Source organism: Camellia sinensis, chromosome 11, assembly GCF_055761805.1.
Source record: "Camellia sinensis isolate YWXY chromosome 11, ASM5576180v1, whole genome shotgun sequence".
Taxonomy (NCBI): domain Eukaryota; kingdom Viridiplantae; phylum Streptophyta; class Magnoliopsida; order Ericales; family Theaceae; genus Camellia; species Camellia sinensis.
In genome coordinates, this window is record NC_138971.1 from 102007797 (window position 1) to 102079885 (window position 72089).

Below are 72089 nucleotides of genomic sequence, written 5' to 3' on the forward strand. Positions count from 1 at the left end.
CACTTCCAAGTCCAAACCGCTTTCAAATTTTCGTGCCTTCTTGTAATCGGTGTCCACCATGTGTGGGGAAAAACGAGCTAATTTAGTAAACTTGGCCTTATATTTGAACACTGACATCCTGCCTTGTTTGATTTCTTGGAATTCTGACACTTTCTGATCTCTGAAGCATTGGGAAAAATACTTGTTGTAGAAAATCTCATTAAACTGAGCCCACGTCATGTTCCCATTATTAGTTCGGATTAGTAACCACCATCTCTAGGCTTTATCTTTTAACGTGTAGGTGGCCAAAAGAACTTTTTGGGTTTCGGAGCAAGGAAATACTTCAAATAATTTCTCCATTTCGAGCAACCAGGTTTCTGCTTTTAAGGGTTCAATGCCACCCAAGAAACTTGGCGGCTTCATCTTCATAAATTTCTGAGTCAGGTTGATTACATCATTGTTATTCGGCTCATTTTGTGCTAGTGGAGGCGGATGGGATATAGGTTGTTGCCTTTGTTGTTGTCTTAGTGCTTCTGTTAGAGCTGCAAGCATTTGTTCCATTCGGCTCATTCGAGCCTCAAATGACTCAGCTGTTCCATCACTTCTTGTATTTTCCATTTGCTATAGGTAAACAGAGCACCATAAACATAGGCAAATAGTCCTTGTTTTCAATATTCAGATCATTCATTTCAATTTCATGGGGTCATGGTCAAATTCAGTCTTCATATTTAAAGAACACACACACTCACACATGCAGATGAAATGTCCCTACTTCTTACTAGGACATTCTAAGCTCATATGGACTCGTGAGTACGGTAGAACACATGCTCTGATACCACTCTGTCATGACCCAAACCCGCCTCTATAGGTTTAGCGTCGTACCCGGCCATAATATTCAAATTACCCAAGGCCTCTTAGCCGAATAACATATATTTAGGGGCTGCAGAAGCAAATATACGAAATATACGTAGTCCATTGAGCTGTGTTGACATAAATGGGACAGAAATTTAAAACATTATACAAAAAACACATATATGATGTCATATCCACATCAGTCTTGCAACACCATACATGCATCATCAAAAGAGACTTAGCCCAATGTACGGGTAACAAAAATAAAACAAGGCATAACCATTCTTCACTTTAAACACAAAAACTCTTAGCATGGTCCACAAAACTTGACTTCTCTACATAGGAACCTCCTCGAGAGGCATGATGGGTGGCTGACTCCAAAACTTCCCAGGTAGTAGCTTAGGCCTGGTCACGCGCTTGCTCACCTACATACATAATATAAACAGTGAGCGAAGGCCTAGTGAATAATAACAGAGTAAAGGGGTTTGAATGAATGATGTCCCATAGAAAGTTCAGTAAATAGAAACAAATTCATAATCATATTCTTTTTCGATTCATAATAGAAATCAGAGTTCATACTTAAGTATACTTGGTACATCCAATAGTGCTGACAGATAAAATACTGAGTTTTATATGTCACACTTGTCAGTCCCATAAGGAACCTCTAGTACTGGGTATGGATAACTTGTTAGTTCCATAAGGAACCTCCAGTACTAGGTATGGATAACAAATTTGAGCCATAGCATTATTGTCATGAATACTTTTCAATATAGACAATCATTCATTGGATAAAACATAACATTTCATAAAGCAGATCTTCATCTTAAAGAAAATAAATAAAGTTGAACATAGCTTTACTAAGTTATTATTCACAGTTGGCTCCAAAGCAAACAGACAGAGTAGGCAAATCAGATATCTTGTGGCGCGTGACCTACACAGTTACAGAACGAACATGTACTAAATTACACACCCGGAATCATTAACTTAATTCTTTCTTATCTTGGTGTGTTTCTACTTCTTATCCTCATTATAATGTCTTAATCTTGGCCTAGGAATGCCTAGGATGCAATAAGGCTGCTAAAATGTACTTGCAGACATTTATCAAAACTTGCCGAAAATGTGGGTCCCGCTTGAGCGCAACTTCCTTTACTCGAGCGGACATGCAAAATGTGAGTGCTCGCTCGAGTGCCACTTCTGTTGCTCGAGCGGTTTGTAAACTCTATAAAAGTACAGGTTACTTGATTTTTTCACTCGACGCTCACTTGACACTCGCTCAAGCATAAGACTCTGGTCTTTGCTCGAGCGTAACTCTTGTCGTTTGAGCAATTTGCAAAACATATAAACTTCTGGGAGCATGCAATTTACGCTCGAGCCAACTTTTGGTTGCTCAAGCGGAAGTGTGAAAACAAGGGTCTTTGTCGGAAGGCCTTGTAGTCACCATCGAGGCCTTTGCTTTGCTTTGCTCTCCATCTCGTCACAAACTCTGAAAAACCCTCATTTGGCTCTTGGCGGGTGACTTCAAGATCATGAGTTGTGACCTCGATCTGTGTGTTGTAGGAGTATTGAGCAATGAAGGCCTTAACCATCTCTTCCCAATTCTGTTTCACAAAGTTCTCCAATTTCGCATACCAGATTGCGGCTATCCCAGACATGGTTCGGCCGAATAGTGACAGCTTCTGGGCTGTGGTCAAACCCATTGGCCTCAGGATATTGGAAAACAGGTACAGGTGCACCATTGTGTCTCCAGAGCCATCGAAGCGGTCGATATGTGGCATCTTGAACCGATCCAGCAATGTCACCGCTGAGTTGGTGTATCCATCCTCTATGTCCGGAATGGAATTAACACCTTGAGCTCTTTTGAACAGCTTTTCTAGCTTACTCACTTTCAGTGCTGTTGGATCCACCTCAAAGTGAAACGGTGTGTCCACTGGATTAGCCAGTGCTTTGGACAGCTGGGATAGAATTGGGGGTGGAACTGGCCCCGTTGGGACGTTCGTATTTTCCTAGATGTTTGCAGTCTCCTCGGGTGTCAAACCCTAGGTGGAGGTAGGGGCGGATGCGAAACAGATGCTTCGGCTTGTTGTGGTTGCTGCTGTTGCTGAAGTCTGGCAATCAACTTTGTCTGTTGAGCCACAACCTCTGCCAGATGCGCGACAAACTCTGCCTGGCGAGCAGCATCCCGTTGCATGGCTTGCATGGTTTCTTGGAGCTGACGCATCATGTCCTCCATATTAACTGAAAACTGCAGATCTGACTGAACAGGTGTGTACTCCCTCTTTGAGGTGGAAGTAGATATCTCAGCCTAATTGCGCACAGGTGAGGTGGATAATGACCGCTGATCTGGAGACTGTTGAACTGGTGATCTGTGCCTGACTGGCCTTTTTACCTTGCCTCTGGCGAAGGAACACTGATTGCCCTTGAACTGAATCTTTGACCTGACAAAGTGTATCAGCACAAGTCCAATGAACCTGGGAGATATCGGAGCCTTCTGAAGCTATGGTTCCAGGACTACCCCTAGCAAAAGAGAAAACAGACAGCACCTCAGCCTGATTTCACCAAAACAGATATGAGCATAGTTGAATGATTGTGCTCTTTACTGAATTCTGCCCAAAATTCTGCCAGTAAACTAATACCCTCAGGCTGATGCTCAGACTTTCAACCTGATACATACAACCCTGTACAGACATACTCCGACAACACATATCAAGCAAGTAAGAGCCAAAACACCCCTATGAAGGGGTAGGGTTTCCCTGTCCTATCTTGGTAGGCGCTAGGGTTTCACTATGCACACAGCGGTTTCAAACAACCTACAATCGGGTAAGCAACCTGTCCTAGTTTGGAATGGTCACTATGGATTCCGATATGCACTAGGTCGAATGGTCAAAAAGGGTGCCTCGGTAACAATCGAGGTTTGTGTTCCCATCGTAGCAGAGCCCGCAAACGGTCAACCTTATGGCACGTTTTTCCAAACAAGCCTCTGACAAACCATTCTGGAATAGTAGACGGAAAACGCGGTGTCCTAGGCGCACCAATGCAAATGCAATGCAAAGAAACACATAAGTGTAAACAAAAAAATATATCATGAGTTCGAGTCAAGTTCTCTAAATCCCCAGCAGAGTCACCAGAAACTGTAGACCGCCCGAACTTTGCTCCTCGCGCGAGGGCGCAAATTGTGGTTCTAGCTACTACAGTTCGGACTCCTGTCACGGTTCTGAATCTAATCTCACAAAGTGCGATGTAAGACTGATAAATCACCAAAGAGTCCAAATCCGGCAAATTGTTTTGGAAAATTGATTTTAATCAAAAAGCGCCAAACATGGACTGCTTTGCTAGATTTCAGAGTCGCCACCTAAATATTTAGTTTTGAGAAATTTAGGAAACCCTGACTTGTGCCTAAGGCCATGTGTCCATCATCACCAAAGTTGTCTCGGCTCGGGAACTTCGGTACGAGAGGGGAAGGCCCTGAAATGAGCACTCCCGCTCGCCTGATCAAAGATCGGCCTCTTCTAACATGATATGTTATTTTTGAAAACACATGTGTTCTTATTCCGGTTTATTAGCTAACCTTACTTATGTGATGCGCACAGCATACAAGTATAGACTCAATCACTCAAGTTGGAACAAAACATCTCATGCTTGTTTGTTTGAAAATGGTTTGAAGGTGCTACTCGCAAGTAGGCTAAGACGTGGATTTGCCACCCTCAAGTGGAATTAAGAAAACAACATGATTTTGCTACTTCAAGTGGGCTTAAAACTCGCATTTGATGAATTGTTCCAATTCGAGCAATCCAACCTTCATCCACAGACATTCATGCAGTTAAAACGCTTAAGCAAATAGCCTCATGACAAGCATGCTGTCATGGCATTCACTTACACACATGCAAGGATGCTAAAGTGTAAATGTTTACCTAGTACTCCGAGCCAAAACAAAAGCTATTTTAGAAATCAATGCATGACCCTAGCTATGTCAAGAATGCCTAATGCAACACATGCAAAATGCAACTAAGATAGGCTCTGCTATTCTAAGATGTCATGTGAATGCAACTTGATAACATGTATTCAAATTGGTATTGAAATACAATGCAGTTTGTATGATGCGCCGAGCCCGGTGCATGCAATACGAATGAATGGATGCGCGCATGTGAAGCATAAGTATGCTAATTGAAATATGCCTTAAAACTAACCATCGAAAGCGGTTAAGTAAAAAGGAGAAAGAAATGGGGGTTGGAAGACATGTATCACACACACGCACACTTATTACAACGTTGTGCCCTCTCGACGGAGGGTCCGAATAATAAGCTAAGCTATATCTAAGCTAAGCTAGCTAACTAATCTAATAAAGCTAATTATACTGGTTACTACACAACAAAATGAATGACTAGCTACAACTAGTTATTACAGCACCTTAACTAATCAACAAATTAATTAGTTACAAATTCAAGCTAGACAAATAAGCGTTAAACTACACTACTCAGCTCTGCTTTGGAAAGTTGAACAATGCATGCATTTGGTTCCTCGCTCGGAAATCCATCGTTATGCCCCAACTTGCCTCTGTTTGCATTTGATATCAGAATACTGCACAAAGCTGCAGATAGCTTCTACTCCAAAATGGGGAACCCCAGGAAGGCAGCCGACCAGTTGATGGTGGTAGACCACCTAAGTATGTTGTAGACCGGAAAAAGTGATCGGCCAGCTACTTTTCTGGTCTGCCGACCAGAAAATTTTGCACAACTCTATTTTGCTGCAATAGTGAACAAGAAGGGGCACAGTAGTGTATTTGCAAGGTATGTGTGCACAACCACCCTCCCTATCATTTCTTAAGCTCAAGGGGGTGTGGTTCTCAACTCTCGGGCCACCAACCGAGCATCGCAATGCACGATGGCCGAGAAGCCAAGTTTGCACAATTCAATGTCAATGAATGCACAAATAGCACATAAGGGTGTTAACCTCTATCATGCTTGATCAAGAAGGTCGGCGACCAAGAAATGAGGCACGTTTCATCACTTCAAGTATGAAACATCCCTCGTTTCTCGTGTTTGGATTAACACCCTATCCAAACACAATGCAACACACATAATGCAATGCAAACACAAGATTCTATCATAGGGACAATGCATGTATGGCATGTTTAAAAGCTAATGCACCAAAGCTAGTAAAACATGTTACACACGAGGCATGCAATAGATGTTCAATGGACTTAAACCGAATATGGACAGACCTATGAGGCTCCATAACAGTGGCCAAAATACTCTGAAATGATGGCATGAAATGCAAGATAATGCATGCTCATGCATTGGCCCATCAACTAAGCACAAAAGCACAACTCTCAAACATGATCAAGAAGTGACAAACATGGAAGTGTGACAACACTATATGCTTTGAAATCTGGTGTGAAATGATGCCAAACTATTCAAACAACACAAGTATAGCATGCAAGAGGGCCTAAGGCATAAGGCCACCAAGAGGGACTACACAAGAGGCATGCAATACATGACACAAACGGCTGAACCAGCCATGCACAGAGCTCAATTAGGTCAAAACAAAGACCAAAATATGTTGATATGGGAGTTCAAAAGCCTAGGCATGCATGCATTCAAGTTAGGCCACAAAACAGGCAATAATGCACAACCCTTAAAGGCACTCAAAGAGTGAAAGAAGTGAGAATATGACAATGCCATATGCTCTGAAATATCATGTTAAATGATGCCAAATCATGCACATGTCACAAATGAAGCATGCTAGAGGCATGAAAACACAAGGCTAGCAAGACCAATTGCACTACAACTATGCAATTCATGAACCATATGGCCAATACAATCCAAAACAGTCCTAGAGCATGTCAAATCAAGGTTAAAACATGCACAGAGTGTAGCCAAAACAAGCCAGCATGAAGGCATGAAGCATGGGGCATGCTAGGCCAACAAAGAGGATTACACTATATCTACCAACACCAAGCATGAGATGACTTTGCCAACAAAAATCAGAGTTGTATCATGGCAAAATAAGACAAAAAATACACCGATATGGTATCCCAAAAGCTTAGGCATGATGGCATACATATTGGCTCATGTTTAAGGCATAAAGCACAAGCTTCTAAAAACATTGAAAGAGTGACACATGTGAGGGCATGGCCACACTACACACACTGAAATCACATACCAAATGATGCCAAATCATACAAATGGCCCAAGCAATGCATACTAGTGACTTGGAAACTCAAAGTTAGTGAGCTAGAATGCACTGTGGCTATACAAAGCAAGGCATGAATGACCAAAACAACTTTAAACAGAGCTTAAGCATGGCAAAACATGAAGGAAAGCTTCCTGGAGTTGAGCCAAAAACATGCTAGAATGATGGTCAAAATCATGATGCATGTTAGGCTAGTTTAGTGGAATTGCACTACAAGTGTAAGGAGCATGTAAGAGGCTATCAAACCAACCTAAAACAGAGTTAAGGTGTGCTAAAACAACACCAAAAACATGCTGAGATAGAGCCAAACACATGCTAGAAAGGCATGCAACTTTGAAAAGCTTCAAGTAGGATTACACTACACATACGATAAGCATGCAAGGGGTGACCAAGACAACCAAAAACAGAGTCATGGCAGGTCTAAAAGGTCACAAAAAAGTGCTCAAACAAAGCCTCAAGAAGATAGAACTACATGCTCCTTTGATGAGCCAACAACACAAACATACAAGAGAAGAGGATGAGGGATGACCCCCATCCATTTGGGGCCTCAAAACCAAGTTTCCACCACTAAAATTCCTTTGGAATTCAGTGGTAGAAAGGCCAAATAAAGGCTAAAACAAAATCCTAAAGTGATGGCTCGAAAGCCTAGCAAATAGGGCATGCAAGGGAGTAGATCACCCCCTAACGCCAAGGAAGCCTCAAACAAACATCTTAAACACTTAAAATCAGAGCTTTTTGCAGTTTAAAGTTAGGCCTAAACCAGCATGTAAATAGGACCAAAGACTTAAACAAAAACAAAGCTTTAAGGGGTTAGAAACTCACCCTTGTAGAACAACTTCAAGAAAGCAACTCCAGCAACCTTTTTGGATCAAAAGCAGTCCAAAACACCAAAACCAGCTTCAAGGTGCCTCAGCAACAAGTGTGTGGTGTTTCACTAGGTGTTTGTGTGCAAAAGTGTGAAGAATAGGCACTTTCAAGCACAAATCTGAAGATGAGGAGCAATATAGAGATAAATGATACATGTATAGCTCCAATACAAAATTCTGAACCTAAGGTAAGAGAGAGGAGGCTCCATTTTATAGAAAACCATGCAACAAGCTTGTTGAACAAGCTTTAGGCCCCAAGCAATCCCTCCATACTCGTGTATGGAGGATGCCTTCTGTGTCCAACAGCTGGCACAACTGGCAAGAAAATATCTGCAGGAAACTATAGGAAAACTGTCGACCAATTGAAGTGGCCGACCAGCTACTTGCACTGGTCGGCCGACCAGCACAAGTGGTCTGCAAGGAGACCAAGTGGTTGGCAAGGGGGGGAAGGTCGTCTGCACCAAGAAAGCAAGGTGGTGGCATGGCTGCCGACCATTTTTGGTGGTCCAAAGACCACCAAGACCAGTTGGCTGACCAGAAAACTGGCTGGCAAGCAGGAAAAGTGGTTTTTAGGGAGAGAAACTGGTCTACAACCCCTATTCCAACCTCCAAGCAAGGAAAACAAGGTTCGTGCCAAAAACAAACCAAAAAGGATGAAAGACAAAAGTCTGCGGGTCAAGGCACGTAGTCGAAAGCCTCGAAAACTAGTCTACGAGCACAAAAAGTGGTCTACGAGGGAAAGGTGGTCTACGGCCACAAAAAGTGGTCTACAGACCTCTTTGTCCCTCTAGGTAGAGGAAACAAGACATGGTTCAAAAACCAAGCCAAGAGGAGAACGTTAAGCGGTCTCAAGACAAGGCGCGCGGTCGAAGGCCCCGGAAATCGAAAACTAGTCTACAAGAGGGAAAAGTGGTCTACGACCACAAAAAGTGGTCTACAGACCTCTCTCTCCCTCCAGGGAAGGTCAACAAGGCTTGGTCCACAAACCAAGCCAAAACACAAAGAGTTCAGAGGCCCGGAGGCAAGGCACTCAGCCGAATACTCCGGAACCTCGAAACGAGCACAAACATGCACATTCATCGAGCGCTCAAACGATGACGTCTGAGTCTTAAGGTTGGTCAAAAATGGAGTGTCTACACTCGAGCACAGAATCTGTCACTTAAGTAGAGAGGTCGAATTCTGGAATTTCCAGATTCACGTCTAAGCTTTCAAACTCAAATCAAATACTTCAAAACTCATCCTTTTGGGCCAAATACTTGAGGAATCCTATGTGAAGTTGGAAAACATTGGGAATTCTAAACCATTTCGCAAAATCAAGCCCAAAAGCTTACCAATTATGCAAAATCAACCTTGGAATTTCAAGAACATAACATGTATGAATTATCTTGGCTTCAAAGCTTACAAAACTTGTTCAAATGAGGTGTTTAATTCAAAAACATGTTGAATTCTCATAACAAGACCAAAATATGAACATGCATGTGGGGAAAACGTTGAAAGCAACTTCCAAAACTTCATGATATGCACATGCATGCATGAATCGATTCTCAATTCCATCTTTTAGCTCAATTCTCATGCTAATTCACCTATCTCACTTGATTCCTTGCCTTAACCAACTAAATTACAAAACTAGAAGCTAGAATTTCTTACATTAGAAGCTTAATTGTGTTCTAGATGTCCAAATATTTAAGTCTCTAAGGTCAACACCTTGAATTCTCTACAATTCTTCTTCATCTCTTTGGTTTCCAAGCTCTCCACTTGATCTCTCTCTCTCTCTCTCTCTCTCTCTCTCTCTCTCTCTCTCTCACGTTTTTGATGTTCAAAGATGAAAGACTGAGAGTATAAAGTGTAATCAAGAGCTCACTTGTGCCTTATATAGGCTTGAATTAATTAAGCTTATTTAAACTTGGTTAGGTTTAGTGAATTCCAGCTATTTTATTCTAATTGATTCGTTCTGATTCGAATTTCAATTGAACCTACCATAAAATTTTAAAAATTCCAAATAACACATAAATCAAGTCAATTTCGGAATCGGATGCCAATAAGGCCTTCAATTCGCAGAACATAATAGAAATTCAAGCAGATATTTCTACGATGGACATATAGAAACACAAATAATACAACACATATGCAATTAAGTCAGAATTCCATCTTAATTACTTTTTAGCATACTTAATCATGGTTTAACAACTAATCATAGGTCGGGGTTGTTACATTACACGTGAGAAAATATATGTAAATTCTCAATCACACACTTGCATATAAAATAAACAGCGGCCTTAATATATAAATCAAATTGAATTTGTAATCAAGTTCATATATGACACAGTGGGCTTCTCGGAAATAGATCCAATTCTACATGATTGATATATTTATTTATTAACATAAACAAAGATTTGTACAATGACTAATCTCGTAGGGATAAGCAATATATATTAACTGTACGTAAAAGGAAAAAGGGTCATGCTACAGGTTTTTCAATAACGACACAGTTCTGGGGAAAGCAAAACACAAGTTTAGGTTATTTTATTTTGTTTTTATATTACTGACAGAAGCAATAAACAGTGAACATTCTAGGAAAAATAAAATTAATTCAATTTATATATGAATTTATTTGTTCAATTTCATAAGAAATATAGAATTTGTTTTAAGATTGTTATTTAAATTGCGTAATTAAATAAAACAAACAGATTCATATTTAATAAATTAAATTACAAAACATGAAATCATGGGAAAGTACAACTAGATTGAACAGAAATACATAATAACATAGAACAAGAAACGAAAGCAAACTGAAACCTGTGTGATACCACAATCTCCTTAAAATAGATTCGTCGCCCAAAATAAATATGATAAACCCATCTCATAAGTGAAATTAAAGTTGAAACAAAGTACTTTCATTCATCAGAGTCAACAGACAAACAGTGACACATGCGATACACATTCATAAATAGCTCATCCTGAATCTGCAGCATGTGTTACAAAGAGTAAGAAGTACTGAAAGCTAAACAAATGTTCATATGCCCTAGTGGCTTACATCTTTCCAAGTCACTGCTTGTTTATAACAAAAATGAGTCTAGTTTAACATAGTTAAGTCCTTGGCTATACAGAGTAAATACAATTAAAAGGAAGCTCTTCCTCCAAGTCTCCCAAAACTACTGTCTTGGCAGAGGTATATCTCCAATACCTGAAAATTGTTTTTTTATTTTTTTTTTATTTTTTTTTATTTTAAATAAGGTGAGCCAAAGCTTAGTAGAAACAATCTAGCATAATATATGAATTTTAACAAAGATATAAGTATGATATGTATATACTAGGTCCATGATAAAATTATTCGTATTGTTACAAGATCATAATATGCCAAGTTTCATATCTCAAGCCATTTTATCTTTGTTTATTTCATGACAATTCATTTCATCTAAATCCTTGAGTCAAGTCCATCGTTATCCAAACAACCCAACTGAGGCTACAACCCAGTGGTTCTCTAACCAATACAATCATCACACAAACACTCTAATTTGCTATTTTACGAAAATTTCATCTGCGAAAATCGGCACCCATGTATATACAGGCAGTTTTCAGGACTTTCATTCTGAACACACAGGCCAACTTAATTTACTGAAGTCCATCCCCTTTCTCCTCCCAAATATGGAGTACATTCCTTTTCTCCTCCCAAACATCATACATATATAATGTATTAAATCACAGTCACATTGAATGACAACCGATAAGAGATTAGTTTCAATTCACCAAATCTTCATGTAATTTCTACAACAATCATACCTATCTTCCACCGATAGCCCAAAACAGAAATTTCCAAACATATATATAATCTCTAAAACAGATTGACTATCCAAATTTCCATAGATGAGAGATAACAAGTATCCAACTCCACCGTTTACATAAATATTTATCCAATTTCCAATTCCCCATATCAATTCCATTATTTATACAAAATAATTATTTGAAATATTTTGGGGCAAAACTCCATTTTTCTCTCAAATCCAACCCATGTGTCAAAATCAACAAATTTAACACAACACATCCTCATATCTACACCCACAACCATTTTCAATACCTTCACTTGAAAACCCCTCTTTTGATTTTAAACTAAAACCCTAGATTTGTCTAAAATCCTCCAAATCTCTACATTATTTACATAATCAACAAATAACTAAGTTAAAAATCATAGGAGAGTGTAGAAAGTCCCCATCTCAAAGTTAGAAGACGAGCAAAGCAAGGAGAGAACTTCAAAGACGCCGAAACTGACTTTTGTTCGAAACAAAATGAAGCTCTAGGGATGCTCTACCCTTTTCCCAAAGACACTAGGGTAGAGAAACCAACGAATCTAGATGAAAATGTAGAGAAAATGTGAGTTCTAGAAAGAGAGGCTCAAGATCTAGGGTTTTGAAATGTTTTAGAGAGAGAAAGAGATGAAAAAGTGATGTAAAATATGGCTGTTGTGAACTGATATACGCACAGTCCACTTGAGCATAAGAAGTGACACTCGAGCATAAGATACAACAAGTTGTTCTGCTCGAGCTCAAGAAGTGATGCTCGAGCGCAGAATACACACATCCAGTAGTTTTACAAAAAATAGACCAACGCTCGAGCGCAAGAAGGGTCGCTCGGGCTGAGCCCACTCAAGCGTAGAAAGAATCGCTCGAGTGTGGAATACACTCTTCCAGCAGTTTTGTAGACTTGCAAAAGTACTGAGAGTTCACAAAGCCAGCTCAAGCACAAGAAGTGCTACTCAAGCGGAGGAGCAAAATTCTGGGGAATAAGAGTTTAAAAACCAAGCAACCAACCTATTCCAAACATGCTCGATACAACCCAATAGCCAAACTCAAGTAAGAATAAGGAGGAAATGACATGAACAACATTCAGAAATCACAAAACCCGAGTCCAGAATATCAAATGTGCTGGGTTAAAACCAAAATCGGTATATATGACGGCATAGACTTGCTAACGGAGAAACACCTTTTGTTTAGCTCCAGCAAATAGACAATGGCAACACTCTCTTATACAGGTAGAATATGCTATAGGAGCAGACTAACTATAATCTGAGAGCAAAATAATTTTGTGTTGAAACCAAGGAAAATGGTCTTCTTTTATACACAATGTGAGAGAGAGGAGGAGCCTCCCAGCCATGAAGGTTGGCAACAAATGCAGCGCATTACTCTACAAAATTGATGGAGTAATGCATAAAATTGATGGCAAATAAGTGTGTGAGTTACATGCTCTATATACACATGTGTATATATCTACAGCCACCAACCAGGCCTAACCCAAAAAGATTAGGTTGATGGGCCACCAATCCAGCCTAACCCAAACCTAACCAATTCCCTCAAGCCCAAGACCAAGATCCATGGATCACGGATCACGGACCCGAACTGGTCCGGTCTAGTCCGGGTGGGCGGCCAGGCAACGCGTGTGTTACAATTTTTGCATAACCAACTTGGACCATAGTTTTGGCCCAAGCTCATTCTTGAAGTATCCATAAATCCCTTCCTTCGAAAAATCTGGATGCCCCAAAGGGCTCATGCCCTTATCAAAATCTTGAGGTTTAAATACTCATCAAAACTTTCCTCTACAATCAATGTGGGATTGGTAGTTATACACAATTTCCAAAACCTTATTTATAAGGCCAACTTTATGAAATAATTTCTCATTCAATTCTTAATGGTTTTTGGTCATTCATTTTGTGGTGTAAAGATTTTGTTACAATGAATCTAAACACATTTGATCCCACCTTAACCGGTGATTGGGACCTACTTTAATTTCACATTAAAGTCATTATAAAACCATTTTTTTCAAACATAAAATAAAGAAACTACTAATATATGCTTCTACGATAATGGTAGATTCAACAGAATGAAATTATGATGTCTATGCTAGAGTAATTAAAATTTCAAATCTTTTCAAAACTGACAAATTCATGAAATTGACACCCCAAATGATGGAATTTGCCTAAAATCCATTGGGGTCCATAGCTCATGTGTAAAATCATGTTTTCAATCAACCCACCAAATTTCACACAATTATGAGTCTTACCATCTTTTTGCCTTTGTCTTGCCTATTCCTTTGATCCAAGAATTGTATGACCATGGATGCTATATCAATTTGGATTTGGAGAAAACTGATTTTGATTTAAAGAATTTGAGTTCTAAGAATTAGGAAAATATTGATTGTTAGTAGAAGGTCACATTGAAGTAGAAAAAAGTCTAGTTTAGATATATGCATTTCCTCATCACCAAGAAGTGAAGCTAACTAACTCTTCAAACTATATCCGTGCTTGTATAGTAGTTTTGAGTGAGTTAAACTCTGATGGTAAGCCATTCAAAGCATGAAAAACTAAATCCTCTTCATATATTGTACAACTAGTGGCAACAAGTTTATGAGAATATTCTTTAAGAAAATCAATATAGGCATCAATTGTTGTAGTCTTACAAAGTTAAAATAACTTTCTCTTGAGATCAAGTGTGTGCGATAAATCGAGTCTCAAGATTTTACCAAACCAAATGAGTACTTGATAACCCTAAAACAAGTGGCAGAATAGATGAAAAAATTGTAGCAGTTACACAAGACAACAAGTGTCATCAACCAATATCTACAACACATATTCAGGATTTGGAACACGATTTTGAGATAAATCAATAATCTCAGATTCAGGACATGTAATTGAATCATCTAGATATCCAAAAAATACCACTTGGCTTAAGAGCATTTTGGATATGTGATCTCCAGAGAATATAGGTATTCTAATCGAGCTTAATCATGACAAAAGATTGGAAATTTGAAATAAGAAACATGAGATTTGCAAGTAGGGTTACCACAATAAAAGCCATTATTGTAGAACTTAAAGATGAAAATAAATTCAACTTTTACAAGATCAACTCTTCAATTCTTTGATGCAAAACCAAATTTAGAATCAAGCTATTGACATAGTTCTTTATAGCTCCAATACCATAAACTGTAAACAAAGATGCAAAGAACACAAGAATTCTGATACGAACTATGCCATAAAGAAACTGTAAACAAAGATACAAAGAACACAAGAACTTAGATAGGAACTAAAAAAGAAATTCAGTTCATTGAATGTCCCTTATGTTTGCACATTACAGTTTATATCCGCTTTGAACAAAATTTCAACCCCCAAACTAACTTGATTATAGTTGTCCCTATTTGTAACCAACTAACTTTCTAACATCCTAATCTGCTAACTCAGCCAACTAATCTTTTTGCTTAAGTGTTTGCACTATCAATTGTCATTTTCTTTTCCAAATTAATTTCTAGATTAGTTTGCCCATTGTGATTCAATTCATTATGCAACCCAACTTTCTTTTTACAATTCTTTTCTTGTACCCTTTTCCATTTTCAACGTCTAAGAAATTCTAAATCTTTTTCATTAAGCAAACAAAGAAGTTAGAATATGTTCACATTGGACTACACTTAGTCATGGCATGCCCAAGCACTCACTTCTTAAGCCCAAGTATCAGTTTTTGTATGTGAAACACTTATTTATTTTTTTAGTAGCATCCGCCTTCTATTTGTATTTTAAAGGTAAATTATATTGATTTTTCTCAAATAATGGAAATATTATAGTCAACCTTACAGTCTTGAAGAAATTATATTAATCTCTTTTATAAGAATGACAACTGTCACAGGGGTGGCTTTAAATACACCCCAAATATCAAGTGAAACACTCCACTACCTTGTACAACCCAACCTTAAATTTATATTCTTGTATTTTTTGTTGAACACCCCAAATAATCCCACTTTTACCCCTTGCACCCATCTACTGTTGGTCTAACTTTCATCGCCAGAACACTAGTAGAGACAATCAATGAAGATGACGAGCATGGCAATCATAGACGACCTCTCATAAGATCTTCTCATTCACATAATCTTGTCCCTTCCAACCACCCTAGACGCCATTCTAACAAACTTAGTCTCCCACAAATGGAAAGACCTTTGGTGTTATGTTTTCTCCTTTTACTTCAACTTCACTCTCTACCATCCCTCTGATTCCTTAACCGAATCCCATGATTCATTCACTGACTATGTCAATCAAACATTACTCCGTCGATCCCCCTAGCCCCTCTATAAATTCTCTTTGAGATTCTTCTTCATCGAAGACCCTTACTACGACAATGTTGATTGGTGGATCACCTACGCGTGAATCTGGAATCTCTAGTTATTATGGATTGTTATGGAATGGATGATTTGAATATATGTTGTTCATCGTTTAAAGAGCTATCAATGTGGAACATTGAAGATCAGAGAAATGAAACACATTGGATATATGTACTTCAAATCTATGTAAAAAGGATGGTTGGAGTGCTGTTAGGGTTGGAAGGGGATGACCGAAGGGCTACCAGTGTTGGATAGGTTTTAGGGTTAGAGTTGGGTTGTTTTGGTAATGTGATTAATGGATAGAATGATATTTAAAAAAAAAAATTATAATTGAGGTGTCCAACCTAATTTTTGGTGTGCATTTAGAACCACCCTTGTAACAGTGTTAATGGATGTGATCAAATTACTATTATGCTCTTTTTTACCTAATAAATTTACTTAATTACCCTTATTTTCCCATTCATGTAAATTACTTAACATGGAACATAAATGTATGGATGCATATGATGGTTGAACAAAAGGATGATGAAGAGTAAAATGTGTATTATTGCCTTAAAAAATGATGAAACCATTATTTTCTGTCTGTTTGATGAACAACTAGTTAATAGTATGGGTTAAAAGTATGATAAACTCAATATTTTCTTTGAATAAGTATAATTTATTTATTTAAAAAAATGACATTTCAAGACAACAAGATACAATTATATCAAAATTGTAGAATGATAATTTATTCATTACTTGAAAAAGATTAATGTAATTAATCTTATATTAAGGGCTATTTTGGAAATTGACTTTTCTAGTGATTTTCTGAGTGCTACTAAATGCCCCTACCTTTTTTCCTTGGATCCCACTTCTTCTATATTTTTTTATTACAATTTTACCCTGACATCAATTTTCATTTTTGACCCTATCTCTATCATTTTAATCCTAACCCCAACCACTATCCACTTCCATCTCTACTATGGTCGACAGCCTCTCTCCTTATCCCTAAATTCCACCACCCTTTACTTCGCCATCACTAGATCTGATCACCCTCCACCACACCATCATCGCATCTGCCATCTTCATCTGCACCAACAACCTCATTTTTCTTCATCTTCTTCTCATCTTCTCATCTTCATCCTTATCATCATCACCCACCACCACCGCTGACTTCATCTTCACGAAACCCTAGCCATCAAACCCTAGCCAACATGGGAAAGAGAGATTGGATGATAGAGAAAGAGGCAACCCAGATCAGAGAGAGGTAGTGCTGGTGGGTCTAGTCAAGGGATGAGTCGACAACGAGGATGAGGAAGCTGCTAGCCGGGGTTGTGACGGTGAGGAAGGTGATGGGCCAGTAAGAATGACAACAATGATATGAGTGAGGAGAGAAAGGGGCGGCGAATGGTGGCAATGATGGCAACGTGAGGTTGTGTAGGTAACGGCGAGGGGCAGCAATGATGGCAGCGCAAGGTTGTGTAGGTAGCGGTGAGATGCTAGAGGATGAACGATAGAAGTAGTTGGTCGCCGGAGGAGGGTGTGGCCAAAGCTAGCAGTGGTTGTCTTGGGAGAATGGGTTAGGTTAGGGAGAGGATATAGTTAGAATTAAGGTGGGGGTTCAAAGAGAAAATGAAGGTGATTCATTTAACTGGGTGGGGGTTCAAAGAAGTGGGAGGGCAAAAAATAAAGGTATATGCTAATAGCAGCTCTCTTTATGACATTTTATGAGAAGACATGTTAAAAAAAAAACAAAAAAAATTGATTTTTTGACTTTTAGTTTAAAATAATGACTTCCTAAAATAGGCCTAAATGTGAAATGCTAGACATCATGCTCGTTTGGGAAGGAAAGATTTGGGTTTTTTTGGCTAAAATAGTCATAAAAAATAAAATAGGCTTTTTAGCCTAATAAGACAAAATATCACATTCAATTCATAATTATTACATTTTTTCTTTCATAAAAAAATTAAAAAAACCAAAAAAGTCTAAAACCATTCCCACATCAGGCTTTTTAACCCCAGGCTAAAATAACAAAAAAAAAATTAAAAAATTAAAAAGCTAACTTACTTCCCAAACGAACCCTAAATGTTTTCGAGGACCCACATACCAAATTTGTTGTTTTTCTTCCTCACCTCATCTTACCACTAGAATCCTAAAAAAAAAAAATAATAATAATAATAAATATTAAAAATTATTAGACTACGGTATGATCTCTTTCACCGACTTTTAAAAAGTGACCAAAAAAAAAAAAAAAAGCTGCCTTGGCAACGAACTTCAATTCTGGCCGTCCAATTTGACACTTGAAAGTTCACCAATCAAGTGGTCAACCAATTTTGAATTTTATAAAATTTGTTAGAGCCCTAATCCAAAGATCAAATAAGTCTGCTAAAAGTTTTCATGAAATGAATCGTCCAACAAAATATTTTTGGTGACAACTACCATTTTTCATTTTAAATTCTAAAGCACTATTAGCTTAGAATTTTAAAATTAACAAATTTTAAAATATATTTAAATTTAATTCATTGAGCTCATAACAATTTCAACCCGAGTTGCATTTTTTTTTTTTGTCAAATAATAGAAGAGTAATAACAAAGTATGATAAATATTACATTATTAAACATACTATTAGCTCATAATAGCTAAACAATCATTCCACTACTATTTAGGCCTCATTTGAAAAAGTAATAGTTTTAGTCTAAAAGTCAAAAAGTTATTAAAAAATCAAAAAGCTTATAATTTATACCAAAAGAACAAAGATTTCATTTTCTCTCTACTTTTTACATATTTTTTTTGTAAAAAATCAAAAAGTCATTCTAAATATACAAATTTTTTTTACCTCATATTTTAACTAAAAAATAAAAAAAATATTAAAATAGTCTGTTTCCAAACGAGGCCTTAATACAACTCTCATAATAGGTAAGGAATAAACATCATTATAAAATATATCAAATTCATCTGCATATAAATTAAATCCGCAACCTCACACCACAAAATATACATAAACGCTAGACCAAATATACTGATTAACACGAGTTGCACCTGAATAGCGTGATTTATTCTACTGTGAAATGTAAAACTCTCTGATTAACACGAGTTGCACCTGAATAGCGTGATTTATTCTATTGTAAAATGTAAAACTCCTTAACCGACTTCAAGTCTAGCCGGGACATATTTGGGACCTTTTAAAGGTTCTTTTAATTTGACTAAGATGTGACATAATAAGTTCTAATTATTTTTTTATTTATCACACGTTTAATAATTTAAACCTTACTCATTTATCACATTATTATGAGTAAATTTATAGATTTAAAATTGTGAATTTTTAGATTCAATCTTACACTTGAAAATCAAGTCCTCAAATCAAGTGGTCAAATAATTTAGAATTATATAAAATTTGGTAAAGTCCTTAATGAAAAATGAATTTGTTCATTGATCCAAAAAATATAGATCTAATATTTAAAATATATAATGACTCTATATAGATTTTTAGTATATTTTTTTTCTTTTTATCTTTTTTTGGGTTATATTGTCCATCAATTTTTTTTTTTTACATTTTTTATAAAAATCAAAAAATAAACTTATTTAAATCATCACAAAGAAACCCTAAATCTCACTATTTTACACTAACAGAAAAGCTTCCTACCCCCAGCTGGGGGTGACACCCAGTGAGGTGTCAGCTGGGGGTTGGTCAAAAAAACAGTTTTTTTTTTTTTTTTTTTTTTTTTTTTTGATTTCCGACCAGTGGGGGTGCGCCACGTCACTGGGGGCGCCACCCCCACTGGGTGTATGAAGCATTGTTGTTACACTAATTAAGATCAAATAAGTCCACAAAAGTTGAAAGTTTTTCATTTTAAATTGTAAACCAGTAATAACTTAGGTGTCGGCTCAATCATCCAAATTAGCAACTCTTATGTGAAATGGCCTCCCAAGTCAAATTGCAGAGGACATTGTATCACGTCAGTTTGATAAACATTAGTCAAATTAGGTGTCTTATAGTCACCGACTTATCTTTTTGTCCCTCAACCTACAAATTATTGATGGCTAATAAAAATAAAAATAAAAATAAAAAACCTATAAATAATATATGCATGCTATAGAGGTTTTGTCAAATAAGAAAGTCATAATTAACCGTCCAATATGTATATTTTGGTATTCAAATATTTCCTTTTTTTCAAAAAATAAAAGATAAAATAAAATAAAAGATTTATTATAAACATGAAAAGTAATATTTCTTCCTATAAGAATTGAACACATAAAATGATACTCTCACTGTCTCAAATTATTTGTCCGACATAAAAAAAAAATTTAAAAATAATATATTTTCGTACTAAACTTTTTTAATTTATTTTACCAATTAAAAAAGGCTTTTGTTAACATATACCCTAAAAGCATATGTTAAAAATGACAATAAAAAATGAGTACAATTACTCCCATTTACATAGAGACCAACATACCCTCTTTGTATTTTTATTTTTTTTTTTCAATTTCACCCATTAATTTCGATTTTATTATGATTATATATATATATATATATATTTAAATTTGAAACACATACAGTGATTGTATAATTTTAAATAAATTATTTTTATTTATTTCGTTTATTATTTTTGAAATCAATTGAAATGCTTTTTTATTTATTTATTTTTTTTGTAATATTATAACATCAATGGATTGTATTTTTTTTTTATTTATTCCAATATTATAGCATTAATGGATGAATATCTAATTGTAAGTGAAATTCATCAATTTATTTCAAGAATTGTTTCAACTTAAATGAGCTTTTAAATAAAGAAAGTATTATTATTTTACGTGATTTATAAATTTATTTTTTATTTCTAATGAAATATTAACGTTTGTTTTTTATTTTTTATTCAAGCGGCTACTACCGTTTTATTTATTTTTATAAATAAGTAAATTTTGGTATTCCAAAAGTGAGGGCATTTTTGTCCATGTAGAAAAATATTTAGTTTTTTAAAATCACCATATTTATTTTTATTTGTGTTTTAAATTCCTCCATATAAGCCGAGGTAGTTAAACTCATTAATTACATTATTAACTTGTGTCCTTATGACACATGTTAACAATACCATTAAAAAATAGGGTAATTCTATTTACACAACAAAAAAAATTCTCTTTACATTCAATTTCTTATTACACAACATACAAAAATTTAATTCTCTCTTTACCATTACCATAATACCCATCATAACCCTTATCCTTATACCCCCAAGCTAGCAAACCCTAACTCTGCCGCACCTCTTAACCACCACCTCCGGCAACCACAACTGCCATCTCTGACTTGCATATCTAGACCCATCCCATTGGCGACTTCTCTCATAGTCTCCATCTCTGACCTTCCTTCCTAACTCCCTAGATCTAACGTCTCTTACCTCGTTCGTCTTTGTTTTTTTTCTTTTTCTACCCTAGATCTTTTTGCCTTTGTTGCTCCACCATTGCGACCATTACCATCGTCGTAGCTACCTACTTCTGCAAACACTTTCAGATCTACATTCCCACCACCGCGATTCACCGCAATTGCAAACTCCAAGGATGGAACTAGGAGAAGTCTATGGGGGCCATGTCCTCCTTGTTTATGTAAAACATACTATTTGCCATAGAACTTTAAATATATATATATATATATATATCATTTTATACATAAAATAGCCCTACAGTATAAAAAAAATATCTCATTCTTCTTCCATCTTGCATTCTTTTTCTATTTTGCACTAAAAAAAAATATATATATTCTTCCTATTAGAAATTACTTCTATGGTATTTAATTTGTTTTCTATGTATATATATTTATATCATATTGTACATATATTTGTGTTTGTGTATATGGTGAAAAAAAATATATATATTTTTCTTTTGACCTCTCAGGTAATAAAATCTTAATTTTTCCTTTGCCGACCTCCCCATCCACTACGAGAGAGAGAGAGAGAGAAATGAAAACCTAAGGTTTTCATATCTGAAGAAAAAGAAGAAGAAGAAGAGAAAAAAAGAGGATGAGGCTACGACGAGAGAAGTGGGCGACAGAGAAGGGTTGGAAGTGGCGGAGTGAGGTGGAGAGGGGCTTTTTGGCGGTGGATGGGGGTGATAAAGAAGGGTTAGGAGTGGCGGGATGAGACGGAGATGGCAGCAGTTGGAGGTGAAGGATGGTTGGCTGCGACAGGCAGTGAGGGGCTAGGTGTGGCTGCAATTGGTGGTGAAGGGCTGGTCGGCAACGGTAGTGGTGGGCTGGTAAAGGTAGTGTTCATGGGGTAGGGTGTAATGAAAATTAAGATTTTAAAATTTTAAGGTGGAAGGACATTTTAATAATTTTATACAAGGGTTGAAATGTAATAAAAAAAATTAAAATTGAAAGGTGTAATTAGTTGAAACATTGGTGTGAGTAGAATTACTCTAAAAAATATCTTTTAAGTAAATGTGAGTAATAAATGTATGTTTTGCCATTTCTATCCCTTTGTTATTGTCTAAAACTACATTATTTTGTTACTTTTAAGCTATTGAAATTTACTATTGTTATTGGACGTGAAATCATGAATGAATATCGTTGGTTCCATTAATATCATTATTTTTATCAAAAGATTTATTTGTTATGTGAAATTCAACTTAAGGAAGGTAAGGAATCTGATTTGGCGATTGCTGTATCTATTGAAGTGGGGTGGCTCTATTTGTACTTTAATGAAATTTGACATCCTAATTTAATGATTTTATTATTATTATTATTATTCAAAATGGCCAAAAACTATTTAATATTTAAAAAAAATAAAAATTATAGTATTTTGGACACCTCATATCATAACCAGTCACAATCTTCTCTTATCTTTTCTCTATTCCCTCACTTTCTTCATTTTACATCTTTATATTCAATCATATTTCCCTTAAATCTATCATTCTTACATTTTATTTCATATCCAAATCTACAATGGACAATGAAGAAGATGATAAAGAAATTTGTGTGTACTGCATTCAGCATTTGTCGCGTTATCGATTTTAGTGTCCTCTTTGCATACTTAATAATTAATTAATGGTTGACAGATGCAGTGCGTGTACCATTCAAGTAAAAAGAAAAATAAATGATAAATAAATTAATATCACAATATGTGTTGCTCAAGTGAGGAAAACTAATTGAAATCTAATTGATTTCGCGTTGATAAATAAATTAGATTGACACTATTTAGTGGGTGATAACTTGTCACTTGAGCAACACAATATTTTATTATATAGCATTAATTAGAGCAACACATAATGGGATTTTGCGTTGTCCCCAACACATATGATTGGACATGCTATCTTAGTGTTAATGTAATTGGAATCGTTTAATTTGGCTATAATGTTGCTTTTACACTAGCTTTCCCCTTATTAGTGTACATTGGCTTTTATCAATAAAGTTTCATTTCCACATAAAAATAATAATAATAATAATAATAATAATAATAAAATAAAATAAAAGAAAGAAACTATACAAATCCACCTTGCTATGCAAAATTCATGTAATTTGTACTCTCTCCATTTATACAAACCATTGGGGATATTTAATATCAAGGTTTGAACATGTACCGTAAGAGCTATTGTAGTTTTGTTCTCTATCTCACAAATATTAATGTGAGATTAATTTTGAAAGAAGAAAACATCAATTAAATAATTCTCAATTGTATATGAGTAAAATATGACTAATGCTAATGTTGGCTACATATTTTGTAAAAGCCAGTTACAGTTCGACACGTGGCAGAGTAAGGGTAATAAAGGAAGGTTACTCAAGCCTTTAATCCTGATCGTACACGTGGCAATAAATATTGGTCCTCACATGATCTGAGTAACACTAGATCAATAACGGGATGCAAGATGACATATCTTCAACGGTTACTCATATTCAAATTCAAGTACAAGAGGGAAGCTCAACTGCCAGTAATGGCGTAATGGAGCTACTTGTAAGGAAGCATGATCAGCGATCATGGAGGAGCAGTTCGACGGTTCGAAGTGCAGTTCGAAGGTCATCACTGACGAGTATAAATAGCAGGGCAGCCCCCAGAAAAAGAGGACGGACTCAGATCATACAAATCAGTCATTTACTTCATATATTTTCTTTTCCAGTCTTTTATATTTCCAGTCTTTAAATACCTGTTCTTTAAATACCTGCACTTTAAATACCCGCACTGCACTTCGATTCATAGGAGTAGCTTCAAGTAGATTCAAGTAGATTGCTGTTGTAAACCTCTCTGAGGCTGAGTTCGGACCATTGTAAGTGTTCATTTTTATGAAATACTTCAATTGTTCTTCATATTACTGTTATTTCTATTAACTTCTCCTAAGTCAAGCCACCAGTAAAAGTCCTTTTCATTGAGGCTGAAAAGAACTAAAACACAATCGTCTGATAATTGGTTGGCAATCACAATTTCTGTAAGGACTGATTGATCCTTGCTGGCACGCTCACATTCACAAAAATACCCTTCGAAAAGCCAAAAAGCCAACATATATTTTTGGCACGCCCAGTGGGACATAATTAAAAATGGCTAGAAGAAGACGACAAGGAGAAAATGAACGCTTGGAAGAAGGCGTGGAAGGAGAGGTAGAAATACCAAATCCAGAGGATAATGTGGTAACACATCCTGTGGAAACTCCTATATTGTCAGAACCTATGGTCGAACAGACCAGTACTTCTGGACAAGAACCATATGTTTATATTACCGGACGAAACCAAGGAATTGGACCATCCACTGTGCCATTTACTCAACCAACAAATCCATGGGATGGTTTAGTAAATGCCATGGGACAACAATTAATGAACACAATGGAAAGGTGGGCAACATCCTTTTTGGATCGAATGAATAACCACCAACCCACAAACACAAGACACACGGAGGAAGTTGTAAATGTCCCCCAACAAAGATTGGCTAGAGAAAAACAGCCTATGCAAGTTAATGGACATTCTAACGGTCAAACTAGTACCCAAAACTTTGAAAGACCATCACCTCAGTCTTGGTATGAACCCATTTCAAGGCCTATAGCAGGCCAAAATGCCTCAGTACTTAATAATGAAGCCACACAAGTTGGTGGATCTGGCCAAATACAAGAAACTAGCATAAGAATGGTTACGAATCCCATTTTCGAAGCCATACCTGGCACAAGGGGGTACACTAATCCCTTATTCGAATTTACACCCGGGGGGTTGGAGGGTTTTCCTACAAATGGCAGAGACACAACACCTGTTCCAGTACCTTTTGCAGGTCCTTTCGCAGGTCATGCTCAAAGAGGTTACCCATACCCTCAACAGCAACCTGCACCGCAAGGACAACCAGCCCCAAATTTACCACCTTATGGACCAAGAGGACCACAAGCACAAGTTTGTCCACCAAATCCTGTGTTTGCCCCTCCAGTAGTGGTTCAGCAGGCACAAAATATGGTCCCTAGAGACCAGATTGCTGATATTGTTAGGGAGATATGTGGACCAATGGCTCGGGGGGTCCAGACTCCTATATACAGAAAACCATACCCAGAATGGGTGGATAGGGTACATGAATACCCAAGGGGATTCAGGATACCAGATTTTACCCTTTTTTATGGGACTGGAAATCAATCAACGATAGAACATATTGCTAGGTTTGCTGCTCAATGCGGTGAATTTACTAACCATGACTATATGAAACTGAGATTATTTCCAAATTCCCTAACAGGGGGAGCATTTGTATGGTACATCAACCTTACACCTGGCTCCATTCAAAATTGGCAACAAATGGAAGAGGCATTTCATGCCCAATTCTTTCAATCAGAGCCAGAAGTATCTATGGCAGATTTGGCTAGATTGAGTCAAAGGCCTGAAGAAAAGGCTACTCAGTTTATTGCCAGATTTAAAAGGGCTCGAAATAAATGTAGAGTCATCTTGCCAGAGCCAGAATTCGTCAGATTGGCTCAAAATGGTTTAGAATTCAGGCTTCGAAAGAAGTTTGATTCAACTGAATTCAGAGATTTGGTCGAACTGACCTATAAGGTGTCTCGATATGAAGCATTATTAGAAGAGGAACAAGATCGAAATAATGCATCATATAAGACATATTATAGAGATCCTAATTATGAAATAGATGCAGCAGAGATTGTAGGCAAAGAACCTGTAATCTGTGAAGCATTAATTCATAAGGATACAACTATAGACCAGCAGTTTAAAAAGAAAGACTTTCACAGAAAATACTCTTTCGATTTAACAAAAGCAGATGACATCTTTGATCATTTGCTCGCGGCTAATTTCCTTAAGTTACCTAAAGGAGTAAAACTACCATCTCCAGATGAACTGAAAGGAAAAGTATACTGTAAATGGCATAATTCTTGGTCTCACTCGACTAAAAACTGCATTGTTTTTCGAGACAGGATCCAAGAACAGATTCGAAAAGGAAGTTTGAAGTTCTCAGCTAAAACAGAAAAAGTCATGGGAATTGACAATGATCCCTTTCCAGAAGTTGGAGAGGCAGCAGCCAATGTCATTACATCAGACTTCCAGAACTTGTCCTTGACAGAGTTGGAGGAAGTCAATGTGCAGATGCATGTTGCTAATCAAACCAATATTAAGAAGAATACTAGAAGCCCACCAGTTATTGAACAGGGTTTCTCGCACCAGATGGAACGTTCTGATGAAGAATCACTGGATGATGATTCTTTAGAAGCAGCGGTGATGCAGAGAATGTGCCCCAGGTGCAGACTCAGTTACAAGTGGTTGAAGGGGCTTCCAACTGATGGGAAACAATACTACAGGGATGTTCAAAGACGTCCTAAGTCAACCAATGCTTACAACAAAAGGCCGTATCCGGCTAGTGATAGGCAGAGACCACCAGTGGTTGAGCCTGTGGTGAACATAATGCATGACAAAGGCAAGAAGCTCTTGCATGAATCCAGGCCACATAACTATTATAGAATGGAGAGTAGCCATTCTGAAAGAAAACTGGAGAGAGGTTCAGTTCATGGAATCAAAGCCAGAGATTGGCCCCCTAGACCAGCTTCATGCAGGACAGAAAATGGTCACCCTTATCGAAGGTCTGAATCAGATTCAAAACATGAGGACAAAACCAAGCACTTACCTTCACGGCCAGTTTCGAAGATGGCTTCGAAGGTGGAAAAAGGCAGGTCAGCATCTGAATCAGCAAGCTCATGGGTACCTGGAGTCCCAGACTGGTTTGTAATGCAAAACAAACCTAGGGAATTGCCTGTTTGGGGAGATATTGTAAACCAAGGCAGGATGATCAGGCCTCCTATGGTGGCTCCGAATAACTGGGTGCTGCTTAAACACCCAAAGACAAGGGAACCAGACATGGTCCCAGTCATCTCAAGATCACAGAGAAGAAAAATTCAGCGCAGGTACACCCAGTATCAGAAAGATCTGAAGGAAAGTGGAGAAAATTCTTCACCAGTCAAAACGGAAGGAAGGAAGAACCCAAAGTCAGATTATGCTCCAAAGCCAGTTCCACAGAGCAAAATGGTCTGCAACCAAGAATAGTTGGCCAAGGTTCATTCTGAGCTGAAAACCAGAGAGAAGGCTAGTTTGGTAGGGTTGGAGAAAGCTCTGATGGAGACAGATAGCGAGACCGAAGAAGAGATTAGCATAAGCCGGAAGAAAGAGGTCGTGGAGGAAGAGATGTTCGAAGCCTTCATGGCTGAGCAAACGTTTCTGACTGAAGAGCCAGTTGAGAAAGATCCTTCGAAGGGATCAGTTAGCAATGAAATACCAGAATGTATCATGCAGGATGTTTCTGAGGGAGTCAACCAAAGTCACCAAGAAGGGGAACAAGTACAGCCAGCCATCCAGTTTGGCTCGTTTCCCCCAGTATCAGTGAACATGGTACACATACTACCACAGGAATTCCAAGCTGGAGATGAAAATCAAGAGGGGCAGGAAGCTGATCCAGTTCAGATCTCTAGTGAAGACTCGCAAGCAAGTATGGTGCAAGATAATTTCAAAATGGTTACCCCGATGGAAGATGAATATGAAAGTGAGGAAGTGGTAAGCATCAATCTATCGTATCCATTTGTGTACCCCTCGGATTCAATGACGTAGCACGTCAGGCCTTTGTACATCAAGGCTTTCTTTGATGGGATACAGCTGAACCGAGTCCTGATAGACAATGGGGCAGCAGTAAACCTACTCCCGAAATCTTCTTTGAAGAAACTAGGAAAAAAGAATCCCAGGTTGATACCAACCAGCACAACTATTGCTGGTTTTGCTGGAGATAAGCAAATGGCTCAGGGGATTCTACCCATTAATTTAAGTGTGGGAACCAGGGATTGTATGACAGCATTCTTCGTAATCGACAGTAATGCTAAATACAATGCTTTGCTTGGAAGCGATTGGATCCACACTAACAAATGTGTGCCTTCTTCTTTACATCAGAAAATCATGATGGCTTTAGGCAATGGAGAGACAGAGGAAATCGATGCAGATCCTCAACCCTTCATAGCCTGTGCAGACTTTGCGGAGGCTAAATTGTATATTGAGGTAGTGACACCACTCAGTATACTGATGAAAGATGACAGTTCAGCCGAAGTAACGGCTGATGAGGAGGTGACACACCTGAAGCACTTAGTCCAAGAAAGTGCTGATGAAGAGGTTGTCCTTAGAGATGACAATGATGCCTGGTTATAGGCAAAGAGAGGAACCACAAGAAGCCAAGTCCTTGGCTTTGATTAAATTTTCAGCATTGGATATAAAAGCAATAGTCCAGAGAGTTCAGGAGCAAGAGAGAGAGGCCATGATAATTGGCTGCAAACAGCAGAAGCAACAGGCTAGAGTCTTGACTCTTGGTAAGTACTGTGCCTTGGACATTGAAACAAAAGTCCAGGAGATACAGGAAGAGGAAGCCTTGTGGACAGATTTTGTCTATGAAGAGGAGGGCAGAGATATTGAATTGAAGAACCTAGGGGCAGAACCAAGCTTGAAGATCACTTCAAAGGTAGAAGAAACCAGAGGGAGTTCTCATGCACAAGACCCTTTAGAAGAAGTAAATCTAGGGGAAGGTTCTGTACAACAGCCCACTTATATAAGTGCTTGTTTGAATGCTTTGGACAGAAACCAGCTATTGGTTGTTCTGAAGAAATACAAAGATTGCTTTGCATGGTCTTATAATGAACTACCAGGATTGGATAGGTCATTAGTGGAACATAGGCTCCCCATGAAGCCTAATTTCAAGCCTTACAAGCAGAAACCAAGGAGGATGAGTCCAGAAGTAATTCAGAAGGTTAAGGAAGAGATCCTTAGACTCCTCAAGGCAGGTTTTATTAGAACAGCCAGGTATGTCGAGTGGCTATCTAATATTGTGCCTGTAGTCAAGAAGAATGGCAAAATGAGGGTATGTATCGATTTCAGAAATTTAAATCTGGCGACTCCCAAAGATGAGTACCCTATGCCTATAGTGGACTTGCTGGTGGACAGTTCAGCAGGTCACCAAGTCTTGTCAATGATGGATGGGCATTCCGGCTATAACCAAATCTGCATTGCAGAGGAAGATATCCACAAGACAGCATTCAGATGTCCTGGGAATATTGGCACCTTTGAATGGGTTAAAATGCCATTTGGTCTAAAGAATGCTGGAGCTACATATCAAAGAGCCATGAACACTATCTTTCATGATCTTATTGGAGGATATTTGGAATGTTATATTGATGACATTGTGGTTAAATCCCAATCCATGGAAGAGCACATGTTTCACTTAGAAGCAGCTTTTGAAAGGATGAGGAAGTTCAAGTTAAAGCTCAATCCTCTTAAATGTGCTTTTGGTGTATCATCTGGAAATTTCTTGGGCTATGTTGTTCACAAGAAAGGAATACAGATTGATCAGAATAAAGCCAAAGCAATCATTGAAGCCAAACCCCCATCAAGTAAGAAAGAATTACAAAGGTTCCTTGGGCAGGTTAACTTTCTTCGAAGGTTCATTTCTAACACTGCAGGGAAAACTAAAGTATTTTCTTCCTTGTTAAGGCTGAAAGATGAAGAGGAATTTGTGTGGACAGCAGAGCATCAAATTGCTTTCGAAGGTATCAAGGCCTACTTGGCTAACCCTCCAGTGCTGATGCCACCAAAGGGGAACAAGCCCTTGAAGTTGTACATAGCCGCAGCAGAGGATTCATTGGGAGCTTTCTTAGCCCAAGACAATGAAGGAGGCAAGGAGCAAGCTATTTATTACCTTAGTAGGTTTTTAAATTCTTGTGAATGTAAATATTCAGCTGTTGAAAAGCTGTGTCTTGCTTTGTATTTTGCTGCAATAAAATTAAGATATTATCTTTTGCCTACAACTGTCTTGGTAATTGCAACCACAGATTTGGTTAAATATATGTTATCTAGACCAATGTTGAGGGGAAGAATTGGCAAATGGATGCTTGCCTTATCAGAATTTCATCTAGAATATGTCCCTCAAAGGGCAGTAAAAGGGCAGGTTTTAGCCAATTTCTTGGCAGATCATCCATCTCAAACAGAGAGCCAGGAGATAATGGAACTTGGTATGGCCAGTGTTGAGCCATGGAAAATGTGGTTCGATGGGTCGAAAGCAAATGGGTTAATTGGAATTGGTATTGTAATCAAGTCTCCACAGGGGACAGAAACTACCCATGGTTTTAGAGTAGATGAAGCTACCTGTTCCAATAACCAGGCTGAATATGAAGCCTTAATTGTGGGATTAGAGATTCTTATTGGATTACAAGTACATGCAGTTGACATATTTGGAGATTCTCAATTGGTGGTTAACCAAGTGAAAGGAATTTTCAAGTGTCAAAGCATAAGTATCCTGCCATATTATGTTGTTGCATTACATTTGCTTTCTCAGTTTCAAATAGCAAATGTAACCCATGTTCCAAGATTCTTGAACACTAGAGCCAATGATGTGGCTCAAAAGGCTTCGAACTTCAAGAGAAGGGATAATACCCAAAGGGACATAAGCCAAACAACATATCAGAGATTAATACAACCATTGAATAAAAGGAATGTGATCTTGGAAGTCAATCATAATGACTTACAAGAACAAGATTGGAGGCATCCAATAAAGTAGTACTTGACTGGTCCATCTTCGAAGGCCAGTAGAAAAGTTAAATTGCAGTCTATGCAATATATGATATATGGTAATGCTCTCTACAAAAGGGGGGGAGATGGCTTATTGTTAGAATGTCTAGGCCCGAAAGAAGCATTAACAGCCATGGTTGAGGTTCATGAAGGCATCTGTGGTGCTCATCAACCTGGTGTAAAAATGAGGTGGTTGCTTCGAAGGCATTCCTATTATTGGCCAACCATCCTTAAAGACTGCATAGAATATGCAAAGGGGTGTCAGGCATGTCAAAAGCATGGCACAATAAGGCACGTGCCCATAACTGACCTACATGCAGTAGTGAAGCCTTGGCCATTCAGAGGGTGGGCCATGGATATGATGGGAAAAATACACCCACCTTCTTCGAAGCATCATTGTTTCATTCTAGTGGCCACTGACTACTTCACTAAATGGGTCGAAGCTAAGCCATACAAGGCTGTAGACCAAACAGAGGTTATTGGTTTTATTAAAGATTTGATCCATAGATTTGGCATCCCGCAAACCATAACAGTTGATAATGGAACTGTGTTTGATGGGAAGATGGTGAAGGCTTTTGTGGCAGAATTTGGAATTAGCCTTGTTAATTCCACACCATATTATGCACAAGCTAATGGTCAAGCTGAGTCATCCAATAAGTCCTTGAAAAAAGGAATACAAAAGGTTGTGGATGACAATCCCAGGGATTGGCATAACCTATTATTGGATGTTCTGTGGGCATATAGAACCTCACCGAGGTCGAGCACAGGAGTCACTCCCTATGCCTTGGTGTATGGACATGATGCAGTCTTACCAGTAGAGATTAATGTTAAATCTTTGAGAGTAAGATGTCAAGATCAATTGAATCCTGAACAATACCATCAAAGTATGTGCTTAGAATTAGAAGGCATAGATGAAGCCAGAACTTTGGCATTAAATAGCATTCTTTTCCAAAAGAAGAAAGCAGCCAAGAATTATAATAAGAAAGTCAAACACATTGGCTTTGATGAAGGTGATTTGGTATGGAAGACGATACTCCCAATTGGGATTAAAAGCCATAAGTTTGGCAAATGGTCACCTAACTGGGAAGGACCATATCAAATTCATAGGGTTCTGCCTTTTGGAGCATACCATTTAAGAAATTTGAATGGTTATGTACATCCCAAAAAGATTAATGGCAGATATTTAAAACCTTATTTTCCGACCATTTGGGAAACACAAGGGATAGACTAAACATCATATGCAAGCATCATATGCAAAAACACAAGCTTGCTCAAATGATATACAAAATATTGTGCTTTCATAAGGAATCAAGTACATTGTGCCACAAATTGGCCCAAAAATCATTACAATGTTTTAGTTGTTTTTGTACAATAGCTTTCCTATTGCTAAGGGAAGGAAATAATTGGATAGCCACAGCCATGTCTTCTTTTCGATTAGCCAGCCCTTGATTGGAGATGTGCAGTTTCTTATCAGTTCGAACCAAGGCTTGGTTTACTGCGGCTAACTCTTCTTCAAGCTGAGCTTTCTTCTCCAGAAGTTGGACTCGAAAGTGGGAGGCAAAAGAGTGTTGTTCTTTCGGAGTCGATACTTCAGTATGCACTTGAGAAACAAAACTCTGGTCCTTAGCCAGCTTCTCATCCGCAGTCTTAGCAGCATGACAAATATTGAGATAAAAATCAATAGTAGCCGCAGCCTGAGATAGATGACTTGAGACACTCATGGCAGACTGCTCAGCAATGTTACAGCATTGAAGGAACCCATTCCTAATGATAGGCCTTTGTAGAGCCTCGAAGGGGATCCTTGAAAAAGAAGTCAACAGTTGCAAGCATGTGTCCAAATCTACTGAAGGTGCAAAAGGCTTGTTGCTGGAGGAAGGAGAACTCTTGAAGATTTCCAGTAGGGAGTCAGCCAAGGCTAATGGTTCAGCTTCAGCAGTAGAGGTGGGAGAGGTAGAAGGTATGTCAAAGAGACTAGCTAGTCTTCCTTCGAAGATGTCCACCTCGTCCCTTGACATGAAGGGCATAGAGAGTGTTGTAGTGGAAGACACAAAGGGCTGCATGGGGATGGGAGAAACGGATGGAGCATCTTTGGCAGCCTCTATGGTCTTGGCCACCAGAAAATCAAGTGAAGAGGGGCTGGAAGTTGGCATTGGTGATGAGCCATGAATTGAAGAGCTACCAGTGTCCTCTGTGGAAGAATCAACTGCCACTAGGAATGGAGCAGCAGTTGGAGTTTCTGTAAAGGATGGAAAAAGAGCATGGCTCGAAGGAAAAGTAGACTGAGGTAGGTCACGAGCCAAAAAAGGGAGGTATGGCTTTAATCCAAGAAAAGGAGATGCAGGAATACTGGGACTTAAGGAAGGTACGTCAAATATAGGTTTTGGAAGTGGAAGTACGATTCGAACAACCCTGACATTTTGCATTTGATCAACTTCAACCGAAATTGAGGAAGGCCTTATTGGAAAGGTGAGTGCAGTAGTTGTCGCTGCAAAAAGAAGAAATGCAGAACAATGTTGAACTTCAATACCACAAGCTGACAAAGTAAAAAACAGTAGAGGTATGAAAGAAATTACTTGTTCCAGAGGCACTGGTACTGATGGGAGAACTGCGAAGAGAATAGTGTCCAGCAGTCCGTTGTTTTCTGGCTAGTTCCCTTTGCAATGCATTAGTAGCAGCAACTCTCTCTCTTAAAATTTGTTGTTGCCGTCTTTTCTCAGCCCTTTCAAAGACGATTATGGCTTTGGAATGTTCTTGTTCCACGGCCTTGGCGGCTGCCTCATGAAGGGGATCTTCAATCAAGGCAGTAGTTGAAACAGCCATTTTCCTTCTCTTTCCTATGGCTTGGGCGATTGTCTTAGAATCAGAATCCTCATCAAAGTTGGAAGGGGAAATATCAAACTCAGAAGAAGAGACAGTAATCTTTCTTCTCTTTTTTCTTTGAATTGGCATTGTCTGCTCCTCAATTGTTTTCTCAGCTCCTTCGGCCTGAGGTTCAGATTCCTTAAAAATAACCTCCTCCTCTACTTCCCTAGTGGTTGTCTCCTCTTGGGACAAATCAATCGCCCTTTTCCTCGTCATCAAGGGTGACTCATGCTCTTGATCTTGGGCATCTTCTTTTTCTTCTTCTTGCACCTTAATTGTTTTCTTCTCAGGCTCAAGCAGTCTCCGCTTCTTTTGTTTCTGATCACCTTCAACTAAATAAACTTCCATATTACTCACCCACCAACTCTGATATCTCTTCAAAAAGGTGCCTTGAGGTATGAAAGGGATGTACTCAAAAGTGGCCAAATCATCCATAAACTTGAAGGTTGCCTCTTCTAGCCTTGACTTTTGAACCTTCAAATCTCTCTTGGTCAGAGTTAAGTTGGTGTTGCTGTAGAGAGGTATTGGAACTCCTTGTGTGAGGCCAAATTGTCTAGCAAATTGAGCAGGACAATAAGGCTCAGCTATGCATTTATAAGCTCTGGGGTTGGTGGTCCCAATAAACAGTTCTCTGGGGATCAGTAGGGAAGCCCACATGTCTTTATGAATAGGCAAGGCACAGAGCCTGTCACTGAGGAAGTGATTCAACCAGGCTGGACCTATGCTAGCTTCGAAGGGACGAAAACGGTGATCAGGAAGAACAGCTGGTAGTTGATGAAAGAAGGAGAAATAAAAGGCAAAAGTAGCTGGATAAAGTAAAGCATTGGCTAGTTTTATGCCATGAGTGAGAGAGTGTAGCCCAGAAAATTTAAGGCATTTGGATTGTAGTTCAGTAAAATAGGCAAAGAGCCAAAGCTGAAGAATCCAAAATGGTCCCCCTTGACTAGCATCTAAGGGTTTCTCACAAAAGAGGGAACAAACTCTATATACATGACCCAGAATGTATGGGGCTAAGGCTACTCTTTTCTGCAAAACCAAGGCTTTGGCAAGAGGAGCAAATTCAGGCATGATTCTTTGGAAGGAGGTGCAGAATAGAAATTTGCAAAGCCAATATAATAAAAAGGAAAAGAATTCCCTATCAGTTACTGGACCCACTCTTTTGTTCTCGGCTCTAACAAAATCACTGTAAGATGAATTAAGAGAGGGGAGGGAGAAAGGGACTGCTAAGTCAGGAAAATCTGGTGTGATGGGGGTACCAATGGGGGATACTCCTAATAGATGGCAAATATCAAGAACAGTGGGGGCCATCATCCCGCATCTGAATTGAAAGAAATTGAAGACGGGGTTCCAAAAGCACAAAGCAGTAGGAACTAGGAAAGGGTCCTCTGAGATAGTTACCCTAGATAGTCGAAGAGCATCGAGGAGGCAGAGCTCCTAGAGGTCTAGTGTCTTAGCAGGAATGATCCGATCATACCATTCTTGCCATTCCGGTCTTAACGTGGGCCAGCATCGATGAGGACGATTGCTTCTCCAGTTCTTCCAGTCAAGGCCACCTTCATAAAGGAGACGTTGGTCCACCAGACACGGATAAAAGGTTGGGAGCTCAGCAAGGACTTCCTTGAAAATTGGTCCAAGCACGTAGTTCTGCTGCTCATGACGACGAGGGACGAAGATACGCCCATCGATAGCGCTTTTCTCTCCAGCCTTGTACTTCTCATATTCTGCGTCAATAAGCCTCTTCAAAGCTAAAGATGAGCTTATGCGCTCTGGGGCTGGTACTTTTTGTGAAGAAGAAGCCATTGATGATACACTCTTCAGAAGATGAAGACCGAAGCAAAGAGGAATCAGTAGAGAGAAGGGTTTGTAAAAGGCGAGAGATTTCGGAACACGAAACGAGAAGGTTTTAAAATCTCTGTGTCCGAAATTATACCCCGTGAGTCGTTAAGTACTAAAAGTACGAATGCGAGGAGTCTCTTCCAATTTTGGTAGTTTTGGAGGGAAGAGCTTATTTCGGGATTGGGGCCAGCTTCGAAATGAAATATTTGGCTTCGAAGGCAAGAAGTTGGTGCCAAGAAATTAAATAACAGCGGCTTCGAAATACATAAGCCGGCTTCGAAGCCTATTATATGCGTAAAGGTGCTAAATTGCTTGATTATTGGTCTATTTCAAAGGGTTTAAAGACCTGTTTAGGGATTATGAATCAAAGTAATGACCTTCGGAGCAAACCCTAATATTCTCTGAGTATGAGAAACACTGTTCAAAGCATCAGAACCAATTGTTGGTTTTTTATACATATTACTCTTCGAAAGAAAAAATGGTCAATTTGGAATTGATTGATTATATTAACCATGACCATATGTTGGTTGCAATTGGTTTTGAGGAGTAATATTGTTAAAATTTAAAGCATTAATTCCAGACGATATCGGCCAGAATTGTCAATTTTACTCCATAAATTGGAACAAGACATGTTGGTTCTTTTAGTACTTCATTAAACAATTGACTCGAAGGATGAGATTGTTCAATTCGAAGTTATGAGTTAGCTGTTAGAGATAAAAGGAAACAGAGTCAAACAGTGTTAAGTACAGAAAGACTTTGTTTATATTAAAGCCAAGACGATTACATTAAGTGACCCTATCTGGGTACAAATTCAAGTTCATAAAAATAAGGAATAGAATAAATAACGAGGTCATGAAATTTTGTCCAGCAATGGTCAATAAATTTCTGTTCTTTCTTTATTATTTCTTCTATCTCTTCTAAAGTTGGCTGCATAAGCTGATGAGCTCTCACTTCATAATAGAGTTCTTCAGCCTTTGTTTCGAAAGCCTCTTCCCTCGATTTTTGTTCCGATTCATCTATAACCAAATTGTCCCAGTACACAGAATCTTTATTCTTGAAGTCATCGAACTCTTCGATAAAATTTTCTGCTTCATACTGGGCATGAATTCGGAGAGATAAAAGTTGATCCAGATTTTGGATGGTGATCTTAGAATTCCGATGCCAGTAGAGGAGCACTGGGAGTTGGTCCAAAAACAAATGAAGCTCTGCTTGGGCAAGAGGGTTGAGGACATGACCCCTAGTCAGGACATCACAAGCCCATTGAAAGTTCTTAAGAGGAATGTCATCCTTAAGAACATTGAAGGGCAGGTGGGAGAAAGCCGCGAGCAAAAGTTGAGCTTGCTTTCGCTCGGCTGGAGAAGGGGGTGACGGAGGTTGGTAAGGTGGAAAAACTTTGTCCATTGGAAGGGCAAGTCTTAGTTTCTCTGTCCAGGAAAGAATGGGAGAAGGAGAAGGAGAAGATGATCCTGCTTCGGAAAATGGGAAGAAAGTAGATGGCTCTGCTTCGGAAAATGTGAGATTAATTTTGAAAGAAGAAAACATCAATTAAATAATTCTCAATTGTATATGAGTAAAATATGACTAATGCTAATGTTGGCTACATATTTTGTAAAAGCCAGTTACAGTTCGACACGTGGCAGAGTAAGGGTAATAAAGGAAGGTTATTCAAGCCTTTAATCCTGATCGTACACGTGGCAATAAATATTGGTCCTCACATGATCTGAGTAACACTAGGTCAATAACGGGATGCAAGATGACATATCTTCAACGGTTACTCATATTCAAATTCAAGTACAAGAGGGAAGCTCAACTGCCAGTAATGGCGTAATGGAGCTACTTGTAAGGAAGCATGATCAGCGATCATGGAGGAGCAGTTCGACGGTTCGAAGTGCAGTTCGAAGGTCATCACTGACGAGTATAAATAGCAGGGCAGCCCCCAGAAAAAGAGGACGGACTCAGATCATACAAATCAGTCATTTACTTCATATATTTTCTTTTCCAGTCTTTTATATTTCCAGTCTTTAAATACCTGTTCTTTAAATACCTGCACTTTAAATACCCGCACTGCACTTCGATTCATAGGAGTAGCTTCAAGTAGATTCAAGTAGATTGCTGTTGTAAACCTCTCTGAGGCTGAGTTCGGACCATTGTAAGTGTTCATTTTTATGAAATACTTCAATTGTTCTTCATATTACTGTTATTTCTATTAACTTCTCCTAAGTCAAGCCACCAGTAAAAGTCCTCTTCATTGAGGCTGAAAAGAACTAAAACACAATCGTCTGATAATTGGTTGGCAATCACAATTTCTGTAAGGACTGATTGATCCTTGCTGGCACGCTCACATTCACAAAAATACCCTTCGAAAAGCCAAAAAGCCAACAGCTATATGCACCAATTAGTATATTAACTAGTGTATCAATTGATGATGTGGTATAATTTAAGATGTTTTTGGTATTTGAAATTTATATAATGAGTGAGATCAATAATAATGTCATAACTAGTGTTTGTACACTAGTTAGTACACTAATTGGTGCATATAACATCACCCGTAAAATATTCACTTTATTTTAAATGTATGTCTCCTCATTTGAAATAAACAAGCATACAACTTTATTTTAAAAGGAACATTGAGAATTAATTAAATTACAGTATCAACTTTCATTTCCAAGAAGAAGGAGGAGGATTGTCGTATCTTCCGACAAATTAATGCCACGCTTAGCCTTAATGGATTTTGCTGAATAATAAATCTTACCGTGATCAAATTAAAATTTTGATTCCATTTGACATTTCACCAGCGAAATATGAAGCTTATTTGTGACCCATCAGATAATATCTAAATTCGATATTCAAAATTGACAATTGTAACAGAGAACTGTTTACTAGTACTATTTGCTAATCTTTTCTTCATATGGTTACGTACGATGAAGGTATACGCGACACAATGCTATTGGACCACGTACATGGTGTGACCTTATCACAAATCATATAGTATTATTAATAATAATGATATATCTTATCTTTATTAGCATGGCCCCAAATGGTTGATGAATAATATACATATCTGCAAATTAATCTTGACTTGTGACCAGCTTGACCATAAATTTGGGTGGAAAATAATTAAATTTTATATCTCAATAACCACCAACATTCCGACAAATTTGCTTGCTTGATTATGTCACCTATAACAATGGATGGTGAGCCATCTTCATCACCAGCATGGGGTGGCATGGCACGTGATTTCTCAACAAGAATTTGTGACCTACTTCATGGCCCCATTATTTGAAGAAGGTGAATGCAATTGTTGTTATGTGTACACTACTACATGGCATTGGGTCCACCTATGAAAGTTGGATAAGCACATCATTGTTCTACTGTTTTAACGCGATGTGCAAACATGACTCGACTCGAAATCAATCTAGGCAGAAGTAGGAGTTTAGGTTAGGTTAATTTTGTGGTTTTGTTGTTGTATAAAATGAGGAGAAATTATTTAATACTCCTGGAACACTACGTGTCCATACTCCAAATCAATCATCAATTAGTTAACTCAATGTTGTTCTCCCATCCCCTATATAAATTGTGGGCCTTTGTGTCTCTTCATCAATCAAAATCTTATGGAGCACTACGTGTCCATACTCCGGGAGTACTGAATAATCACCCTAAAATGAGTGTTTAAATAAAAATAAAACAGATTTGGATTTATTAATCGAATTACAAAGCAGGAATAAAAGAATTACTAAAACTAGAAATCACAACTAGAAAAACAAAGAAATAAGATAAAGCAAATTCTGAAAATAAAATAAACAAAAAATTATAAAGGAAGCAAACCAAAACCTAAGATCCACAGCCTGGACCTAGCTCGAGCAGGCAGGCAGCGCGCATATGGCTTTTTTTGTATAACCAACTTAGAACATAGTTTAGACTCAAGTCTATCCTTGAAGCATTCATAACTCATTTCTTTTGAAAAATTTGAATGTTTCAAAAAGCTCACACCCTTCGGTAAAACTAAGGATTTAAATATCCATAAATATTTTCCTTTATAATCAATGTGGGGTAGGTGGTTACATTATTGAGGCCAATTTTATGAGACAATTTCTTATTCAATTCTTAATATTATTTATTTATTTATTTATTTTTTGTGGTGTAAATATCTTACTACAAAGAATCTAGACTCACTTTGACCCACCTCAACCAACCGTTGGGGCCCACTTTAATTTAAAGTCACCAAAAAATCATTATTTTCCAACATTTGTATCATACACAAGTCAACATATGTGCTTAACTTTGTTGTTAATTAGGATTGTAAACCAATATAACCCATAACTCATATAATCAAAATCTTGTTTAACAATTAACAAAATGATTTCTTTTTATTTATTTAGAGGTGGTTTTCAAATACTTATTCAATCCAAATAAGCCCTTGTAGAATCTTTCTAGCTATCACCTGAAACACTGGTCGATAGTGCCAGAATTAGCACTTCGACGAGTAAGTTAGCCTTTGTAAAAAGATTAGTGTTTTTTGGTTTCTTAAGGTACAAGTTTTTTAGCACATACCTCCTCATTCAGCCTCCCTCCTCATTTTATAAAGTCATTCTTCTTGATATGTTCTTTACGTAACCTAGCCTTTCATCATCATTCTATCAGGGCCCATCTCCGTACTATACCTTTTCAAAAAGAGACAGCCTGGATTTGCTTGACCTGGTCTGGCTGACTTACCCGATACACTCGGCTCAGTCAGGTGGCTCAGGTACCCTTTACTCGACGTAGTCCTTATCTTGCTTCTGTGCCTATTCGGCAATGACCCAAAGTATAGTGGGCTTTGGCTTCATTCAGCCCATCTGGGATGGGTTTGGATGTACTTTGTTTGCCGTTTTAGGTATTCCTCTTTTCGGCTTCCATAATTGCCCCCAAGCACTGGGTCAACTCATATGCTGAGTGGGTTGCGTGCTCAGCTTTTATTGGGCTGACTTTGTACAGATGTTTAAACTAATTATAATCTGTGCCTAGAAATGTAGGCGCGTAATGGACACACTATCACACTTGACATGATGGATGGGACCCAAATGGGAATACGTAAAGCTTCTCACCCATTCGCTCTCTCTCAGTTCTTTATTTATTGCGATTTTAAATATTCGCCGCCTTTTCACCTTCACTTCCGAAAAGACTTCATTCCTCCACCCCTTCAGTTTTTACTACTTGAGTGCAACTATGACAGCCCTCATTTGTTTAGACATTTCTCATTTTGATCTTGTAAGTCTTCTGAACCCCCAATTTTTCATCTTTCTTATGCTTTTGTTGAATCTTCGACTTTGCTCCACTGCCGGTCCACTTTTTTGCCTTCGGTCTGTCCATCCTTCAATATATCCATGGCAAACTACCTGAAAGCCTTGCTCTGTGAGAGTAAGGTCGTCACTTTTTGCCACCATTATTCTATTCTTGACGATGTTCAAATAGAGCTCATCGCAAACACAGTGGTGGACATGGAGAGAACAGTTTCTAATATATGGTGTTTCTGTTACAAGCTATTATTGAAGGTGGAGTATGATTTCCCCTTCACCATTTTCTTCGAACAGTTCTTCGTTATTGGGCGTCAATTCCCTTACAACAAAATATAAAGTTTTACTGAATAATCATTGGCATCGTAGCACTCAACTACTGATTGCGAATTAATCTAGGCATCCTTGCCATTCGGTACTACTACATCCTTGCCAAATCATCTGGGTAGCTAAGACAAATCTTTCATAGGGCCAAGGACATGGATCACTAACTGGTGACCATGCTTGCCAGCTTAGGAAAGATAGTGGATGATGTCATGGTCCTAGTCAGTGGAAATTGGGAATTCGGCGTGGAGGAAGACCGTTCAGACCTGATTCCTAGGCAAAAAGGGGAACCACGTGGCCAAGTAATTTAATTGTCATTTTTAATTCTATTCGACGCTCAATGTATTAGCACCTTCCTTCCTTGTAGGTAACGATCTAAAGAAGGCGGTCACCTCAGAAGACGAAGCTGTTTTGGCCTAAATCAAGACTGCTTTTGATACACCAGCCTAAAGAATCTCGAAGGGCAAGGTTGTATTGCCTATATTTCTCTGATAGACGTAGGAACCATTGAAGTACCAGATAGTGAGAGTAGCGAAGAGAGCGCTAAAGAAGCCAATCAGGGTGTCGAACAAGATCAAGGCGCCGATAATGAAGACGTCGAGCAAGCACATCAGGGCATTAATTTGGCTGTCGAGATTACCAAAAGCGATGAATCCAACCAACAACATTTGGAATTAGTGTCATCTCCCGCTCGAGCTGATTTGAAAGGCGCTCAAGAAGAGGCCAATATATTTCTTGATTTAGACGATCTGCTTGAATCTGAAGCTGAAGACATGGCAGGTGAGTATCTTTCACTCACCCAATTTGCCAATAAGAGAAATGTTGAAAAGATGGCAATGAGAAGGAAAGCGGGCACCATAGGAGGAAGCCAAGAGATCCCCCCGCTAGTGGTGACCCATTTAGAAGAGATCACTGTTCACCACATTCCTACGGAGTTGGCACAAACAACTCTTGAACTCGCGATCGAAGAAATGGTAGTGAAAAAAGGAATGAGAAGTGTCCCGCTGAGTCCACCCAATCGGTCAAGTAGCCGATTGAGAAAAGACCAAGAGCTTCACCTGCCTTGGACCTCACGACGCTATTTAGGATTTAGTCAAAGATAAAGGGATCACTCATCCCAATGGATGCGTCGGCGGTGAAGGACCTACCATTGCACCAAATGTGGCTATAACCATCACTCTTCCCTTGGACAAGGCAGCATTCCGCGCTGAATCGGATGTTATCTTAATCGCCATAGTCGCGTAATTGGCTATTCTGGTGAGTTGATTTCAACAAATTTATAAGTTGGTAAAGCCTCATTATTTTCTAAATATAAACCTTTTGTTTTGCAAGCAGCTGAGTGGATTGCTGAGATCGATCATTGCCATCATGATGCTATTGAGCTGATAAATTATCTCAAAGTAGAAGTGGCAGCTGAGCAAGGTAAGGTGAAGTCGGCAGCTGCCGAATTAGCCATGGTAATGCAGAAAGCTGAAGTGCAAGCAAAGAAGGTCGATGAGAAGTGTATAAGGGCCGACTCCGAAGAAGAAAAGATAAAACACGTCGACCTACTTCGTCATCCTACCGAAGAAAGGGCAAATCTTTTTACTGCCACTTACTTGGAAAGAAGAAAAAGAGGATCTGGAAAAGCTCAGGATCGAGCTTCTGGCTACAAATGAGGTAATAGAAAAGGCTCAGTCGGGCGCGTCCAAAGCCTTTGAAGATGAGGAGCTGTCTTCTATGAAAAAGTATGTCGACGAGGCCCTAAATTTTGAGAACTGGGGCTTTAAACAGGGCTGGCTCAAGGCATTAGCAGCCACGCAAGTGACAGTCGACATGTTGATTCCATTTGAGTAGTTCCAAGGCTGAATATTTAGGCTAGGTGCTTTAAATGTAATGTACTGTTATGTTGCTTCGTTGTTTTTGTTTTGATTTTTTTTTTGAATTGATGTGCTGGGGCCGTTTTCGTATGTAAAGTGACAAACTCATGTATCAAGTCAGTTAAAAAATGAAAACATTTTATTGTGCATCAAAATTTTCTTATTGAATGTGTATAATTGAACTGTACTTATCATTTCTGAATTGATGCCTGTATAATCGGCGTAGTGTAATTATTGACTCAATTTGAACAATGTTGACTCGGCGTCATTTTGTGACTTGGCAAATGAAGTACTGAATTAATTCAATACACAATCGGGTTGTCGTTTCTTAAATGGGGTACACTGTTAATTCAACACCTTTCTATGATTCACTACTTATTTGTTGATCAGATTCATATATCTTCCTTGCCCTAGTTGAGAACGAGTGCATTAAGATCAGCACAATGACCCCTGTCGAGTTACAGGCGGGACAATGTGTACGCTAAACATATTCATATATCTACCCCCATCCCGGTGGGAACGAAGGCAAACTGTAAGCTAAATAATTATGTTTCTATTTCTCAAAAAAGGTATATCACGTACCAGACAGATTCATATATCTGCCCTTGCCCCTGTTGGGAACGAATGCATTGAGATTGGCAAAATGACTTTTGCTAAGTTACAAGTAGGGCAATGTGTACGTCGAGTAGATTCATATATCTGCCCCTACCTCGATGGGAATGAAAAAGTGGTATGCTAAAAATGGACTAACCACGTATGATACATATCGGCGGGGCGCGCTAACAAATAAAGGGACGGAGCATACATGGACTAATTTTGGTGGCATCGAGAGTAGTGCCTCTGTAGTGAATATAAAACGGTATGCTCAACCAACCTATAATTACTCTGGTTGCTTTAAATAGATTCATCACATTCGACGAAGAGGTTCAAGTTTTACGAAGGGTTTACCGAAGCGACAACAAACGCAGAAGAAACCCTTCCCGTCGTCAAAGCTCGCATGATCATATATGTTAGGAAGGTTGTTCTTCAATAGCAGAGGAGAGGGGAAGAGTTTAGCAGAGCTGGATGTAGAGATAAGGCAAAAAGTACCCAATGATTCTATTCGCAAGGGAACTGTGGAACCGTGGCATCGAAGGAGCAAAACAAGTGTCGATCGCTCAAGCGACAAAGCAGATCTCCCAAAAAAGATGATTGAAGCAGATCTTTCAAAAGTTGGGTCTATAAAAGAGGGAATAATTAAACCGCCAGTGGTCATGCCCACCTCGGAACAAGCTGAATAGGCCAACATATCCGTTAAGCTTCTCGATTTTTATTGGGAATAAGCCCATGACTAAAGCCAATTCGATTGTCCATGACCTGAATATGGCAGTTAAATTCACACGACAAATCGTTCCTCCTGAAGTACACTAATCAATGACCTATCGAAAAGACTATGAAGTCTTCAGAGAAGGGGTCCACGGAGCCATCAAAGGACTCTACAGTTTGTATAAAGTCGGCATGCACCTTCGTGCTGCTCGAAAAGCAATTGACCACAAAGATGTGTGGATTCAGAACTTGGAGCGTTGACTTGAGAAAACCTAAAAGCGAGTAGAGAATGAGGCTCAGAAAGCCAGAGTGGTTGAGTTGAAGGTAGCAGAGACAACACCAAAAGACACAATTACACAATGCCTCATGGATCTTGCGATAGACGATCGTGATATTTCCATCATTTTTGCATGAGAGGCCATATAGAACTGAGCTTATAACAGGGCCTTTTTTGAAAGAAGAAAGATTGATATTGACCAGACAATGGAGAAGCTGGCTAAAGATGTTTGCCGATGTGAAAATTATAGCTTCAAGAACAGATGGACCAAAGCACTTCAAGCAGCGGGTGTAGATTTTGTGTCGCCGTTTATACTAGAGTTACGTAATGTTGTTTGAAGCCTACGTAAGAAAAAAAATGATGAGAAGGAGGCCGCGAACCCTGAGAAAAGATAATCGGCATAATAAACTCCAGTTTGATTCTTGGGTTCCACTTCTGTAACTAGGACGTCGATCAGCCTTAGGATAAATGTACTCGTAATGTAATGATGTCTTCTTAATGAAAATTCAATTATGTTTGTTTGCATTCGTCAAACCAATTATGTCTCTAAATTACATACTATATGTAAAAATGATGCTTTATAGAATGTTTTGAATTCGAAGGCTTAGATAATGCTCTTCATGCCAAGCATGAAAAGATCTCCATCCAAACTTGAAAGCTGAATAAAAGTACAGCAATCAGAGTTAAAAAAATAAGGAAGTAAAATAACATCTTGTATCATTGATTGACTGTACATATACAAGGTAGTAATATACACAAAACCCGACAAACATTACTATGAGGGTTGAAGAAATTAATGTAACCATCAATACTAATGATAAAATTTGCGGAGATGAGTAGAATTTCTAGGTCAAAGTAACTTTTTGCCGTTTATATCTGAGAGTCGATATGCCCCTGCCCTGGCGATAGAATCGATCTGGTATGAGTTATCCCTATTTGTGCTGAGTTTACTGTCTGTAAGATTCTTAGCAGCAGGTACTACTTTTTAATGACCAACTCTCCAAGAGTATACTGGCGCAGATGCACCCGTTGATTGTATGACTTAGCAAGTTGTTGTTGATATCGTGCCATAGTCACAAGGGCCTAATCTCGGTGTTCTTCAATTAAATCCATATCTAAGGCCATCATCATATCATTTTGGCCTGTATCAAAAACCCTTGATCTAAGGGTCGGTAAGCCAATCTCTAGGGGGATGATAGCTTCATTACCAAAGCATAAGGCAAATGGTGTCTCCCTTGTAGATCGTCTTGGCGTAGTGCGATAGGTCCACAATACACTCGGCAATTCCACAACACACTTGCCCTTGGCCTTTTCTAAACGCTTCCTGATGCCATCTAGGACTACTTTGTTGGAAGCCTTTGCATGTCTGTTACTCTGTGGATAAGCTGGTGATGAAAAACAAAGTCAAATGCCATACATGTTGCACAACTCCCGGAAGACGCCGCAATCAAACTTAGTGTCGTTATCTAAAATAAGCGCCTTGGGGATGCCAAATTGAGTAATGATATTCTTCCAAACAAAGCGTTTGATATCTGCATCCACTATGTGTGCCAATGGTTCTACTTTAACCCACTTTGTGAAATAGTCAATAGCAACAATTAATAACCATTTATTTTCTAGAACTTTTGTAATGGCCCAACTCTGTCCAAGTCACATTGAGGAAAAAGCCAAGGGCTAGTCACGGAGTTTAGTTCTTCAGCAGGCAAATGTGTTAATGGAGAGAACTTTGGACACTGTTGGCATTTCTTAACATAATCTTTAACGTCAGTACGCATAGTCGGCCACTAACACCCTTGGGTAACGGCTCGATGAGCTAATGATCTACCTCTTGAGTGAGCGCCACAACTATCTTCATGTATCTCAGCCAAAAAATCCTCAATCTTATCTGAATGGACACATTCCAAGTAAGGCCCAGAAAGAGATTTTTTATAAAGTTTTCCTTAAGGATCCAAATAATACCTCAAAGCCTTATTCCGCAGTCTGTGAGCTTCCTTCTTATCCTTGGACAATTGTTCCGAAGTAAGGAATACAGCAATGAGATCAATCCAACTCGGCTCCCCTTAGATGGTGTTCACAACGGGATATTTGGGGATACTGATACTCGGCTCCAAGATGAAGCCCATTTCGATAGAACGCTTAACTTCTGAGTTTATAGCAGAAGCAAAATAGGCAAGAGCATCAGCATGTGTATTTTGTTCATGAGTAATTTGATTCAGTTCATGGCTATCAAATTTCACGAGCAAGGAGTTAGCTATCCTTATGTAGGCTGCCAGGCAGTCATTTTTAGATGCATATTCACCCTTTAACCGGTTTATGACTAATTTGGAGTCACAAAAGATTTGTAACCGTCCTAGCTCCCATTTGAAGCTAGTTTTTAAGGTCGACTAGTAGGGCTTCATATTCGGCCTCGTTGTTTGAGGCGTTAAAACCAAGTTTAATCGATTATTCTACCACTGCTCCTTCAGGGGTCATAATAACTACTCTTACCCCACTACCGCACTGGTTAGATGACCCGTCACAATACAACTGTTAAATATCCCCGACATACATTTTCCATTTCGGCTGTGATTGGGAAGCCAACTTGTTCTGAAGTTTTAACTCGGCATTTGAAGTAGGCATAGTAAACTAAATAACAAAGTCAACCAAGACTTGCCCCTTGATAGTCGTCCTTTAGTGAAAACTGAAGGTCGTACTATCTGAGTTCCAACGCCCATTTGGAAACTCGTTTTGATGATTCTGCTTTGCGAAGGATTGAACAAAAGGGGTGATCCGTTAATACCTTAATGGTATAGGCTTGAAAGTAGTGTATCAATTGTTTGGCAACCACAACAAAAGTTAGAATTAACTTCTCCAAGTATAAATATCGGGTTTCGGCATCCACCATAGGTTTGCTAACATAAAAGATGAGTTTCTGCTCACCGATTTGCTCCTTAAGCAAGATGGCGCTTACTGCCCGATCAGATACCGCCAGATATAAGATAAGCATGTCGTTTGGTGAAGGGGTAGCCAAAAGTGGTACGGAACCTAGATAGGTTTTCAACCCTTCCAGAACGGCTTCGCATTTTATAGTCCATTTAAATAATTTTCCCTACTGAAGTGTTTGAAAGAATGGCCTGCACTGATCTGAGGACTGGCTGATGAATCTGTTAAGTGCTACAACCGTACTCATTAACTTCTGAACTTCTTTGGCCGACCCTGGTAAGTCTAGTTCCAAGATGGCCTTTATTTGTTTCGGATTAGCTTCAATTCCACGATGATCTACAATATAGCCGAGGAATTTTCCTGATCCAATGTCGAATGCACATTTGTAGGCGTTGAGCTTCATTTTGAATTTCTAGAGAATATCAAAAGTTGTGGAAATATCAATTAAGTGTGCACCTTTTTCTTTGGACTTCACCACGATATCGTCAATGTAGACTTTCATGGTTTTGCCGATTTGATCTTTGAACATGGCAATGACCAATCATTAATATGTTGCCCTGGCATTTTTCAGTCCAAAAGGCATAGCCTTGTAACAATAAGCTTCCCTTGGAGTAAGAAATGCCGTTTTGTCTTGGTTAGCTGGATCCATAGCAATTTGGTGATACCCCCTATAAGTGTCTAGGAAACTCATGCGCTGATGGTGGGCGGTTGGGTCCACAAGTTGATCAATTTTGGGTAAAGAAAAACAATCCTTAGGACAGACTTTGTTCAAAACTGTAAAGTCTATACAGACATGCCACGACGATGTCTTCTTCTTTACCACGACAGTATTGGACAACCGCATTAGATAGGTAACTTCCCGAACTGACCCAGCTTCCAATAGCTTATCAACTTCATCAACTATGGTCGCGGCATGTTCGGTAGCCGAACGACGGCTTCTCTGAACTACTGACTTAGCTTTGAGATCGACATTCAAGCTATACAGAGCTATGGCGGGGTCTACCCTTGGCATGTCGTAAGGTGACCATGCAAAAACATTTGTCAATGAGGAAGGAAACCAACTTTTGTCGCTCAACGGCACTAAGACTTGCACCGATCAAAAAGAATTTCTCACGATCATCATTAATTAGCACTCGGTCCAAATCTTTTGTTACTTTCTTAGTCGAGATTTTCCTAACATCCTCAAGACTATCTTGATTCAAAATTTCAATTGAATTTACCTTTAGTTCCTTTGACTTCTTCTCCATGGCTGTGAAATAACAATCCTTCGCCAACCTGTGTCAACCGTGAACTTGCTCGATGTCGTATGGAGTCGGATATCGAAGGAGTTTGTGGTAAGTACTCAGTATTGCTTGCATTACGTGGAGTCATTCTCCGCCCATGATTATATTGTAAGGTGATGGATGCTTGACGGCTAAGAATTCAACCTCTAGTGTCTTGGTTCCTGCATGCATTGGCAACACGATCTTACCCAATAGGGTATTTTGGATTGGCGTTAAAGTCGAAAAGAGGGTAGTCGACCAGCATGAGATCCGCATCCTTGAAGTACAGCAAGCACACTTGGTGGGTCAACCCTTTTTAGGAGGTATTCAATTAGTCGGCCACCCTAGAGTAGGTTTTCCAAATGATCCTTCACAGCATAACATTTGTCGGTCACGTGCCCATGGTCTTTGTGATATTCACATCTTAAGTCTTTCCGTCTCATGGCAGGGGGCCCGGCCATCTTGGTCGATCATTTGAAGGAAGTTAGATATTGGATTTTTGGAAAAATCTTAATGATCGACTAAGACAGTTTTGTGTATTTCTTATTTGATTGCCTAGAGCGCCTGTTTTTTACCTAGTATTGTTCGCTCTGTCGGTGCGAATCTCGGTGGTTCTCCCTTTTTGATCGGCCTCTTGGCTCTGGGCTCCTCCTTGGTGGGGTTCTGTTTGGTGGTGCAATAGTTAGCGGCTATACTAGTGTAGGTGTTGTTGTTTCCGCAGCTTGTAGTCTGGCTTTAACTTGGATTGCATCATCTTTCATTTTTCAGTACTCTTCGACCCTCTTTATCAGGGCCCAAATAGTCTTGCGGGGCCTTCGTGTCAATGAACTCCTAAACAGCCTATCGGGATTCAATCTCACCTTGAAGGCAGTGATTACTATGGAATTGTCGTAATCGTCATCTACCAAATTAACGCATGCCCAATAATGCGCCGAGTATTTGCGCAAAGTCTTATTTGGCTTGATTTTCATTGCCCACAAAGAGTCGGCCTATTTCAACTAACACTACAAATATTTCAATTTTTTGTGACGGCAAAATGCCATCACTAATACTCCTAATGTCGTCTAAAAAAACTTTTAGTGACGGCAAATAACTTTTAGCGACAGCAAAGGGAGGGTCACAACAAAAGGTGTTGCTAAAAAGTTTTAGCGACGATATGATGCCATCGCCTTTTATTAGCGACGACATTTTACTATTGCCTATAATATGTAAAAATTGAGACCTTTTGCGACGACAATGTTGTACCGTCGCTAAAAAGTTTATTTGAGACGGCAAAAAAATTCTATTACGATATTTATTTATTTTTTTGCGACAGCATGACCTCTGTCGTTAAAATTCTTTTGCGATGGCATTGCCTATGTTTCCAAAAAAAAATACATTTTAGCTCTATAGGGTTTTGCGACAATGTGGTGTCGTCGCCAAAAAAAAAAAAAAACCACAAAAAAATTATTTAAAATATTCAAATTACCTATATTATATGAAAAAAAAATTGAAAAAGAAACCAATAATTGCATAATAATATAAAAATTCCTGTATAGAAATAACAATTTCACCATAATAACTAGACATCAGCAAAATTACGCCACTACATAATGTTGCATAATACATATATAATGTTTAAATACATAATGTTGTTCACAATTCAAAATAACATAAACAAAAAACAAAAGTTTTCCTCATCATTTTTCGTGGGAAATAAAAACAAAAGTTAGTCGCATTCATCACAAGCTCGCATTCCACAAGAAGCAAACTCATACTCAGGAAATATCTAAAAAACAAAAATAAAAATAATTAATGACAATATAATTATGTGTTAATATGGTAATTACAAAAAAAAAAATTAACTACTATACAATTATAAAGATAATTAAGTAAATAATTTTTCCTAGACCGAAATCCGGCTCTAACTCTCAAATCGGGAGCCCGATTTGAGTCTCGTCTTCTCCCACAAGTCTCTCGTGCCAAGGTGGTCGTGTGTGCCAAGTTTCGTGTTAATTTGACGCTGTTTGGTGATTTTGAGCCGTCAACACCTCAAATTCTAAGTTTCATAAGGAACTAGTTTGCCTAAACTGAAATCCGACTCTAACTCCCAACCCAGGAACCTGATTCGAGTCTCTTTTCTCCCACAAGTCTCTCGTGTCTAGGTGGTCATGCGTGCCAAATTTCATACTAATCTGATGTTGTTTGGTGATTTTAGGGTGTCAACACCTTGAATTCTAAGTTTCTTAAGGAACTAGTTTGCCTTGACCGAATTTGGCTTTAACTCCCAAACCGGGAACCTGATTCGAGTCCCATCTTCTCCCACATGTCTTTCGTGCTTAGGCGGTTGTGCGTGCCAAGTTTCGTGCCAATCCGATGCGGTTTGGGGATTTTGGGCCGTCAATATCTCGAATTTTAAGTTTCTTAAGGAACTAGTTTGCCTAGACCAAAATCTGGCTCTAACTCCCAAACTGGGAACCCAATTCGAGTCCTGTCTTCTTGTACAAGTCTCTCGTGCCAAGGCGGTTGTGTGTGCCAAGTTTCGTGCTAATCCAACGTTGTTTGGTGATTTTGGGGCATTAACACCTCAAATTCTAAGTTTCTTAAGGAACTACTTTGTTTAGAGCGAAATCCGGCTCTAACTCCCAAATCGGGAACCCGATTTGAGCTCCATCTTCTCCCACAAGTCTCTCATGCATAGGCGGTCGTGTGTGCCAAGTTTCATGCCAATCCGACACCGTTCGGTATTTTGGAGCGTCAACATCTTGTATTCTAAGTTTCTTAAGGAATTAGTTTGCCTAGACCAAAATTTGGCTCTAACTTCCACATCGGGAACCCGATTTGAGTCCCATTTTCTTCAACAAGTCTCTTATAACTAGGCGGTCGTATGTGCGAAGTTTCGTGCCAATCTGACGTCGTTTGGTGATTTTGGGCTGTTAACACCTCAAATTCTAAGTTTCTTAAGGAACTAGTTTGTCTAGACCAAAATTCGGCTCTAACTCCCAAACTGGGAACCCGATTTGAGTCCCGTCTTCTTCCACAAGTCTCTCGTGCCTAGGCGGTCGTGTGTGCCAAGTTTCGTGCTAATCCAACGCCGTTTGGTGATTTTAGGCGGTCAACACCTTGAATTCTAAGTTTATTAAGAAACTAGTTTGCCTAGACCGAAATCCGACTCTAACTCCCAAACCGGGAACCCGATTCAAGTCCTATCTTTTTCTATATCAAATATATCTCAAAATACAAATTTGATTTGACCCAGAAGTAAGAACTTATTTAACAAAATTATTACAAGGATAATAGAAAAATTAGAGGAACCATGCAACTTTAAACAATTTTTTCAATCTGAGACAAAAAGAAGGAAACAAAGAAATTACTATGAAAAAATATACTAAGCATGAGGAAAGGTGCTCTAGCCGTAGCTAAAATACCTGTTGCCAGTGTGGGATCTACAACAAGTACTCAAGATCCTTCAGGAAAATTTCTAGGTAACCTACAAAACAGGATGCAAAATGTATCAGAAGTAGGGTTACCCAAAAATTGTTATTTGTTTTTATAACGAATGGTTAAGACATTTAAACATATCTACATGTTTAGATTAGGTATTCATATGCTTTGAAAATAAAGTTAAATAGGGTACACTCATGTACTTTTAGTGCGGTTTATTAACTAAGGACTTAAGATTTGCGCCAACAATGACAAGTACCAAAAAATATGCTGAAAGGAAAAGAAAGCTTTCATAACGTAAATAAAGCATGAAGGCTTTTGGTTGAATTGGAATCATACCATAACGAAAACAATGAGAAAAGAACAAGACAACATGTTTGAAACAAAGAGGAACAACCTAAAATAAAGAGTAAAGAGAAAAGCCAAGTTTCTGCAATGGAGAATTCTTACTTGTTCAAATATACAGTTGGCTGAAGTGTTTCCTCATCTCTGCTAATACCTTAATTTGCAAAACGTAAATAAACATGGTCAATTACCTAAAAATTTAATGAAACTTCAAACTGAAGGAACAATATATAAATGTTATTGAAATAAGCAAAACCATAAAAACAAATTTATTAAATAAAGGTAACGAGTATGTGAACATGATTTTATATGTACAAAATGCAATATTCACAGCCTAAAGAATATTGGCTTTTTGATAAAATTTGTAGATGATTCATATTGAAAACGAAAAGGATACATATAGATAAGTTGACCAATCAAAATAACATCACCCTTTCCACATGACAGTGCAAAAACCTTGTTGCCGGTGAAATTGATGATGCATATTCTGATAGAGCAAGACCAGCTCTCAAGATAGGAAAAATCTGCAAAACTTGTTGATAAAAAATTGGAATAAGAGAATAATTTTTAAAAAGGTTTTGATAAAAATTTGATTAAGGATTGTAATAGTTGATATCAAATTACATTTTTTTTTACTAAAAATTAGAATTAAATTAGATGAAAAAATTAGTTAAGGATTGGACATGCTCTAAGCCTTTTGGATTTGATATTTTAAATTTAAATGAATGTTGTGTGTAAATTATAAATTTGGGAAAGAATTAGGAAATAAATAAAAAAGGCAAGAGAAATGAAGAAAAAAAAAAGTAAATTATTTTGCTTTTACATTTTTCTTTCTTTTTTCAAATCTGTTTTAAAAATCATATCTAAACACAACCTAAAGATATTATAATTGTTCATCAAAAATTAAAAAGTTTAGATCATATCCATTTGAAATATATTATAGACACCCCATTTTTGACCGTCCTCAAGACTTGGACGTCATCGTTGGAACACTCGATGATCATTCATGCTCATGTTTGTTTTGAGTTCCCGAAGGCCTCGGCCGCACGCCATGCCTCAGGATCTCTCAACTTGCCTGTTTTGTGCTTGGTTGTGGACCAAATACTTGTGTTTTGCTTCTGAGGGAAGAGGGTGGCTTGTTTGCCATCCCCTCAACCCACCAGCCAAGGATTGAGACCACCGACCCTGTTTTCCTGCCATCGGCTAAAAGTTTTGGCCGATCGGCACTTTGTTTGGTCTGCTGGCCATTGTGCTGGTCGATCGGCCATTTTCTCTAGCCGAACCCTGTTCATCTACTTTATGAAGATATTTTGGCACCCACTATTGACCCCCTCCATACATGTGTATAGAGGTATTTACCCCTTGCTTAGCTTCTCTAAGAAGCTTTGCAAATTGGATTTCTATAAGAGGGGAGGCCTTCCTTCCTTCTCAGGGGTCTGAACTTTTTAGGTTTAGAGAATTTGTATCTATCTATCTTTATATCTCCATCTCTTTACATTTGTGTGTGTATTTGTGCTCAAAAGTGTGATTTTGTCTCACTATTGCACACAAACACCTAGCAATACACCATCCTCTTGGTTGCTGAGATCCTAGAGAGTTGGTTTTGGTATTCTTGGGTGGGTTTGAACTCAGAAAACATGCTGGAGCTTTGTTCTTGAAGAGGTTCTACAAGGGTGAGTTCCTTCCTTTAGATACCCCATTCTTGCTTAAGCTTTTAGCCCTTCTTGCTTATTGTTTTAAGCTTAGATTATAACTGATAAAAGTTCTAATTTTTAGTGCTTAAGACCTTCGTTTTAGGTCATTTTTGTGTTTGGGGTTGTTTACCCCCTCTTAGGCCTTGTTTGGCCTTATTCTTGTGCTTTATTTTTAAGCTTTGAGATCACCTTGTTTTGGCCTTCTCACCACTGAAATCTAGAGGGATTTCAGTGGTGGGGATGGTGTTTTAAGGTCTCAAATAAGAGAGGGTCCCCTCTCCTTGTTGTCTTGAATGCTTGCATAAATGGCTTATGTGGGTGGCATGTTTGCTTAGCTTGTTTTAGCTCAATTTTAGTAGGTATTTGGTGTTATTTTTTCATGTTCTACCTCTGTCTAAGGTTGGTTTAATGGCCTCTTACACGCTCCATGTACTTGCCTTGCAATCCCCTTATTTGCCTTAATAGGCATCATGTTGTAGCATGTCATTCTAGCATGATTTTGGCTCAACTCTATGAAGCTTTTAGCCTTGTTGTGACATGTTTAAGCTCTGTTAGGTGTTTTCTTGATCATATATGCCATGTTTTGTATAGCCATAAGGCATTCTAGCTTGTTAGCCTTGAGTGTTCAAGTCACTAGCATGCTTTACTTGGCTCATTTCAATGATTTGGCATCATTTGTTATGTTATTTCAATCCATATAGTACACTCATATACTTACATTTGTCACTCCTTTAATGTTTTAAAGAGTTGATGTTTTATGCCTCATGAATGGGTCATTGTGTATGCCTCCATGCTTAGGTCATTTGGATGCCATTTAAGTGGTATTTTGGTCTTGTTTTACCATGCCATAACTCTGTTTTTATTGGTTTATGTCATGTCATGTTTGGTTTTGATAGGTGTAGTGTAACACCTCTTTTGTAGCCTTGCATGTCTCATGCTTTTGGCCCTTTTGTTCTAGCTTATTTTGGCTTTGGTCCTTGCATGTTTTTAGGCTCGTTGGGACCTGCCTTAGGACTGTTTTAGGTCCTCTTGGCCCTTTGGGGCTTGCTTTGTATGGCCATGGTTTGAACCCTTTGGCTACTCTCAAGCTTTAAGCTTTCTTGCATGCTTTGCATGTGTACTTTGGCTAATTTGGCATCATCCCTTGCATGATTTTAGAGCTTAACATATTTGTCACATGTCCATATTTGTCTCTTTTAAGTGTGCTTAAGAGTTGCCCTTTTATGCCTTAGTCTTTAGGCTAATTAGCAAGCATGTTTGTATGTGTATTTCATGCCTTTGTTGCATCACTTTGGCCACTGATTTGGGCATGACCGAGGTCCTCCCATTTTGGTTTAAGTCTATCTTCGCATGTTGTTACATGCTTGCCTTGTATGTTGTCGGATGCTTGTTGCATACTAGTTCCATTGCATGTTGTTGCATGCTAGCCCTATTACATCATGCTTACATGCTCGTTGCATGCTTGTGAAATTGCATGTTGTCACATGCTTGCTAATTAACATGTTTTTACATACTTCCCCATTTGCATATTGTTATATGCTAGTTGCATTACATGACATTGTTGTTAACATGCTCATGTCGCATTAGCTTTGCTTACATACTTAGGTTACATTGTATTGTGTGTGCATTCCCTTGCCTCTTGATCAAGCATGATAGAGGTTAGGCCCCTTATGTGTTTTGTGCATTTCATTTGATATTGAATTGCACACTTGGCTCCTTTGGCCATCATGCATTGGAATGCGTGATTGGTGGCCCAAGTGTCGAGAACTACACACCTTTGAGTCTTAAACATGATAAGGGGTGTAGTTGTGTAGACATTGTCTTGTAAATGTATTGCCACGCTCTGTTTGTCCTTTGCTGCAGCAGCAGGAGCTTTTCATAGGAAGAGATGGTCGATTGACCATCTTCAGTGCCGGTCGGCTACAAACACTTGGCCGATAGCCTTATATTTGGTCGATGACCTTCCTATCTTGGTCGATGGCCTCTCACAGCACCCAGAAGGTGATTCAGAAGCATCTTTGAGACTTGCACAGTCTTCAGAGGTACAGAGCATTGTAAACAGAGGCAGCATGAGCCTGGCGATAGATTTTCGAGTGGAGCCGAGCATGAATGCATTTGTCCCTCTTTCCAAGGCCTCTTTACCGCTTTAGTAGCTTAATTAATCTGTTTAATTAGTTAGGTATTGTGTAATAATTAATTAGCTAATTAGTTAGTTAATTAGTCAGTTTGTATTATTCATTCGGACCCTCCGTCGAGAGGGCGAACTTTGTAATATGTGTGCGTGCGTGTGTGAATGTCTTCCAACCTCATGTCTTTCTCCCTTTTACTTACCTGCTTTCAATGGTTAGTTCTAGGTCATGTTTCAATTAGCATCCTTATCTTCGCATGTTTGCATCCATTCATTTGTATTGCATGCACCGAGCTCGGCGCATCATACTAACCGCATAGCATTTCAATTCCAACTTGAATACGTGTATCGAGTTGCTGCATTTCATATGCCATTCTTAGAATAGCCGAGCCTATTTTAGTTGCATTTTGTATGTGTTGCATTGGCCATCTTAACATAGCTAGGATCATGCATTGATTTCTAACTAGTTATTGTTTTGGCTCGGAGTACTAGGTAAGTGTTTATGCTTTAGCATCTTGCATGAGTGTAAGTGTTGCCATGATAGCGTGCTTGCCATGAGGCTAACTGCTTATGTGATATAACTGCATGAATGCCTGTAGGTGAAAGTTAGATTACTTGAATTGGAACAATTCATTAAAATGCAAGTTTAAGCCCACTTGATTGTGGCAAAATCATGTTTTCTTAAGCCCACTTGAGGGTGGCAATCCACGTCTTAGCCTACTTACGAGTAGCACCTTCAAACCATTTTCAAACAGACACGAGATGTTTTGTTCCAACTTAGGCGATCTAGTCTATACTTATGTGTTGTGCACATCACATAGTAAATTCTAGCTAATAACCGGAATAAGAACACATGTGTTTTCAAAAACAAGATATCATGTTTAGTAGTGGCCGATCTTTGATCGAGCGAGCGGGGGTGCTCATAGATGACATTCCCCAATCGTACCCAAGTTCCCGAGCCAAGGCAACTTTGGTGAAGACGGACACGTGGCCTTAAGCAACGAGTCGGGGTTTTTCAAATTCTCCCAAAATAAAATATTTAGGTAGCGACTCTGTATCTGGCAAAGCAGTCCATGTTTGGCACTTCTTTCTTAAAAATCAGTTTTCCAAAATGATTTTCCGGATTTGGACTCTTTGGTGATTTATCAGTCTTACATTGCACTTTGCAATATTAGATTCAGAACCGTGACATATGAGTCCGAACTGTAGTAGCATGAAGCCCTCGGAGCGCGTCTACAGTTTCTAGCGACTCTGCTGGGGAGTTAGAGAACTTGACTCGAACTCATGATATCTTGTTTTGACTATACTTATGTGTTTCTTTGCGTTGCATTTGCATTGGTGCACCTAGGACACTGTGTTTGCCATATGCTATTCCTAAACGGTTTGCTGGAGGCTTGCTTTGAGAAGCGTGCCATAAGGCTGACCGGTTGCGGGCTCTGCCACGACGGGAACCCAATTCCCGATTTTTACCGAGGCACCCTTTTTGACCATTCGACCTAGTGCATATCAGAATCCATAGTGACCATCCAAGCTAGGACAGGTTGCTTACCCGATTATAGGTTGTTTAAAACCGCTGGGTGCGTAGTGAAACCCTAGCTCTTGACAAGATAGGACATGGAAACCCTACCCCTCCATAGGGGTGTTTTGGCTCTTACTTGCTTGATTATGTGCTTTTAGAGTTGGCCTCTACTGGAATGCATGTATCAGTTTGCAAGTCTGGATATCAGGCCTGAGGGCACCAATATTTGGGAATCAGTTTTACCTGAGGGTATCAGTTTACAAGCAGAATTCAGTGGAGAGCATAGTCATTCATCTTTGCTCATATCTGTTCTGGTGAAATTGGGCTGAGATGCTGCTTGTTTTCTCTTTTGCTAGATAGTCTTGGGAACCATAGCTTCAGAAGGCTCCAATATCCCCTGAGTACACCAGACTTGGACCCAAAAGGGAAAATTTTCAGTACTCATAGCCTGACTTGCATGATTTCAAATCAAAAAGTTGAACAAGTATGTTAATCTAACTCTCGTATTGGTCAAAATTGTTCTAGTAGAGTACCAAAACAAAAAATGGTCAAAATGATGAACTAGGGGCGCAGTTAAGTCAGGTGTTCTGTCTTTTCCCCATTGTCAACATACTTGCCAGAAATGGTACCCTACTTGCCAGAAAGGGCACCGTATTCGCCAAAAAGGGCACAGCGGAAGCTAACAGAGGGCTGAAAGCTCTCTCATCTTCTGAGCAGCAAGGTATCTAGCCAAGTGCGAAGCACGAATTGGAATGGATGAAGTTATTCCACTCCCTCGTCTAGACATATCTGATCACGTCCGAACTCCCTAGCGGAGCATCGTCAACCGATGTCAGCTGTAGATTTGGTACACACCCAGTTGTAGTGCAACCCTTCTGTGGGAAAGTTCACTATTGTGAGCAGAAGAAGAAAAAGAATCTAGCGGAATGCTAGGGGCAAGAGCCCGCAACTTTCTGTTTCTCCATAAACCACCCAGGGAAGGGATAAAAAATAAGAGAGACTGAAGAATAGAGAGATGTGCATTGAGTGAAAAAGTGAGAAAATGGCTTTTTTCAGAAAAACAGAGCCTGAGGGCCGAGTGATGTGAGAATCACAAACAAGGAAGGGTGGGAAACAATACCCGAAGGAATAGGCTCCCTGTGCACATTTGAGTCTTGTGTTCTATTGTGTTTTGTTTGTCTTGATTTTTGTTTTGAGTCGTTTCAAATGTCAATAGATGTGTTTAGGTTGTTTACCTTGTCTTTTCCTTTGTTGAGTCGTGGTGCACTATGTTCAGTCGTAAGCTCAATACTCGGTTAAGAACTCATTTCAATTTCTAAAAAAAATCATTTTGTGCTCAGAGTATCGTGCCGTTCTCCATATTTGTGCAAAACAAGATTTGTTCTTTCATAAAACTGTAGGGTTCAACCCAGGTCATGTGAGAACAGTAAAACCAGGACCTATCTGAAGCTATATAGGTTCCAGACTGCAAAGCAAAAGAAAAGAGGGAAAATTTGGAGCATCTGAGTGTGTTTCAACTTCAAAAAATTATGTGATTGTACTTCGGATGTACCTCTTCAGGGCCTTGTCAATGCTCCGAAGTATGAGTGTGCCTCTACCTCAAGCTCAAGATCAAGTTTGCTTCAAAACATAATGGAAATCGGAAGTCCTCTCCCTGGGTATCATTCCCTGCCAGGGGCATCTCGGTCGTGTTTGCAATGAGTTCCTAGGAGACCAACTGCGACGGTGGAAACTAGAGTTCGAATGGCTGGTGCCTATAACGCAAAGGTTTGGGATTTCTGAGACTAAAGTCTGGTTTAAATACCCAGGGGCGTATCCCCGGCTTGAAATCTGTATGGAAGCCCCATAGGTTGAGATAGCGTGTGCGCGCCTCAACTTTGGATACTGAACCAACCTAGTCTGTCACCCCGTTGGAGAATAGGGAAAGTTGCGAATATGGTCAGAAAGAAAGTGGCATCCAAGGTGTTCTACGTGAAGAATCCTTGTCAGCATTTCAGAACCTTTGTACTATGAGTTGAAGGTAAGTGTTCGAAGAACACAAGGGGAGATCCCCATCAGAGTAAAGCGGTTCATCGCCACTCACCCCATGAGGTGCTTTCTAAAGCACCGCTATGTTTGTTTATTGCATTCCTTAAACATCATGCATTGTATTGCATTGTACCTATCAAGTTTCTTTCTCATTCCTGCACGATATTATATGTACGGTTCATTCAGAGAAGTTCCGTTTAAAACTCTTCACTTAGTGTATCTATCACGCTTTGTTCATATAGTGTATCCATCACACTCTTTTCTCTTAGTGTATTTATCACGCTTTGTTCATATAGTGTATCCATCACACTCTTTTCACTTAATGTATCTATCACACTCTGTTTGCTTCATGTATCTATCACATGTTTGTTTATGTATATCTATCACACTTTGTTTGCTTCATGTATCTATCACATGTTTGCATGTGTATCTATCACACTCCGTTTGCTTTATGTATCTACCACATGTTTGCTTAGTATATCTATCACACTCCGTTTGCTTCATGTATCTATCACATGTTTGCTTATGTGTATCTATCACACTCCGTTTGCTTAGTGTGTCTATCACACTACGCACGCTTGGTGTATCTATCACACGCTCACTTTTGTGTATCTATCACACATGTTCACTTAGTGTATCTATCACACTTTGTTCACTTTAGTGTATCTATCACACTTCGTTCACTTTGTGTATCTATCACACGCTCACTTTGTGGATCTATCATACTTTGTTCACTTTTGTGTATCTATCACACTTCGTTCACCTTTCGTGTATCTATCACACATGCTCACTTAGTGTATCTATCACACTTCGTTCTCCTTTCGTGTATTTATCACACATTCTCACTTAGTGTATCTATCACACTTTGTTCTCCTTTCGCGTATCTATCACACATTCTCACTTAGTGTATCTATCACACTTCGTTCACCTTTTGTGTATCCATCACACTTTGTTCACTAAGTGCATCTATCACACTTTGTGTTCACCTTTTGTGTATCCATCACACTTTGTTCACTAAGTGCATCTATCACACTTTGTGTTCACCTTTAGTGTATCTATCACACTTCGTTCACTTTGTGTATCTATCACACGCTCACTTTGTGGATCTATCATACTTTGTTCACTTTTGTGTATCTATCACACTTCGTTCACCTTTCGTGTATCTATCACACATGCTCACTTAGTGTATCTATCACACTTCGTTCTCCTTTCGTGTATTTATCACACATGCTCACTTAGTGTATCTATCACACTTTGTTCTCCTTTCGTGTATCTATCACACATGCTCACTTAGTGTATCTATCACACTTCGTTCACCTTTTGTGTATCCATCACACTTTGTTCACTAAGTGCATCTATCACACTTTGTGTTCACCTTTTGTGTATCCATCACACTTTGTTCACTAAGTGCATCTATCACACTTTGTGTTCGCCTTTTGTGTATCCATCACACTTTGTTTAATAAGTGCATCTATCACACTTTGTGTTCACTTTTAGTGTATCTATCACACTTCGTTCATTTTGTGTATCTATCACACGCTCACTTTGTGTATCTATCACACGTTTACTTTGTGTATCTATCACACTACGTTTACTCTGTGTATCTATCACGCTACGTTCGCTTTGTGTATCTATCACACTATGCCCACTTTGTGTATCTATCACACATGCTTGTCCATTTAGTGTATCTATCACACTTCGTTAGCTTTGTGTATCTATCGCACATGTTCGCTAAGATTGCATGATTTTCTTACATCCTTTCTGCATGAGATGTAGTTTGGATCGTGCTTTATATACGATTTTGCTGTAGCATTTTTTCACACAGCATTCGCTTAAAATGTTGCATTTATTTTGCATAATTGTTTCATCACAACTCTCTTTGCATGATCATAAGTTATGTTCAGCTTGTGCATTGTCTTTGCATCTTGCTCCTGCCTACGGGCGCATATCTTTATATGTATCTTGTATGTTTGTCTAAGTCTTCGGCCTCGTCAAAAATAGGTCGTCTCTGAGCTTTGACATTCACTCACGTCATTGTTATGACTTTCGAGTTCTGTCAAAGAGGGGCAACTGTAGACACCCCATTTTTGACCGTCCTCAAGACTTGGACGTCATCGTTGGAACACTCAATGATCATCCATGCTTGTGTTCGTTTTGAGTTCCCGGAGGCCTCGGCCGCGCGCCGTGCCTCAAGAACTCTCAACTTGCCTGTTTTGTGCTTGGTTGTGGACCAAACACTTGTGTTTTGCTTCTGAGGGAAGAGGGTGGCTTGTTTGCCATCCCCTCAACCCACCGGCCAAGGATTGAGACCACCGGCCCTGTTTTCCTGCCACTTTGTTTGGTCAGCTGGCCATTGTGTTGGTCGATCAGCCATTTTCGCTGGCCGAACCCTGTTCATCTTCTTTATGAAGATATTTTGTGCCAGCTGGCACAGCTGGCACCCACTATTGACCCCCTTTATACATGTGTATGGAGGTATTTGCCCCTTGCTTAGCTTCTTTAAGAAGCTTTGCAAATTGGATTTCTATAAGAGGGGAGGCCTTCATCCCTTCTCAGGGGTCTGAATTTTTTAGGTTTAGAGAATTTGTATCTATCTATCTTTATATCTCCCTCTCTTTACATTTGTGTGTGTATTTATGCTCAAAAGTGTGATTTTGTCTCACTATTGCACACAAACACCTAGCAATACACCATCCTCTTGGTTGCTGAGATCCTAGGGAGTTGGTTTTGGTGTTCTTGGGTGGGTTTGAACTTAGAAAACTTGCTAGAGCTTTGTTCTTGAAGAGGTTCTACAAGGGTGAGTTCCTTGCTTTAGATACCCCATTCTTACTTAAACTTTTAGCCCTTCTTGCTTATTGTTTTAAGCTTAGATTATAGCTGATAAAAGTTCTGATTTTTAGTGCTTAAGACCTTTGTTTAAGGTCATTTTTGTGTTTGGGGTTGTTTACCCCCTCTTAGGCCTTGTTTGGCCTTATTCTTGTGCTTTATTTTTAAGCTTTGAGATCACCTTGTTTTGGCCTTCTCGGATTTCAGTGGTGGGGATGGTGTTTTAAGGTCTCAAATAGGAGAGGGTCCCCTCTCCTTGTTGTCTTGAATGCTTGCATAAATGGCTTATGTGGATAGCATGTTTGCTTAGCTTGTTTTAGCTCAATTTCAACAGGTATTTGGTGCTATTTTTCCATGTTCTACCTCTGTCTAAGGTTGGTTTAATGGCCTCTTACACGCTCCATGTACTTGCCTTGCAATCCCCTTATTTGCCTTAATAAGCATCATGCTGTAGCATGTCATTCTAACATGATTTTGGCTCAACTCCATGAAGCTTTTAGCCTTGTTGTGACATGTTTAAGCTCTGTTAGCTATTTTCTTGATCATATATGCCATGTTTTGTATAGCCATAAGGCATTCTAGCTTGTTAGCCTTGAGTGTTCAAGTCACTAGTATGCTTTACTTGGCTCATTTCAATGATTTGGCATCACTTTTTATGTTATTTTAGTCCATATAGTACACTTATATACTTACATTTGTCACTCCTTTAATGTTTTAAAAAGTTGATGTTTTATGCCTCATGAATGGATCATTGTGTATGCCTCCATGCTTAGGTCATTTGGATGCCATCTAAGTGGTATTTTGGTCTTGTTTTACCATGCCATAACTCTGTTTTTATTGGTTTATGTCATGTCATGTTTGGTTTTGATAGGTGTAGTGTAACACCTCTTTTGTAGCCTTGCATGCCTCATGCCTTTGGCCCTTTTGTTCTAGCTTATTTTGGCTTTGGTCCTTACGTATTTTAGGCTCGTTTGGACCTGCCTTAGGACTGTTTTAGGTCCTCTTGGCCCTTTGGGGCTTGCTTTGTATGGACATGGTTTGAACCCTTTGGCTAGTTTCAAGCTTTGAGTTTTCTTGCATGCTTTGCTTGTGTACTTTGGCTGATTTGGCATCATCCCTTGCATGATTTCAAAGCTTAACATGTTTGTCACATGTCCATATTTGTCTCTTTTAAGTGTGCTTAAGAGTTGCCCTTTTATGCCTTAGTCTTTAGGCTAATTAGCATGCATGTTTGTATGTGTATTTCATGCCTTTGTTGCATCACTTTGGCCACTGATTTGGGCATGACCGAGGTCCTCCCATTTTCATTTAAGTCCATCTTCGCATGTTGTTGCATGCTTGCCTTGTATGTTGTCGCATTCTTGTTGCATACTAGTTCCATTGCATGTTGTTGCATGCTAGCCTTATTACATCATGCTTACATGCTCGTTGCATGCTTGTGAAATTGCATATTGTCACACGCTTGCTAATTAACATGTTTTTACATACTTCCCCCTTTGCATATTGTTATATACTAGTTGCATTACATGGCATTGTTGTTAACATGCTCATGTCGCATTAGTTTTGCTTACATACTTAGGTTGCATTGCATTGTGTGTGCAGTCCCTTGCCTCTTGATCAAGCATGATAGAGGTTGGGGCCCCTTATGTGTTTTGTGCATTTCATTTGATATTGAATTGCACACATGGCTCCTTTGGCAATCATGCATTGGAATGCGTGATTGGTGGCCCGATGGTCGAGAACTACACACATTTGAGTCTTAAACATGATAAGGGGTGTAGTTGTGCAAACGTTGTCTTGTAAATGTATTATCATGCTCTGTTTGTCCTCTACTGCAGCAACAGGAGCTTTTCACAGGAAGAGATGGTCGATCGTCCATCTTCTGTGCCGGTCGGCTACAAACACTTGGCCGATAGCCTTATATTTGGTCGATGACCTTCCTATCTTGGTCGATGGCCTCTCACAGCACCCAGAAGGTGATTCAAAAGCATCCTTGAGACTTGCACAGTTTTCAGAGGTGCAGAGCAGTGTAAACAGAGGCAGCATGAGCATGGCGATAGATTTCCGAGCAGAGCCGAGCATGAATGCATTTGTCCCTCTTTCCGAGGCCTCTTTACCGCTTTAGTAGCTTAATTAATTTGTTTAATTAGTTAAGTGTTGTGTAATAATTAATTAGCTAATTAGTTAGTTAATTAGTCAGTTTGTATTATTCATTCGGACCCTCCGTCGAGAGGGCGAACTTTGTAATAAGTGTGCGTGCATGTGTGAATGTCTTCCAACCTCACGTCTTTCTCCTTTTTACATACCTGCTTTCAATGGTTAGTTCTAAGTCATGTTTCAATATGTATCCTTATACTCGCATGTTTGCATCCATTCATTTGTATTGCATGCACCGGGCTCGATGCATCATACTAACCACATAGCATTTCAATTCCAACTTGAATACGTGTATCAAGTTGCCGCATTTCACATGTCATTCTTAGAATAGCTGAGCCTATTTTAGTTGCATTTTGCATGTGTTGTATTAGCCATCTTAACAGAGCTAGGATCATGCATTGATTTCTAACTAGCTATTGTTTTGGCTCGGAGTACTAGGTAAGTATTTATGCTTTAGCATCTTGCATGAGTGTAAGTGTTGCCATGATAGCGTGCTTGCCATGAGGCTAACTGCTTATGTGATATAACTGCCTGAATGCCTGTGGGTGAAAGTTAGATTACTTGAGTTGGAACAATTCATTGAAATGCGAGTTTTAAGCCCACTTGATTATGGCAAAATCATATTTTTTTAAGCCCACTTGAGGGTGTCAAATCCACGTCTTAGCCTACTTGTGAGTAGCACCTTCAAACCATTTTCAAACAGACACAAGATGTTTTGTTCCATCTTAGGCGATCTAGTCTATACTTGTTGTTGTGCGCATCACATAGTAAATTCTAGCTAATAACCGGAATAAGAGCACATGTGTTTTCAAAAACAAGATATCATGTTTAGTAGTGGCCGATCTTTGATCGGGCGAGCAAGGGTGCTCATAGATGACCTTCTCCAATTGTACCCAAGTTCCCGAGCCGAGGCAACTTTGGTGATGACGGACACGTGGCCTTAGGCAACGAGTCAAGGTTTCCTAAATTTTTCCAAAATAAAATATTTAGGTGGTGACTCTGTATCTAGAAAAGTAGTCCATGTTTGGCATTTCTTTCTTAAAAATCAGTTTTCCAAAATGATTTTCCGGATTTGGACTCTTTGGTGATTTATCAGTCTTGCATTGCACTTTGCAATATTAGATTCAGAACCGTGACATATGAGTCCGAACTGTAGTAGCATGAAGCCCTTGGGGCGCATCTACATATATCTGTCTTTTTTTTTCTCCTAATAGCTAACAACTCTCTATAGTTTGTTTCAAGAATAAAAAATATTAGGGATTCTGAGCTCTTTCCAACGAGCAATTTTCAAACTCCCTCCTCTCATGAAAATCTCTCAAATCCATATGACATAATTTTCAATAAATTTATAAAATTAAACAAAACTTTCAATTGACCCGGCAAGTAGAGACGTGAAGAAAAAGAAGAAGAAGAGCTAACCTGGTTCAGAGATTGAGACTGACTAAGAGAGTTAAAGAGAGACACGCCGCACCATCGTCGCTCACCCGCCGCCGTCACATGCTGCTTACCGCCGTCGCACGCTGCTCGATGTTGTCTCACGCTGCTAGTTGTCGTCGCTCAACACTGTAGATTCGATGCTCGCCGTTGTCTGCTGCTGCTCACAATCGAGAGAGAGAGGGAGAGAGACGTAAGAAAAGGTTTTTGGTTTTTGGTTCAAAAGATTGGGGATTTTTGAGATTGGGGGTTTTTGGTTCAAAGGAATAAGGATTTTTGCTCACAGTCGTCGTCGTCTGTCGCTGCTTATAGGGGTTCAAAAGATTAGGGACTTTTGGTTGAAAGGGGAAAAAAGAAGCACGAAGAGAAAAAAAAAAAAAAAAAAACTGAGCATTCAGATTTTGGGTTTTTTTTAACGACATCAAATTTTACCATCAGAAATGAAAATTTAAATAATAAAATGATGTCGTTTAACTAAATTTTTTATTTGCAACGGAGGGAGGTTGCCATCGCAAAAAAACTCATTTTTTTTTCCCAAAAACCTCCGTGTCCATTTTGCTACGTAATGAGAGCTAGGGAGAGAGACAAATAGAAAAAGAGAGAGAAACAAGATATGATCAGCAAGAGAGAGAGAGAGAAAGCGAAAAAAGATGAACGAAAGAGATATAGAAAGAGACATAGAAGGAGAAAAAAGAGAGATGAGCTAGAGAGACAAAGAGATATAGAAGAGAGATAAGTGAGGGAGATAGAGAAGAGATATGAGTGAGAGAGAGAAGAGAGAGGAGCGAGAGACAAACAGAAAGAGGGAGAGACCCATTTCATTTTTTGACTTTTTCCTTTTTCAACAACAATAGGCTAATTAAGAAAGAGATGAGTGTGATTGAGGGAAATGAGCGATTGAGAGATAAGTGAGAGAAAGACAGAGATAGAGACACAGAGAGAGAGAGAGAGAGAGAAATAGAGCAAAAAGAGATGAACGAGAGAGATATAGAGAAAGACATAGAGAGAAACAGAGAGAAGAAGAAGAAAGATGCGCAAGACAAATAGAGAGCAAAGAGAGATGAGAGAGCTAGAGAGAGGAGTGATAAGTGAGTAAGAGAGAGATACAAGAGATAAAAAGAGAGGGAAGAGAGATGGGTGAGAGGCAGAGACAGAGAGAGACCCATTTCATTTTTTAACTTTTTCCTTTTTCGATAACAATGGGCTAAGATGAAGAGATGAGTGATTAAGAGAAATGAGAGATAAAAGAGAAGAAAGATAAGAGAGAGAGAGAGAGAGAGAGAGAGAGATCGATAAATCAAGAGGGAGATTGGTAAATCGAGAAGAGGGAAGTGAGAAAGTGAGCAACGTGAACATAGTGGAGGAGAACGACAGATGGAGAGAGAAAAAGAGAGAGAGGGATAGACAGACAAACAGACAGACAGACAAACAGTAGTGATAAGTGAGAGAGAGAAAGAGAAAGAGAAAAAGAAAGAGAATAGGGATGAGCGAAAGAGAGAGACAGAGAGAGATATAGAGAGAGACAAAGAGACAGGAAGATAAAAAAATAGGTGAAAAGAGAAATGTTATATCAAAACAGTATCATTTTTTTTATTTTTTTAATTTTTTGTTTGTGATGGCACCTATTACCATTCCAAAAAACTCTCTTGTTTGCAACTGTATTCATGTTGTCGCAAAAACTAGCTTTATTTGTGACAGCGGGGTTTGCTGTCGCAAAAAACGCGCATTATTTGCGACTGTAGTTGTTGCCGTCGCAAGAACTTGCTTTTTTGTGACAGAAAGTGGTGTCGTCTCGCTGAAACCCGATTTATTAGCGACGACAAGTGGTGCCATCGCAAAAACTCACTTTTTGCGATGGTAAGTGCTGCCATCGCAAATGCTTCCATGTTATATGCCCATTTTTCTTGTAGTGTGAGTCTTATTGGTGATAAATCTAGCCCTAAAAGATTTTTGGAGTTGATGGAAACTTCTAATCGAAGCCGACTCAAGCTTGGAATATATTTTGACGGCGAGCGGTCCCAAACTGCTAGGAAATATTCAGCACATAAGTATCTCGTTGTCTGTATGTAGCGTCACTACATGCTTATAATGATGAACGTGATCTATGGGGTCCGACTTTCCATAGTACAGAGTGAATGACAGTGCTTTAAACTTTTTAGGCAAGATCACCTTTGCAATTCGACAAACAAAAGGGTTGTGCCTATCTTCTAAATTTGAGTATTCTCTATTTCGCGTGTTTCGAGACCGTGAAGAATCTTCCCAATCAGTTGAACTGATATCATCACTTCGAGTTTGTTTCTTGGGTCCTGATCAAGACGAATTTGAAGTGCTGCTATTGTGCTGCCGAGGCTGACATTGTCGCCTTTTCTGCACACCTGGCGACCGACTGCACCCGTGGAGAGATGGCAGTTGTTAGGACTTTGCCAACTCCTGACGTAGGAGCTTGTTCTCTACTGCCATGTCCTCGAGACGTTGTTCACTACGTTGCATTTGACTCATCAATGTTTGCATGGCATCTTCTATGGATGTTGAAGGCTGAAATAAGGTTAGCTGGTCAAAATTTAGAGACCTCCTTGCGGGGGTTTCTTCTGGACCGAGAGTTGTTTCTTCTATAGCATTATCAACTCTGGTGACTGAAGGATCTTGGTTTGGGTTTGCTATGGACGAGTTCGAGTATTCTCATAAACGACGCCAATTGTGGGATGTGATTTTCAAATACTCCTTCAATCCAAACAATCCCTTGTAGGATCTTCCTAGTTGTCACCTGAAACAAAAATAATACTTCAGTCGTTGGTATCGAAATTAGCACTCCGATGAGCAAGTTAATCTTTGTAGAAAGATTAGTACTTTTTGGTTTCTTAAGGTACAAGTTTTTTAACACATACCTACTCATTCAGCCTCTCTCCTCCTTTTATAAAGTCATTCTCCTTAATATTTTTTCTACGTAGCCTAGCCCTTCATCATTATTCTGTCAGGACCCATCGCCTTACTATACTTTTTCAAAAAGGGACAGCCTGGATTCGCTTGACCTGTTCTGGCCGACTTACCTGATACACTCGGCTCAGTCGTATGGCTCATGTACCCTTTACCCGGTGTACTCCTTATCTTGCTTCTGTGTTTATTCGGCAATGACCCAAAGTCTAGTGAACTTTGGCTTCATTCGACCCATATGAGATGGACTTAGATATACTCTGTTTGCCGTTTTAGGTATTCTTCTTTTCGACTCCCACATTTATAAATGCTTTGATGCTATCAAGCCAAAAACCATTTTTGTAAACAATTTTACCCCAAAAGTTAAAAAGTGAACGAACTGATCATGTCTCATAATTGATGGCTCTTTTTTTCAGTGAATGGTGAGTATTCAATTTGAGACATTTATATATTTGGTTAAATAATGCTACATGAATGTTTTAAGTTTTTATTTTTTGATTGTTTGTTTTGTAAAAATAGAAATTAAAAACATTCCTATCCTAATTTCTACACAATTAATTTTTTTTAAGTTTATATAAACTATTTATGTCTAATAAGTAGTAAGTAAAAAATATATCAAATACTCTGACACAAAATTTGAAATTTTTAATTTTAATTTTTTTAATAAATATTCCATATGAAAATGCATGAAATAGCCCCATTATGACTGCCACAGGGATTGATTAATCATGTGCATGCACAATCCAACTTCTTAGAAGAAATTAACAAAATGTGAAATTAATTTACAAAATTGATCACCCAATGAAATTCACATGTTGTATTCATTCATTCACAATTATTGTGAAAGTCACATAATTAGTTGCTAAACTGAACATGATTATATCGCTGCCTGTGTTGTGTTGACATAGTGCAATATTGGAGACATATATGTATATATATACTAGAGTCTCACAGTAGAGTATTATTGGCTCCCCCATCATATCATAGATTTCAAGTTTTAGAAAATGAAAGAAAGAGAAATGTTGGGTCATCCCATTCATGGCTGGTGAAAAGTACACATTATTCATTCATGCTAATGTTCAAGAGAGAAGAGAGAGAATGACATGACTAAGTGTCATCCAAACCAAGTTTATAGTACTAACAAATCAAACATAAATCTCTAAAGTGTGAAACAGTAGTATCAGGTGAATTATAATTTTTTCTATTTATTTATTTATTTAAATTTTATTTTTTATCAATAAAAAAAAATTATTGATGAAAAAAACATATATTACACATGAAAAATATTAATAAAAGAGGATAAAAACAAAACGCATTAAGGCAAAATTCCAAATCACAACTAAATTGACACGAAGAATAACACCCAATCATGTGGATTGTAATTGTAATCAATCATCATAATCATTTTTTTGGAGGGCTCTAATCTAAATCTAAGTGCCAATTAGGAATGTTGGTTGTTGTTCAAACGTTTTCGAAATTTGGATTGGAAATCATTGTTTGTGTTTTCGTTTCTTTTAGTTTACTACATCTGCCTGGGGCTCTCTCTCACATACGTGTACATGTATTATAGTGGATTCAAACTTTTCTTAGTTGATGTGCTTTTTGACCCTATCAGGATGAAAAACAATATAATTCTATAGGATTTTTAATTTTTTTAGTTACTTATATCCTATGTGTCTTTCAATGTTATATTGAAATTGTAAAAATAAATTTATTTTACTTATCACTTTATGTATCTGTCAATATAATATTAAAATTGCGAGTCTCGTTACTCATATTTATTTTTAATGTACAGTCAGTTCTATTTTTAATGAGACTTAAAGAAAAATCGAATAATAGTTTTTATTTTATATATATATATATATAATTTATTTTTAATTGCTAAAAGAAAAATTTGACGGTTTAGGGTCTTTTAGCCAATGAAGTTTTTTCTTTTAAATAATTGAAAGAATATTTTTAATCTATACAATTGGGGCCTTAAATATATACATATATATATATTAGAAGTTTTAGATAATTGAAAAAAATTTATGATTGGGGACTTTTAACAATATTGAAGTTTTTTTTCTCTTTCAATCTTGAGACAAGGAGTTTTTTTATCTAAAATTTTAAATAAGAAGTTATATTTGCCTTGAACAAAGAGAGCTGGACATGAGACCGTCCAATATTTGGGATTAAAGTGACTTGGATCTTGGTATTAATACATAAAATGGTAAAAAAATATGACCAAAAAAAAAGAAAGAAGAAAAGAATTGACCGCAACTTATCATAGCATTATTGGGTAAAAGAATGGTACCAATAATATAAATAGTATATATTACTGTTAATTCAAGTTTTTGAACGAATTGGATGAAGACAATACAAAGGACTATTAGAGGGATATCGGTGTAATGTCGCTAAGACTTCCACACTTTTGGGGTGTTTGGCAAGAAAGTTTTTAGCATTTTTTAGACTAAAATTTACAAAAAGACAAAATAAGTTAAAATAGTTAATAAAATAAAATGTCACATTAAATCCATAATCATTTACTTTTTTTTTCACAAATATTACATCTCAGTGCCATTTTGGAAACATAACAAAAAGCAACGTTTTTTGACAAAATGTCCAAAAACGCAAGTGCCAAAAATGTCAGAAAATTGGTTTGGCAAG